This window comes from Struthio camelus, chromosome 4 (assembly GCF_040807025.1).
Source record: "Struthio camelus isolate bStrCam1 chromosome 4, bStrCam1.hap1, whole genome shotgun sequence".
Taxonomy (NCBI): domain Eukaryota; kingdom Metazoa; phylum Chordata; class Aves; order Struthioniformes; family Struthionidae; genus Struthio; species Struthio camelus.
In genome coordinates this window covers 16011806-16083894 of record NC_090945.1, presented here as the reverse complement: position 1 = coordinate 16083894, position 72089 = coordinate 16011806, and positions in this window count along the sequence as shown.

Sequence of the window (72089 nt, the reverse complement as noted above, 5' to 3'; positions counted from 1 at the left end):
TCATACAAAGTTACACTTACTCTTTCACTTTTTTTGTTTCTAATCCCACAGCAACAGATCAAAATACAGAACAACAACCTGTTTTCCTCTTTCCATTGCCGGTGAGAAAAAACAGAAGTCGTCTTACAGAGTAAGTACACGTAGGAGTGGCATCTGTATGTTGTTTTAAAAAATCAATAAAAAGAAACTGAGGAAATGTCTATGCAGAAAAATGAAAGTATTACTGTTGTGAGTATTCTTCTGCTAATAAATTTTAGCAAATGTGGATAATAATTTAGAGAAGAATTGGCACACAGCAGCAATAAAAACAGAAATTTTCAAGACCGCAAAAGAAAGAGCCCCACACTGTGATTCTGACTGTTCATCATTAAAACCTGCCTTTGAAGGCAAGAAAGTTATAGGGACAATATTTACAGTAAACAGTAGAGCACATCTTCAGTAAAAAAAAATTGCTGTGAGAGTACAATAAGAAAAACAAACATCAACCACACGCTGAAGTAGACAAAAGACAGCTGCATGTTAGAAAGACAAACAGAGATTACTAACCCTTATGCAGCAGCTATTCAAAAGGGATTTTTTGTAGCTTTGGTTTGTAATCATTCAGCCTTCCTTAAGAGAAACAACATTATGTTCTTTCAGGCTTTGATCTTTCTCATCCTAAATAACTTCCTAATATATAAACATCTATTTCATTTGCAACATCTTTCTGGTATTGAAGAGCTTGTAATTTTGCTGAAGCCAACCCCACAGCAAGTTCCTGACACACCTGATCATTAATCCAGTACTGTGATGTGATAGGATATTTGAAAGCCTTTACAAAATAAGAGAATTCTGGTTGTCCTCATTCCTGGCTTTATCCCTTCTATCCTCAGCTTTCCTCTACAGGACGTGCCAAGAACTCCTGCAAATTTTAATTTTCTGTGAAGACGACCATGATTCAACAAAACGGCTGGATCCAACACTGACAGAAGTATTTTCCTGGAAGGGGTGGGGGGTGGGGGGGGGGAGGTTTATAAACAGCGCTCACAAATTGTCAGAGCACGGTACCCGGTCCACGGGTCTTTGGTTGCCAGGCTCAAACGACTCCTCTCCCCATGTTTCCAAGTTTCTCTCAACAGGGAGAGAGAAAACAACCCCTACAGAGAGACCACACAGGTAAAATGAGAGTGTACAAGTAGGTTGTAACCTTAATAACTAGCATCCTGCAAAAAAAGATTACATTTGTTATTTAGTGGTTCAGGGAGCAGTTCTACCCTTTGCCTCCCAGCTTGGAGGGAGACCCACCTTGTGTCCATTTTCTCCTCTCCTGAGTTATACAGTGTTTCTCAACATTCAGTTCCCTGTAGACTTGTGAAATTTGGCTATCTGACCTTAAGGATTCAATCACAGCTCAGCAAAAAAGAGAACTCAGAAAACCTTTTCCCTAGTGAAGTCATAATTTTTGCAAATTGTGCAGAGTCTCTTCCTTTTCCTTCATGTATTTAGAGGGGAGGAGAAGAGTCGTCATATAGTTATATACAATGTATAAACTTATATATAATACACATACTCTAATTATTTTATATTTATAGCACGAATTTGCTTTTTGTTTTCATATACCACTCCTTCCCAGAAGGAAGGAAGCAGAGTCCCTCACTTCTAGTTTCCAGGCACATATTCTAGGTACTGGCACATATTTGGCTCCAAGGCACAAGACTGCTTCTCATACGGAAAGGTAAAGGAAGGGGCACATTAAATAGTGGTTTTGCATACTGCGATTTCACTTAAAAAATCCAATGCTTATAAGACTTCTTACACATTTTTTTATTTGACTAGAAAAAAGGTTGATAATATCCTCCAGATGCAATCCTGACCTGTTTAAATTTGCTAATTTGTATCTATAGAAATTCAGGGAACAAGTGAGTCAGTCAGTTCATATTGGTTGAGGTAAGGCCACTGTAGCTACTTCTACAATTCAGAGTATTATAAATTATAAATACTTACAGTAACTTTTTTTTTGGCCTTTTGCTTTTTGATTCCCTGTTTCTTTACAGCAAGTTACCACTGGGTCACATCATGGATGGTTAAGCTAAGACAGTTCAAGCTATTTAATGTGAAACAAAGATTTCAGCCCAGCTATCAAGAAGCTAAAGTGAATGTAAAGTTAATCTTTTTCCTACTTTCTACAGAAAATAGATCTGTAATTCATTGCTTTCTCCACTGATAATTCAAAAATAGCTATTTAAGAAATGTGACAGTTCACACTTAAACAGCAGTAGGTAAGATAGCTCTTGACACTGTAATTAGAATGCTTTTAGTGGAAAAAAGTACCAAATAAACTGAAATCAAAACCGCTTTTTTCATGTAAAAAATAAAAATAAAAAATAAAGCTGTATTTCTAATTTAAGGACTGTTGTTAGTTTATTAGGGGGCTTCTTCCCCAATTCCAAAAAAAGGAGGTTAATAGAGGTTATTAAATTTGGTATTATCCTACAAAGTGACATTTCATAATATCCATTTAATATGAATACACAAATAATTTTTTTTGCTCTTGCAGAGCATTTGCCAAGTCCCATTTCAAAGCACTATAGTGCACAAACATTGCACTACAACCACCCCACAGCAATACTGTTTTCAACACTGCCTATTACTAGTCAATTTAACTGCTAGGAAAAGTGTCTGAGGCAGAGAGACGCAAAGACTCGAGAGGACAGGGCTCACTAGTGCTTCTAAGGAGGAAGAGATATTTCATTCTATTTTGAAAAAGTTGACAAAAAATTGTTAACGAGTGGACAAAATCCAGTCATCCATTTCTACAGTCTTGTGTGTCATAAATAGTATGCATAATGATAACGGTCAAGAACTTCTTAGTTGTAAGAGTGCAGTAATGATGCACTAATACGCAGCGTTCCAGTCCATTCAGAACACTTTATTCTACAAATTCAGCTCCTGTTCTCCCACCTGCAGGTAAAGTCACTGAAACAAATGGGAACCTTCAAATCAGAAAGGCAGCAAAATTAGGCTCACAATAATTAAAAGGATTTTTCTCTTGTTCCAACGCAGCACCATATGCTTCTCTCGCAGTAAAGGGACAACTGAATGGTACCAGCTCTTGCCTACGCTCACCCGCAGAAATCCACTCATCTCAGGGGGCCCGCAGCTTGAAGGACTGACCTCTATTATCTGAAATGTCGAACTGTCATAAATTTGCCTGCTCTATTCCCTCCCTCCAGAGCTGCGGCAGTTCCTGAGCTAGCCTACTTCTGAGAAGCCTCCAGATCGTTTCTGTAAAGCACGCGTCTGAGAACAGAGCAACGGGAGACGGGGGGTGGAAACATGCATAATCTCCACGCTGCAGAATAAGATTTGTTTTCAGATTAAGAAGCAATTAAAATATGCTGTATTTTACCTGGTAAGAAAAACTCTGACTAGATCTTTTCTGTTCTATGTTGTTTGGTCACGAGACAATAAATTTCAGTCAAAACGCAAAGAAAGTCTCTCTCTCTTTCTCTTATCCACAGGCACATCCACAGGGCACATCCCTCTTATCCACAGGCACATGGGTGCACCCATTTGCAGGCATCTAAGATAGACAGCCTGAGAACAAGAGATAGAGACCGCAGAAGCACCCGACAGCTGGGTTTTATAGTGTCAGCCAAGCATACTAGCCTTTTTTTTTCCTTTTATCGCACACCCGACACCCAACAATTGCTTTAATAAGTGACTTAACCCACTAATGGAACCTTATGTTACTTCCCTTGGAAATGACACAATACTTTCTGAAAATCTGTTATCTCGCCTCAAACTTTTCAGCCACAAAATGAAAGCATTCCGATAAAAGTTTACAAGAACACACATGAGCATGAGGGAGCTGCTACTCTACAAATAAACGGTTACTAACTTAAGCCCAGAAACACCCATGCATCACTGTGATGCTCACTTACTGCATAGAACAACACAAGTATGCCACTACCTTAGCAGAATGAGCAGAATTGCTACCTTCATTTCAAATGCCCTTCTCTTCAAAGACTCAGTGGTTGTTTTTGTTTTTGCTTTTTTACCAACCACCTGTTCTTTCACCAGAAACAGAGAACACTGGCCCCTTCCTTGAGACTAAGAAGATCCACTATGTAAGAAGAGATGCAATATCATCACTGAAATTATACGTCGTATTGCAATAACAGCAGCCTGACCCAGAAAACGTGGGCAAGATACTGTGCACATGCACAAAAATATTTTGTCATTGCTTAAAAGATAGACATGCAACTATTTCCACCGCACTGGAATTCCTCCAGGGCAGAAGGCTGGCCCAAAGCTAACACCCCGCTTGAATCCTACACAAGCCCTGTGGCTGGAGCTTGCCTTTTACAAAAAAAACAAATCTCACCCCAAATGAGTGACTCCTGTAAAATATTACTTCGGCCACTCTACTTGTCTCAGGGTGGTCTCGTTAACTCTGAGAAAGGAGATACTTTTGGTATGGCAATATTTTGCTATCTGTATGGCTGTATTCATCACTGAGGAGCAAACGACAGAAAGGTCACAGAAAGGAGGTGGAAGAGTTTTAAATAAGTTAAACATGCTCCCATTGATCAGAACATTACCAAGAGTGAAAAGAGACAGATAAAGCAATAGAACTCGGAATCTAGTTTGAAATTGCATCTCTACGGACAAAATTATATTGAAACAGGCACTATGTTTATAAGCCTTTTGTTAAATTCTACAAACCATAAGTGCTAGATGGTGAGTCTAAATTAGAAGTATTTTCAAGGAAAACTTCAGCGAAGGTTATTTTTCACCCAGAATCTCTTGAGGTGCAATCTATGAGGTGTTAAGAAAGGCAGGCATTTTATGTGCCCCCCCATGTTCCCACAGGCATCGCTTTTTTCTAATTAAAGGAAAAGGCATCTACTTAGTCAAAGAAAGCTCAGATGAAAGCCTCAGTGGCACAGCATTATATGTTGAACCCATCCAAGGAAGAAGCCTGGGAAGAGAGGGAACGGTATTTGAGATTTTATGTATCAGTTCTTTCACAGTGTTAATTTCCAAATCCCATCCTGCATTCATAACCTACCACGTTCTCAATAATGACACCAGATATCCTAAGCAACTAGTTCATTTAGTTTGGGAGTCATACCACACTTTTACCTGTATTCATTATCCCTTCCTTTCCACACAGATGCCTTTCACTCCTTGTTTTAATTTCCTCCACAAGCTAGATACGGAGCAGGTCTTATTACATCCATACACTTCAACAAGCCATAGCTTTCTTTTCTATTTGTACATTCTTTTTGAGCTTCCTGCTCTCATGTAACACCTTTTTAGGTTGTCATGAAGACTGGACCCTCTTTGTTTGCAAAGCGATTTCCAGACTTCAGGAAATTTCATCCCTCCTCCAAGTCACACAAAGTTTAGTTGATTTGCCTTTATCACCTAAGTCCTTCATTTCTCTATATTTTTTACAATAGAACTTCTTTAATGCCCTCATCTCCTTCCTGTTGCATGTGATTTTCACCCAGATGGACAGTATTGTTCACAGTCTATTCCTGTATTAACATACAACACAAGCCCAGGATCTCTATCTTCATTCTGGTCTTTCCTTAGCAAACTGTATCGCCCAGTACCTGTACTATGAAACCATATTTCTGTTATCCCCATGATTTCACATCACCCACCAGCAATTGTTTCTTCCATTTTCTTGCCTGTTCTTGCACTGCTACGCAAACATTTCAGATGTTTCTGAAACATGAAACTTCTCTTATCTTCACTATATCTGCCTCATTATAGGTCACAAGTATTATTATTTTTCCCTTGATGCTCAGCATTTTACTCCCCAGTGTTTCTTTCACTCATTGTTATAGCCTTCTGATTTTGCTCTCTCTGTATATTTAAGAAATATTTTTATTAGCCACGCTAAATTCAACCCCAGAAGGCTAGTAGCCCAGGTACTCAAGTACCTGGATGCTGGAGTCCGGCAATCAAGAGGAATTATTGTTTGGTGAATGCTTCCCAATAGTTAGACATCCTCAGACTTTCCTCACAGCATCAGTCCTTGAGCCATCTGCTCATCTTCATTATCTTGTCATGCCTTTGCCCTCCTTCTCTGGGGACTGGAAGAATTCCACTGAATATTATGCACATTGAAATATCACTAACACCCACCAGTAAGACCATGTCTTCCTCCATGTTGTGGATGCTACACCATTTTAAAATGAAATGATGTTTACAGAGAAGGATGTAGGCCTCCTGCAGCCAACACTTACTTTCTCCAATGGCCGCAGTGCCAGCTAAACTAGGCCACTTTTCTCTCTTTCCCAGCCGCTCTTGTGCTACACAGAGACACAAAAATGAAGAAAGACGCAGGCAGTGACACTACTGGAGGAGGAAAGGGCAGATATAGAACCAGATGCATATTTATCATAATTACTTAACTACAAATAACACATATTTGATGTTGGAAAAAGATCCATCTTACAGCTACTGTTCCCTTCTTGGTCAGCATAACAATATTCTTCTACAGCAGATCTTAAAAATGGGAATATAGAATAACTTAGTAAGTACTCTCAGGAAAATCCCAGCCAAAGTAAAAACAGTGCAATTCTTTTCATTTAATTTGAACAGGGCTGGGATTACACATCTTTTATTTACATGTATTACCCTTCCATTAGGAAAGAAAGAAAACGGGAGGAGACAAGGTGGTGTTCGGAAAACTTTTCTACCAGACTTGACAATCCTAGTTGAGTGAACTGAAAGTTTTCCGAGCTTAGTGACTCTCTGTTTTGCAGCAGCTAAACTACTTTCAGATAGAAAACTGTCCCAGCATTCTGCCATTATAACTTATCTAATGGACACACAGGAAGAGGAGAACATCAGCCTGTAACTAGAAGACACTGCAGCAGATGCGAAGGCAAGAGCAGTTCAGCCCACACTCCAAGCGGTCATGGGATAACCTAGCACAAATCCAAAAGCTATGTGATCATGTTAGCAAGAAACTACAGCTCAGCAGGATAATAAGCTCGAGGTTAGCACCCTCGCCACGTGGCATTTGGTTACCTTGAAGATCAGGCAGAGTACAGACAGATATGCTATTCAGGTACCACAACATTACTTAATTTGCTTCTTTAATCAGAAAATGTACAAGAAGGACCACAAAAATGATTAGAGATCCATCTCCATCTGAAGAAAATCAGAACAGACTAGAACTTTTCAGTTGGGAACAGGCTGACTAATAAGGCAGAAGTCTGTAGGTTTCTGAATGATAGGTGGAGAAGGTCTTTCATTTGCTCATAACATGCAAAAGTAGGGGGCATTCAAATGCGTACAAGGAAGCACTTTTCATACAGTTCATAACTAAACTGTGTAATCCAGTGCCACAAAGCACTGAGGTGACCAAAAAAGGAATGAGAGAGATTCAGGGAAGACAGATAGATTAGTGGTTGTTAACCATAGGTTAGTGGTTATTGAACATGGTCATCCAAACGCAACCTCTGCCGCAGGAGCTTAGTAAATCTCTCTGTTGAAAAAAGGAAGACCCAACAAGGCAAGTATCATTCTGTCCTTGTGCTGTTAGATTATTTCTCTAAGCATCTAATTCTGACACTTTTAGAAACAGGAGGCTGGTCTAAACCAATTTGGCAGCTCTTATATTACACATTTTCACATCTTCTTTTTTACGCTTTGGTATGTAAATTACACCAGTTTAGACTTCTTTACACACTGCTATTCTCTACGTAAGTATGACAAAAAGCCTAACAGAATAAAGGCCTGTGCTTCCAAGACGGTCACACTTACACTGCTTTGCACACTACCTTTAAAGCTCGCTTATTATTCACAAAGGACTTCATTTCAAACCTTTTATCTGTTAAAAAGCATATACCTATATAAGAACAATTGGTAGCAAAATACAGTCACAAACAAATATAAAGAAATGCCAACATCCTGTCCTGAACTTCGTTCATAGTAACGTGTGGTTCCGCCAACACACAGCATCTTCTCTCCCACTTAATGAAAAGAGGGAGAAGGTTTCCTTTATCCCATCATTTCTGCAACAGCTTGAAAGGGTGAGGCAGGATCTATTCTTTTGTTAGTGTTCACAGAATCACAATTTCTCCTCCCAAGACAAGACAGAAAAGAGATTGTTGGTGAAATAGCATCCTCTTGAGTCACTTGCTCAGGTCTGGAGCTGCAGATAGTTTTGAAGCCTTGTGTTAAGCATGACTGAAAAGCCTACCCTTCAGCTTCTTTCTAATGACTTTGGTAAACGACTCTGCCATTGGATACACTTCATTCCTGTAGAAGTCAAATAGCGGGAAGTCATCAATGAAATCCATAAACCTAACTAGAAACTTTTTAGATACTTCAAAAATAACTAAACTATCTCCTCACAAACAGCTATTATTACTATTTTCACTTTCATTTTTACAGGTGCTAGAACCAATCAGTAGGCTTGCTTAGAGTGGGATCCTGAAGTGATTTGTTTCTGCGTTTTACAGTGAGAATATATGAAGCATTGTAGCTTTCAATATGAAAATAGACATTTCATAAAAATACATGCACACACACAAATAAACTAATCAACATTTCAGGCATGCAAAGTACGCCAAAAACATTGCAAATATCTGAAGTGGTATTATACAATTTTTCCATTGTTTTCATAGGATCATAAGATAGATATTTTGTTTCCTTAACAGATGGCTTTTCTGACCTACTGAAAGTGGCAGTGCTACACCGATCAGTTTCCATTTAGCGAGGCTACTTCTCTCTAAAAATGGGGTACATATGCACATAACTTGGTAGCTTATTATTTGAATGCTGTCTCTATTTTACTCATGTTATGCACGCTAACATTACACTAGTGGTTTTGAATGAGGTAGACACGCTGTTTACTAGCCATCTACTGAATGCTGCATATTTCAGGGACACGAGAGCCATTTGTGATTCAGCCTAACTGTATCGCTAAAGAAAGGTGAGCAACTTAACAACCCCAAGCTGTTATTAAGAAGCTGGACAAAGGTTTAATAGCAGAGAATTATTCTCTGACTTAATAAATGAACTGCAGTTTTATATGCTACGTTGCCACATTTGTTTCAATGCTACGAGATATGAACAGTGCTTAGATCTACGGGACTATGTCAGCTCCACCACATAAATAAGTGAGACCCTAAAGAGTTCTGCACTTTTATAAGTTCTTGAAGAGTGTGCAGCAAGAAAATATGAGCTACCCCAGCCTTAAAAAAATAAAATAAAATAAAAGAGTTGTGCTCTAGCTAGTATTTCAAAAGAGAAGCATTTTTCTTTGTATTTACTTCTATCCCTGCAGCTATAATGAATTATTTAAGCAATATCTAAACAGTATAGGATTTGTGCTTTTATTTTATTTATTTGCCTATTTTATCCTAGGCGACTTACAAGGGCAAGTGTGCTGAGTCAACACAGGTGTAAATCTCTGCAGTTTTATTTTAATCAGTGGAACTAGGCAGATTGACACCCATCGCAGAGCTGACCCAATATATTTAGTGCAGGAGAGTTTTTATTGGGTTATGACTAATAGACTTATTTATTGCTTTTTCTTAACCAGCAGGGTTGGCAAGGTGCACTTACTTTCCCCCTCCCCACCCCTTTCTTTTTAATAGCAATATAAAACCGAGATATTTTCTGTACATCACAACAATATCTAACCGATCTCTGGTTCAGCACACAGCACACCTCTGGGAAGGACTCTCCAGGTAGGCCTAACCCTATGAAATAACCTGCAACGTAGAAATCTTCAAGCTAGTCCTGAATGACCTAATATAGCTACTTGGCAGAGCACTTCAGTACACAGAAATGTCAGCTTGGCGTCTAAAAGCAGCAAAGTTGCATCTGCGCTGCCTTCTGCCAGGACTAACTGGGTCAGGCAAAGCACCCCGCCAAGACATCTGTGTGGCTTCTACTTCTAGAGGTCATTGCTCCAGAGCTAGGTAGTATCTCTGCAAAGGGCTTTTTCTCTCACTTCAAGGCTTAGACCCTCCACTGACGACTCCACGCATAGCCCAGAGAGCTATGTTTGTTAAGTTCCACACAGAATTTAACTCCACTTACGGACAAAGATCTCTGTTGTCTATGTTTGACTTGAACGTGTTCTTAAACATTCATTTTCACTGGATAATAGGGAGCTTCAATAAATTTGACACTGTCAAATTCCATGATAGAGATGTGATCACTTTTGAGAGAACCTCCTTTAGAGGAGAAGAAAAACATAAGGCTACGCTCTACATTGGCAATTTGCACTGCACTGGAAACAAAGCAGAGGGAAGGCTAACTAGATCGTCTAAGTGGCTGGTTTCCAAGATCAAAGGTAATCTGTGAACGATGGTGTTGGCTCCTATCAATACTTTCTTGGCACTGAAAGGTAAAACACATAGCCAGGAGACAGGGCACAAGTCCAAAGAGTTTCTGTGTCACAGGTAATGTTAGCTGGCATAAAGACCTCTCAAAATCATAACTAGCTATTATTGCTTATAGCAGCACTAAGAATAGGGCAGTCACAAACATAATACAAATCACCGCTCATAGCCTAGTCCCTTACATCGTCTTGTATAGTTTATAGTAAACAATGTCATAATTAAAGTGTAAAATGTAAAAATACTCTTTTTAAAAAATTCTTTACCCAAATTCGTGATTGAAGGATCTGAGCCTAAGATCAGTATACAAATATAGGTAGACCTCCAGGTACTGTTACTGAACAGGATCAAGCTGTGTGACATTAGCGTATTGTTTTGCCTTAGCTACCCTTTACTTCCTTGCTGAAACACACCACAGGGGGTCAATAGCCTGGCTTTGATCACTGCATATTAAATGGATCGTAACTATCTTGCTGATCTTTCCAGTTCTGCTAAGACATTTTTCCTCATGTTACAAATGTTGGGGGACAGGAATCATACTGTCATTATCATTTTCTAAGGTCAAGGAAGGCCATGATTATTGCCTAGGTCTTCTAGGAGTTATCCTAAAATAAATTATGAACATGAATTCCTGGTTTCCTTGAGATATGAAGTCCCTGTGCCTGTCTAGGAATGCTTTCTAAAGAATACTATAATACCCAAAATGATGGATACAGATCTTCCAACTGATCCAAGCTTGTTGGCCAGTAATATCAGCAACTTCTTGCAAGTTTGCAGGATATCTTAGCTTTGAGATGATGGAGCAGGATTTTGGAGGCATGGTCAGAAAGGGAACCCTGTCTCCTTTCAGGCTAATCATTCTGATCTCATCCCATCTTGTTCATGTTTTTCCATAACATGAAGGTGGAACCCCCAGGATTGCTGCTCATTTGAAATACACCGCAGATCGCATTTCAACTTTCTGTATATTTTAAAGAAAGGTCAGAAGAGCTGTCTAGCCATTCTACAAGCGAAGTGCCTTTAAGCGTTACAAGCAAGAGAAAGTAAAAGGGCAGAAAAACAGAGGTGCCTATTATTTCCATGCTCTCCATTTGATGGCATTTCATAAAACCCAGAGCAAAGCTTGAATTCTAGTTATTTAGGAGTCTGAATCCAGAAGAAGCTTTTGGCATCTGAAGAGCAGGGTCAGGTCATGTTCACTGCAAGATGAAAAGGCAGAAAAGCAGAAATGTTGAATCTTTGTTCTGTACAATGTTTTTCCTACTGTTAGGAAAGCAAATGTAGTAGTAGGCTACTGATATTAAGCCTGTATTTTGCAGGCTCTGAGTTTACATGTAGATACACATGTATCTGTATACAGTTTCACGACAGTATTTTGACCAAGTACTGTTGAGTGTTTCAAACCAGCATTTAGAGGAATTTAGGTTCAGTTACCCTGCAGCTCACACAGCATAAGATTAAAACCAAATTTAGAGGAAGATCCCAGGGGCTACAAGGAAAGGAGGCTTGCATGCTGCTGCTAGACTAATACGACTAATACGGTCATAGTTTTAGTCTAAGACTAAGTTTTAGTCATAGACTAGTTTTAGTCATAGACTAAGACTAATACGGTCATAGTTTATTAATGTAGACAGCAATACATAATGAAATGTCACTAATTCTCACATGTAATATTGGTTTCTAATTTGAGGAATTGTGCCCAATTATCTGTAGTTTAGTTATTCAGATTTATAACCTGGCAAATGAGAACAAGAATGCTGAACTCTTTTCCATTACCTGAGAAGTCTGAAAAATAAAATACTAATTCCTGATAAGGGCAGCCTGTATATTTCTCAAGCCTTTTTGCTGTTCTGGATTTACGATTCAGTTCTCCAAGGGAGCCACTAAAAAGTCATTTGGTAACTTTCACTGCAGAACTTGTGTGAGTTTTTTTCTATATATTAAGGATTTATCTGTGAAAAGGCAGTTTGTTTCAGCACAACGCTTAGGGGCCACTCTTTCAGGGCAAAGAGCTTCTGAAAAGAAGCACTCTGCAGCAGAAAAAAATTGTCACACTTTCTACAATTTATGAACGTCACCAAGTTAACGTTTAACATCTCAGACCATACCTTGCTATTAAGCAGTTAAGGACGCATCAACATAATACATCAGCGAAGCTGGTACTTCTTGTTACTTTTAAGGGTCATTTTTCAAAAGTGCCCGTTGTCATTTCAGGTATTCTGCTCCCTACCTGAGCTCAGAGACATGCCAAAGCTCCTCACTGAAGTGGCTTAAGACTTGGACCCTTTAAATAAAAATATAAGTTATCCCTCATCGCAAACACTGCTATCTCAGCTGCAAGGCTTCCTCAGCCTTCTCAGCAGGGAAGCATGAAGATGTCAGGTAAACATAATCATGCTATTTGCAGAAAGTGTGAGATGAAAAAGAGGGAGGGTAATGAAGCATAGACAGAGCAATTCAGTTTCCAGCCTATTTAGGTAGATTATCTTTCTCTAATTGTTTTTCTCCCTGGAGGTACAAACACAGAGAATTTTGATACCATAAAGTTAAGCTTTATTATTGCTGCTTTCAGTTCTTTCATGAAGAAATATGTACTGAAGAAATATGTACTGTATTATAGTGGTGCCCAGTAGCGACGCCATAGCTAAGTATGTGTTAGCAATTGCACTACAGACCTCTATTTTTCCATGAGCTTCTATACTCAGATGTAAAAACTATTTTTAAGCTAAAATTAGGCATAAGGTGCACGCCTAGAATCATATCAGTTTCTGGAAAAAAATGGCCTACCATGTTCCTTGGTAGCTGTGGATGACAGCAGTCCTTAAAAAAAAAGTGGATAGATACAAGTTAAAGGTTTCTCCTTGCAACGATTTAAGAAATTTTGTTGCTGGTGATTTCAGTCACTATCTTCAGTATGGAATGAATTTTTTCTAAATGTAACAAAAGACCTAAATTTTAATTGACTTTGTCCAACAGAATGGTGAAATCCAGTCCAACAAAGCAAATATTTATCTCATTTATCTCATTAACCCCAAAGTATGAGAACAGCTCGTTTAAAACCATCAAGATGAAGAACGTTCACCGTCTTGCAAAACTGACTTCAAAAGAAACCAAAATGCAAGGATATTTTGAAAATCAGGCAGATATTCAAGGATAAAAATATTTCTGTGTTCCATAGAAACATTGTATTGCACTATGCTGTATTTCATGGCAAAAAAACTGCGTTGTATTTCATAGTAAAAACTAGCAACTTTAAAGATTTTAAAAGAACTCCTTAGGCAGGCAACAAACAGCTGAAGAAAGGTTATTCTTAAAAAGTTAGGTCAGCAAGTATACATTTATATTCAGATAATGGGTATACACTGACATCCAAAATTATATGCACATACAAACAATGCAAGACGTGAGAAAAGTAACGAACTTCAAAGTACCAGAGAAGAAAGCAAGCACCAAGTTAGATACAACAACCGATAGGGAAGCAAACTAATAATGAAGTAGTAAACCCTACCTCTTATCTGGTCTGCTTATGAGTAGATCTCACAGTGCTTTCCCAGCAATCTGATAGCATTGCCTAGATTTCACAGACAGGGAAAGCAAAGCATATACAGATGAAGAGATTTAGTCAAGGGACTTAGTCAGGCCAACGACAGACCTAGCTCAGTGGACTTGGTACCAGACCAGTCACCATGTGTATTATACTTTTTGCTGAAAGGGATAAGCAGTGCAGCTCAGTGCACCGCCGTCAGCAAACTGGGCCACCTGAGCCATCATAGCATAAGGCACTGTGAACAGACTGTCATCTAGTAACAACACAGCACTCTCCGGTTGTGTCGTGCAAACCTCCTGCGTGTTCACTTCGTAAATAGGAGTTAGCTTAGCGTTCATTGGCTGCTTCATGGGCTACTTTGCACTTAACACAGGATAAAAGCATACACTTAGGCAGTTCCTATGAAGGAAGTGATGCGCAGCGATGCACAGTAGCTTGCTATCCTGTGATAAGGTGCCCTAAGTGGTACTCTCCCTTCACTAAAGCAGGTGTCTCCAGGGGGCACCTGGTGCCAGGGCTTGCACATCCGTATGCAAACGGATGCAGAGGTGGAGGCAGGAAAGGTTGGGGAGCAGAGGTGGGAGCATGCAGGAGGAGGGAAATAGATGCCCAGACACTCGATGGTCAGGTTCCTAGGGGGAGGTATGTGAAAGGCACATTAAAGACAAAAGGCATGAGTCTAGGTACAACAAAATGAAAGCAGAAGGACAAAAGAGATGGTAAGCTGCTGGATAGATGGGTATGGACTAAGACGGTGTGCGGTAGGCAGTACAGCCAGAGGGTGCATGGTGGCCTGGGATATCATCGACATCTGGAAATGGGTACAAGGAAATAGCAGCAGAAATACGTAGGGTTACATCAAAATGTTAGCAAATGCTATTATTTAGAGGACTACACTACTGACTATAGAGTAATACAAAATCTGTGCTCCTGTCTGTGCAGCTGGGGGCACCCCCAGGGAAAGCTGGTCCTAGCTCTCAGGAAAAGAAGAATATGAAAGTGAGTCTCATTAGCTGCAGCTTGGCATTGGCAAGTCAGCCTCTTTAATGGTCTAACCGTTTACTGAAATTATGTAATCTCACATAAGGGAATAATTCTGTTTATTCTCTTCAAAGCTATTGGCTTAGGAGAGATAAGTGTTACTTATTTTCTGAAAAAGGCTCAAGTGAAAAGGCTTGAGAAACACAGAAGGCTACGCTGAAGGTACAAAGGAAAGAACAGATCAAAATAAATTATTTCACTGGCCAAGGGACAGAGTCATGAAATTACACTGTTGCCCAATTCTGAGGTCCGCATTACTGAAAAAGAGCCAAACAGTAATGTTAATGGAGAGTACTCAACATTATAGTCCACTGGAATAGGATATGATGCACTGTGCTAGCTATACTGCCCACCAACAGTTTGCCAGGGTGGCATTGCTCTAATGAAAACATCATGTGACATTTAAGCATGCTGATCTCTCGGCTTATATAAGCGTTAAGCACCTGGAAGCATAAGCAAAATCCACAAATAAGTTAGAAAAGTGTTTCGAAGGTGGTGGAGGGGAACAATAAAAACAAACCCTTTTGGGGTTTGTTTGTTTTTGATTAGTTTTGCTCAGTGACTAACCTGAGACTTATGAACTGTACAGAAAAATAGCTTTCCGGTAGCATAATTACGTTCAACAATAGTGTTTGCAGACTGCTAATAACAGAGTCAAGACCTCTGCTGTTTCTGATTTTTTTTATTTTAACTTTTGCCTTTCACATTTCCTTTCTCGTAGAGCATTTCATTCACAGTCATAAACAAACATGGCATTCAGAACTGCATTCCTGCTGGCAAAAAAGCCGGGGAGAAAGGAGACCTTCTCACTCAAATACCTATATGGATGGGTGGGCTAGAAATACGCAGGACACTGTGCTACCAGTAGCATCATCCAAAAGGATAAAACTCATGATTTATGGTTTGCTTAGATGCACAGCTACGAATGTATGGTTCACTGCAAGAAGCCAGTCATTTTAATCCAACTATGATAAGTATTGACTTATTGACAATGTGATTATAAAAAAAAAAAATTCTGAAAAGGCCACAAAAGTGTTCTAAACTAGCAAGAGAGAAAATACAAATTTTGTTATCTTCTCTCTCCACCCCGCCATGAAACCCATAGGAACTGAAAGAAGATTTATGAAGATGATGTGATAATGGTTAGAGAGTTCAGCTCTTAGCCTCCTTTACTTTCCTCACCTTTTTTCTACTTCATATACTTCTTTGAAAAGGCTTGTTTTCTGCAGTGCAAGTACTTTAGTGTGGTACTTTCCATCTGCAGAGAGTAACCACAGAGCAATAGTGCAATAACCAGCTAACACTGTATCTCTTTTCTGCAAAGAACTTAAGTACAATAAAAAGTGAGATTATAATTTAATGTTCAAGACTTAAAAAGTTAAATGGCAGTGATTAAATACACTAGCATACACAACAAAAGAATGCGTTATACCAAATTAATAGCCTGGCTTTTGTAGCAATTTTTTGTTGCTGTGTTCGCTAGTTTGCTTCCATTTTCATTTCTTATTAACATAGACTTCTGCCCCTGCTAGCTAGAAGCTTTAACTGTGTATGACATCTCTTAGGTTACAGCAATCGCTTCACTTATAATAACGTATTAGCTGCACAGAAAATTCATTTCTATATGATACCAAAACAAGTGTCCTATAGAAAATTACAAGTGAGAGCAGGTGGAAGCTTTGCAGGGATTTCCCCCTTCTCTCCCCTCCAATTCTTTCAGCTCCAAATCGTATTCCTACCATTTAACTACCTAAGGTAAGAGCCTGCATTTGCACAAATTTGATCTGCTCATGGAGTCCAGCCTTGTTTCTCTTACAAAACAAAAGAAAGCTCCCTTCTTCTAACTTCTACATTTGCTATTATTAGAAACTGTACTTAAAGTCTGAGGCTCAAAAAAAGCCAAGGGCAAGATAGCTTAGTTTATAAATCTAGGGATGTCAGGAAGGGTCACAAAAGCCTGGATAGTATTTGCCTTTAATAATTCAGGACTGTGCATCCTAAATCTCACACATATTAAAAAAATGCCAATTCAACTTATTTTCAATATTTCCAAAAACCCAAACTCTTCTATGCATCTTTATACAGCAGATGGAAATAATATAACACTTCCTATCTTTTTTAAACTCATTGAACTTGCCAGAATAAAAGCATAGTTTCCTATAGTTAGAACGCAATACAGAATATTAAGATAGATTAATTCCAAAATCGAAACACTTAAAATATTTAGAAAACTCAGAAACAAGAAGGTATAATACCAGCTAGTCTGATGCCTTATTCAGTATTACTTATTGCCTAGTGTTACTATCATTGCTGAGGTGCATATACAATAATCCCCCCAGAAACTGCTGAAGACATTCTTGATGAAAAAGAAAGGTTTACTGTATTAATGAATTGGCTTTTAAAATATATCCAGGATTAAAACTTATAAGAAAGGTAATGTTATATCAGCCATATTCCAGGAAATGATTGCTATTATAGTAAGGCTGAGATATAATCTAAGGTTTATGTTTCACTTTGAAAACAAAAAACAAACACATTAAAAAAAAAAGATTGTAGTGAAAATGGTTTTATAGTCATATATCTTGCGAGGCAGTTCATATTATCACATACACGGTGGGCACTTTAAAAACAAAAAAAAAAAATTGTTCTTTTCTCCCCCAATGGCGGTTCAGAAATGGCACTTCCTGCCACTTCAATATATCATAGGAATCATCACATTTTATAGTATATTTTATTCCTATAACTTGAAATGGCTGTTTTACTTTGGCTGGAGTGCAACACTGGCTGGTTGATGTCCGTCTGTGAAACTCAACCTCGTGGATACTGACACTTTGTTATAAAACTATCAGCGCTGACAAGAACCAGTGGAAAAAAAAGACAGAGTAGAGGTTTCACTGGCAAAGCGGATGAATCCGTTCCTGTTTGGCCTTAAAAAACAGTTTGGATTCATATATGATCTAACGTGAAAGGGAAACGGGCTTTGTGACCTCGGTTTAGGCCACTGCAGGCACTTGCAGAAATCATAAAAACCACAGATCAGGCTGGCACAGCTTAGAAAGTCCGTCTAGGAAAGTATTTCCAAAAGAGAAGTAGTTGTTATAAATATAGACAGCACAGGACAGCAGTGTGTACTGTTTTATTGACTCAATAGGATTTAAGATGTCAAAATGACTAGTCATTTCACAGAGAAATGGAGCGGATACTGTGAAAGACACGAGACACTTCAGGATCCATCTCTGGATGCTTTAGTTGGGCATCTAACATCACAGATTACGATTTCGGACTCTAAGGGAAAGCTATACAATTTTGCAAGACCTGTCTTAGGAGCAGGGTACTTTTTCCAGTGCCAGCATAGATCAAACCCTGTTTTATAATTACCTCCTTGATTTCCATATCCTTTTTGCTTTATGTAGCTTTCAGAATATTTTACATTGTGACAAGCAGAGCAAATAATTCTGCTTAATAGTATTATGAGTATAAAACGGTGAATTTCTCAACTGTCAGGTGAGACATGTTTCCTCGCAGAGGCTCCAGCTTTTTCCTGTTCTCCGTTTTTAAAAGTACAAGCAGTTTGCTCGTTACATAAATAGACCCTTCAAACAGCGCTGACTTGGTAGACGCTCCTTAATAAAATGACTTTATTAATAGTCTTCCGTTAGTTTTACTCTTTAATCCCCAGGGTCTACTTATATTTATTCACTTCCAGTAAACCTTTGTAAAAATGGCCACAGTGACTTCTAGAAAGAGAGCATACGTGATCCAAACTTCAGATAGCTCCAGATACAGATCAGTGACAGCATTCGAAATTTTATACGAAGCTTAGATCATACTTCCATCACAGTTTTAAGACCGCTGCACAACTGCTCATCAGATGCCGAGCAGCAATGAAAGTGCTACGGTGCGGATAACGCTACAGAGCTAGTAGATGGGAAGTTACATTAAGGTCAATGCCAAAATAAAGCAATATAGCACTAGCGGTATTTCTTATTTCACAGGTGTGCAGTATTTCAAAAGAGTAGTAGTAGTAATTCACATTTGAAATAGATATAAAAATCAACAATGTACTCCCTTCAATTTTTTTTTTTCTTTTGGCTTTTTTTCCCCTTTCCGCTCTCCCCTCGCCCCCACGGGGTGCTGCACAAACACAGCTAGAGGAGTGAGTCTGAGGTTTTGTGACATGACAACATAAAAAGTGTCCTGGTTTGTGTTGTTTCAAGGGGAGTAGAGGGGAGTCACTCAATAATGATGGGTTTTTTTCTTTAAAAATATAAGTTTTGGCTCAGGTACCTGATTAACCAAAGTATTACAAATCCGTGTCATCAGTTATACAGGTATACCAGCTGATTACTTCAATAATAATCACATTTTATATTCTGGGTTCCCCCTGAGCCTGAAAATCACTGTAAACTACACTATCCACTAACGTGAATCCCTATAGATTCCAAAGTGTTGCAAAAAGCACTGGCAAAACCTGTTTTTTTGTGGCAAACGTGCCAAGTCTGGTTGTTTTTTAATTCACTGAACAGTATCTTACCCCTCTCCTGTGGATGGCAAACACATACTAAGAGTGCTAGAACGTTTCTCTCTTTCAGTCCAGGACTTTCATCCCAGCTCACTCCTAAAGCCTTGGGTTTGAGTACACTCGTGTACTTTTGCTGCTTTATAGCAGCGTTTGCCCCACAGCAGTAACACACCCTGGCCTGCTTTGTGCTGCCCGTTTGCGCTGAAGTGTTAAATGCAAGTGGATCTTCAGGTCTGCGCAACAAACTGCACAAGAGGAAACATCCTCCATACAGAGGCAACAACTAGTTCTTCTGAAATTGCGTTAATGTCCAGTAAACGTGCATGGATTACAAATTTCCCTCTAACTTATGGTACCGACTTCAGTGTGAATTCATCTCAAGTTGGCTTCGTCTCTTTTCCCAATGTATTCCACAGCGACCAGCCTCTCCTCCACGCATGAGGATTCACAGCCACACCATTACCCAGGCCAACAACATTTCACCTTTGACTGCTTCAGGTACCATAGAGCCCTTTTCCTTTATCTTTGTAGCTGCTTATATGGAAGGTGAATAGCCAATTACACTTTAAAGGGATTAACGCTTAAAGGGGAAAATTCCAGTCCTTGAAGAAGGAATTAACAGAATAAATCATAGTGAAAAACTTGCTTCACAAATTCAGTCCTTTTCCTATCTGTGAATTTGCTTTGTGATTTCATTAAATTTACTCCGTACTTTAAATCATTAACTTAATAGTTACTATAATTCTGGTACTGCTTTGTAGTCGATCCAGCTATCAAGCCACTAGTCCTTTAATTTCTGTTCATTCTGCCTTTAGGTTTCCAAAAATTCTGTGTGAAAAATTCAAACCATTCTGCGCTGTAGTGAAGAGGAAGAGCTCAAAGCCAGCACAATGTTAAGTGAATCCACAAAATTTTTATTTTCATGAAACACTAAGCCAGAAGAATTTCATCCAGTTTGAGAGTGAAACTTTCATTTAGTTTCGCTGAGCATGATACAAATTGCTATGTTTGTCCATGAATTCACTTTGGTATTTATTTAATTGTTTTCTAAAGCGTTTTGGTACTCCATGGGTAGAAAAATATATCATACAGGACTGAAATTAAATTGTCTGTTCTGGTGAAGATGAAACATTCTCTTAAGTGTTTATCCCGCTACAAGACTCAGAGCTGTGCAGAGAGAAGAGGGCATTTTATAATTACTGAGCTTGAATACCACTGTCAGTTTTATATTTTTAATAATATATCAAATATTTAGATCCATGGGGTGCCATACAAAGAAAGAGAAATGAAACACAGACCTCATTAACTAGTACTTTGTTCTTTACAGGGCCTTGTTACTACTGAATACTGAAGCTTGCCTGAAAAGTTCAAATGGTACTTTGAGAAATCAGCACTCACAGATGTGTCCACTCTGCTTTAAGGCTTCGTTTTTGAAAATCATTATCTCTGTCTATGAATGCTGTCTGAGATTCTGAAGTTGGGAATAAGTAATGGAATTGCAGCAGCCCACAGAATTCAAGGAAAGTTGTTAAAAATACGCCCAAATATCAACCTCTGTATTCTTTTCATTATTAATAGCACTACTTCCTGAGTCAGTGGCTCTCGGAAAAAGACCTTTATGTATCAGCAGCAGGAAAATAACTTTGTCTACTAACTTTGTCTGCTAATAACTTTGCTCTTTGTCTACCTCAGCTGAGGGTGGTAGAAACACCAAGGAGAACTTCAGCAATTGTCTTTGTTATTTTTGCTGTCTACTACTTAAGACACTGAGGGCACATGGAACTTTCTTGAAACTCGCCTAGTCAGTAATAATTTAATCCCTGACGTTCGTTGCGTCCTCTCAGTATCACCAGAAGGTGCCAAATGCACTGCAGAAAGAAGCCTCATGGACAGGCTTTCTTGTGTGCTTTAATGGCAGACAGGCAGGCAGGCAGGAGTTACCTGTATAAATTCAATTGTATGAATTGTGGATTCAAGAGTAGAAGGACGTTACCTCTCTCTGTTTAGGATTAAGCTCACCATTTGCTCTGCTTAATGCACTTGTACCACACCGACTGTTTACAGGAGTTGGGGGGAGGACAATAAATGGAGAAAGCATTACAAGAAAACAACAGTTTAATTCCTCGCTATACAAAAAGATCATTAAGCAGCTAGTTGCTTTGTGAAAAAGGGTGTATTCCAGCTAACGTTGGCCAATACGCTCAATACGTTTTTCTACCAGATTTGCTTTTTTCATTTCTTGCCAAGAGCCTACACAACCTTAGCGAAGAGATTTGCCTCCTTCAGAACAGTCAACGTTAACTTCCCTGCTGACTTCATCATCCCATCATCCTTCAGGATGCTCTCCTTAATGAGACTCTCCGCTCCAAAGCCTTGACCCTCTCTTAAGGATTCAACCAGTTTGAGGTCAGTTTCAACAGCCACTCTTCTGTCCCACTTCAATTTTGAATGGCGGTTCCCTTGAACCACTCTCACGAGGAGGAAAAGAAAATGCCATAGTGCGATAAGCCCCTGGAGTGACCAAAACAAAACAAACCAGGACTTCACTGGAGTCAGAACAGTGGAGACACAGATGGATAGCTGCATTCATTCAACCAGCGAGAGGAACGGAGGTGTAAATATTTGGATCCTACTTAAATTCTTCCAAAAACAGTATCTCTGAAGTGATTCTTTAAAAGCCCAATGATCATTCTGAAAAAACTGTGCACCCCGTGCCTCATCCTGCCCTTCCCCTCCATACCCCCCCCCCCCCCACAAAAGCATGGCTCTTGGATAAAAGTTCTTTATGAAAAAAATTGGGTTTTTTGATTTTGCTGTTGGTAAGGACAAACGCGAGACAAACTGAATAACATTTTCAGAAGTGGAAAAGTGACTTGCAACTCTGATCCTGACAAAGTTAATTCACAGGTTGTGGTTAATGACTGAGCAAGGAAAAGGGAGGCTGTAACTGACACAGCAAATGAATATAAGATTCCCGACAAAAAATAATAATATAAACAGCAAAGACTATATTCTCCAAAGGCAGGAGTGAAGCACCATACATAATACCTTTCATGAGCACTGAGTTTCCTGGCAGAAATATGCCAGTTACAAGAGAGATGCAGTATAAATACATTTTTTCCTCCACTTGTAGGTGTTAGAAACACCACCTTGAGATCACAAAGCAAAATGAACAGGGCTGATATCTCCAAGCAAAGATAAGAGACGTCTATTTCCTAAGCTCTTTCTCCAGATATACTTTCTTAAGTAGTCTTGAGCTATTAAGATGCACAATACTACTGTCAAATTCTAAGCAGATCTCAGGCAGATGAAATTAGGATTTCTGAAGAACTCTTGACAGAAGAACTAGCTTGAATCGAGGCAGAGCTGGGCTGGCGTTCCCTGCCCCAGGGGAATGTAAACGCTCCCTGGTTTGCTTCTAGAGCAGCTACGGTTACAGAACCATATTTTCCTTTGATGAGAGCAATCCTCTTAGGCCATATCATTGGTAACAGGGTAGTTCCCATGAAATAACTTACCGCAAATTAAAAAATTAAAATTAGTAGAGACTTATCTTTGGCTCCAAAGATCATTGGATCACAATGGATCAAACGGTCACTTAACCATTGGATCAAAAGGCAGACAAAAGAAAAGTTAGGCAGTGCTTTGTGAATACAATGTCTTTCAAACCACACTTCATCCCAGAACAGATGCTCAGATATTCTGAGAGAGCAGAGGAGAAGGAAAATACTTTGGAATTGCTTTGCATAGAAAAGGAATTAAAGTCTCCCAAAGTTATCAGTGCTCTAAGCTCAGCTCTGCTGTTGAAGATGGGGCTTTCCTCTTCCTATGCTTAGGAAGAAAGGGTTCAGGGAGGTAATCCCAAATATAGGAAGGCACCTGCATCTCTGCAAAGAGTGATATTTAAAGACATAACTCTTTTCTCTTAGAAGCAACTTTAGGCAGCTCTCTTCTCAGCATGCTGACTGTTTTCCTGTGCCCACTCCCCACCTTTAAGATCCGTAAGTGAATCTAGTGAGACTTGCAAATCACAGCTACGTCTTGTGGTGGATAAGCCTCAGCTATCACAGACGCCACCAACCACAGAACAATGCAGACTGTTTCCTGGTGGAGGCAGCATTGGGTATATAAGCGCATTAATGAAAAAGGAAAATACTGTCTATTTACAATTTTGCCTACCTTGCTCCTTGCCTTTTGTGTGTTTTGATCTTAGCCAAAGAAGTTTTTACAACTGTGACAGCAAAAATTCCTAGACTAATACAACAACTGGGCACCATTCTGGACTCTGTAGGGTGGAAGGAAGTGGATAATGCAAAGAAACATCAGTTCTTTGCATCAGCCTCCTAAACAAAGGCTGTGTAACACACAAGTTTCTGTAAGAAGTTATAACATCACAGAACTATTTACATACAATGGGACTGTGTTTGTACAGTCATCCCTATAAACATGCTTTGAGTACTCCTATGTCCTTCTAGATGCAATTGCAAAATGTAGTAAATGGATTGAACAGCAGCAAATATAGGATGTTTACTTAAGTGTAACAATCTCGTAACTCTTTTCCTCTTTGCTGAGGAATTGCAGAAGTTGTCCCAAGGTACTTACAGAGTATAAAGAATTCATCCAGGAAAACATAAAACCTCTATCCCCAAAATCACAAATTGAATAATTAGAGATGGCTGAACAAGAACATAAACACCAGCTAGTAACCTGCCTTAAAATTTCAGTATTTTTCATTAAATCCAAATGGTGCAGCTCAGAGACCTTCTTGTTCTGCTCCCATAGTAAATAAATACCTGAGGAAATAATAGGCTGTCAAAAAGATTAATGCAGAACTACACATCTAGGTATTTTACTTATTTGATTTCTTTTTTTTTCCCCCCATGTGCTATATTAGCACAATTGCACAGATGTGATTAGTAAATCCAGCTCACAAGGGTTTGTGTTTGATAGCCAGAAACTGTTACGCTTTATTCATCATTCTCAGAGGAAAATAGTGCAATGTGTTTTTTTTTTTTTTTCCTAAGTTAGGAAAAATCTCATTCTTTCTGGAAGTTTTGAGCTAAAGCTGCCACCTCATGCTGTAACGTTATGTATTTCTTTATACAAAAGTAGTTTATTGCATATGATCCTTTAACATATATTTTACAATCCTACCAAAATAATAGTCCAACTGACAAACATTTCTCTTTGAGTGAGCTCAGTTTGATCCAATACACAGTTGAATACATTGCTAAATGCTGTATTTAGATAGCTCAGATAATCCACTGAAGTCAGTGAAGCCGCTTCACCTTTCTTAGTAGCGGAGTATGCTGTACCATAAATGTAATAATGGTACCACTACCTGTGGGATTTTTAATTGGCCTGCCCAGCTTTATTCCAATATATCTTGGATGTAACAAAGCTACTACACTCAGATAACTGGGTATGTACAACAGCTCCATGTAAGCAATGGCTGTTTTTAAATTACTGTTTCTAGAGCTGTCAGTTCTCCAGTGAATACAGTGGAATTGGAAAGTAGTAGGAGAGGAATCTACATAGCGTCCATAGCATTACTAGTAAGTGTTCTTACTTGCCAGCACCTAAACTAGCTAGCTGGGTACTTTTGTTATCAAGCCTTCCAGTAAGGCTTTAAGTGCCAGCGTTGCTCTGAAGTATCATGCAAATACAACTCGAGTAGCTTTGAATGAATTTTTGCACAGGAAACTTCAGTCTAATATAGTCACCTAGCAAGTTAGTTGTGAAGTACGCAAATGCCAGGAGAGATTTCAAGAACTTGCTAGAATAGGAGCAATGGCCTAACCAGAGCAGGACAGATCAAGAAGCAAAGAAAAAAAAAAAAATCACTAGCATCAAAAGTGGAGAGTGCTATAATAACGGGTTACATCTTTAGTACAGAGCGCAGTCCCACAACAAAGCGGAATAAAGCTTTCCTCTAATTGAGAGAAGCCATCTCAAAGGGGTATCTCACAAAGCAAAGTCCTGACCTCTTTAAACAGAGTGGGGAGAAAAGCCTTCCACCTCCAGAAGACAAGATTTCCCCTTTTCCCGTGGAGAGAGCTATGTTTAGTAATACGATTTCAAGTGAACTATATTCAACTGATGGAGTAGCGTATGAAAGCATACTGAAAAGTAAGACAGTCGGAGCTTATTCCCCATTAAAGCTGACTTGCCATCAAACCTAAGCCTAAACCCTTCTGTGCCCCAGTTTAACCTACCTATATACCGGGCTTTAATAATACTGTTCTATTGCACACGATGAGACCTAGTGATTTACTACGTGTTATGTGGAGGAAGGTAAGTGGTAAATCAATACATAAAGAAAAAGTGTTATTATTCAGAATGTGTACAGTGATAGTAACTTGCTTTTATAGGCTAGTAAAATCATGAGATCATAGGAATATATTCAGATTATCATGTGTCACAGGGTTATGGAAAACTGAATAAGGTGACATTCTGTTTTAATCTTCTAAAAAGTACTTTTGCATAGCAAAATCTATTTAAGAAACATTATATAACAAATGAATGCATTTCTTTCCAGATTATGGAAATTCCTGGAAAAGACAGTTTTATCTGGAAAACAGTAATAATTTCAGATATCAATTATTCATATTTCTGGAGAGCTCAGAAAACTCCATAAACTTTCAAGCATAGAATTAAACACTTTCAACAAGGTTACAAAAGGGGGAATGTTTTCTTTCTTTAAATTATGTAAAGAATCAGTTAAGCTATCATTAATTTACAGCTAATTATTAAGAAGAATATAAACTTAAAGAGCTTTCCTCCTTAATGCACAGCGCAAAAGGCTTTCCTTCAAAAACTATATTTATACAATGCAACTCATCCACGTGATCACAAGCAGGACTTTCGTGTCCTCCAGGTTTGCATTTCTCCAGGTTTAAAATTAAAAAAAAAAAAAAAAAAAAAAAAAAGAGAGAGCGAGCGAGAGAGCGAGCGCACACTATATCAGGGCAGACACTCTTGTGCTCCAGAGAGGCCATGCTAGACACACTTATTGGATTAAAGAAATAACTGGGAATTCAGTAAAAGACCACTGTCCCAGCTGATTCTGAAAGGTCGCCTGTCATAGCAACGAAGCACTACTGCAGGAGTTCTCTGTTTTGCTTTTAAAGACACAAACAGGTAGTTATCACTGCCCGCTGTTCTTCCCAGTTCCCAGGCACTTGGGACACATTCGCGCATGCATACGCACAAACATTTTATTTGCATTCAAGCCCAGCGCTGGAGGATGTTGCATTGCGGGAGCAAATCAGGATCTTTGTCTTTGGTCGTGATCCAGTTGTGCTAAGAGCAGTTCCAGACATGAACAAAATGGTCTCCTTCCCTAAAGATCTTGGAGTTTTATCAGATTTATGTTTGGCATTAAGGTTCTGCCCGATACTTTGATTTCCTTCCAAGTTAAGGAACGAATCTCTGTTTGGTTATGTTTAACTACCAAGAGACCAGGTTGCCATCTTAAAACACTACCACCTCTATTAAGCAAGATTTAAATTCAGTAAAGACAACTGAGGTTAAGAACGTATTGAAGATGTCTGCTTTGTTTTTGCTACTTTTTTTCCTTCAAAAAATCATCAGCAGAGAACTGGTAACATTTTCCACAACAGAGGAAGGAAGATTATTTCCAGGCTATCAGCCACAGACAGACTCTTGCTTTCAACCCTATGGTTATTCAAGAATAATATTGTGACGTTCACTTCAAATTTGTAAGAAGCCTTGCTCTGCTTCTAACCTAACAGTCCTGCTGCCACTGCTCTTTTGTGAACATTAGAGAGGGATTTTTTAGGACAGGTACAAGCAGGTTTAGTTATAATCCTTGCCACGGAGTAGCTTTGAGCACTTAAAAAATATAAATATATACACACATATACATACATAAAAACATATACACACCACAGTATACTAGTGTAATACAGGCTGCCTTTTTTTCTTTTTTAATAGGTTAAAAGGCATCTAGGAGGAAGATAGAGTACGTGCGCTGAAAAAAACAAAACCAACACGTAGCACAGAACACATGGAGGCAACACTCCATAAAACAGATAAGAGATAGAGAGCAAAAGAGAGATGCATACAATTCCAAGGCAAATACAAATGCCCCATTGGAAAGGTTACAAAAGCAAAGAATACAAAAAAGCGACAAATACAAAAAAAGCGACAAAAGAAAAAAACAGTGCAAACCATCACGCTTTATTCAGAGACAGAAAAAAAGTAACAAAACAAAACAGGAATGGATTTACAGTACACTAAAATGGTTTTTACTGTTTTAAAATAAGTATTTTCGCATGTTCAGGGATACAAAGAGTCAAGAGAAATGTATAAAAATTAGGAATACATTAATTGCATAGTGTTTTGAAATAAAGTTATCAGCAAAAAACTTGTCTAAATACTAGTTTATAGATAAACATTTAAATTTTCTTACAGTACTGTTTATTTTCTTACAGCACTGCTTACATTCCCCAAATCCTCCTAGAAAGATTTGATGAACACTATTTGATATTAATCATTTTAATACTTTGCTAGAAAGATTGAAATGTATCAAACTACAACTGAAATGGACCAATTTGAAGAGAGGAGAAAAAAGGGTCAGAATCCTGCATATAGATCAACAGGGAGAAAATCCTGCCAGATTTCCTCATTTCCTTTCATCCTCATCCCCAACTCTAGTTTCCAGAAAGAATCGAATAATTAATATCTAAATCAAGGAAATGGGCATTCAGTCACTGATGCCAGAAACCACTTTGTTTTCCAAACGACTCAGGGGATTCCAGAAAAACGCGATAAAAATAAAACAAAACTGCAAGTTTGTCAAAAAATTATTCCTCCAGGAAAAGATCATACACAAGTAGCATTTATAGTTCATAAAGCTGTATCCCATCAGAATTGTTTCATTGTTTGTAACAAGCACAGAACAGTACCTGCAGAGGAGACCTGCAGAACAGAATTACACCACTTAAAATGGCTGAAAAACATTGTAGATGCATTACTGGTACAGGCCAGTAATGACTGCAACGGATCTCACCACACATCAGGCAAAGATTTGGCTACCTATGTTTAAGAAACAAACTTATCTACGTGTTGGAATGAATAATACATTCAACAAGCAAGGAAAAAAAAATATTCAGACAATATTCTTTCCCAGCTGCAGGAACTGGGAAAATAAAGTAAAAATATGTCTGATGTTAATCAGAGCTTGCCAGACAAGGAAATTATCAAATACATTATGACCACCATAAGAGCTTTGCTTGAACAATAAAGGTGATGCTTTAAATCAAACAAAAAAGCACAAATGAAAATTTCATGTTCAGCAAACATACAAGCAATTTAAGTCAAACTACAAAGATTTTCATAACAGTCATCAAATCTGGTTTTTTATGTGCTACGAGTGAAAATAGGAAATTTATGACAACTATGAATGGTGCTTGGACCAAAATTTTAGTTTACTGGCTTGCAAATAAGAAAATATAATTCTGCAACATATATGTTCTGCCATTCTCATCCATTTACCATACGGAAGATGACACATAGCTAACATATTTCAGTGCTCTATTTACGTGGAGAACTGGATTAGGTCATGTAAGTATACAATTAAGACAGAATCCACTCCTAATCTTCCACCCAGGTCAAAAATGGCACTATCGGAGACAGCAAAACGTCCCGTATTTCAAAGTACATAGGCCCTTTCAGAGGTATTCGCTGATCCAGTGATTCTGGGAAGGGGAAATCATTGCCACTTGCCAGAATAAAGAACAGCCCCTAATGCCAGCTGAAGAGTTCAATAATTAAGTACCTATGATCTGCCAAGAAATATCCTAACAGAATCAGATATTAACAACAGTAATCAAGGTGCCTTGTTAACCTAGGGAGCAAAATCATTGACACCAGTACAGTAAGCATTTAAATTTCAGATGGATCTTACTCCAGATGGATTTTTTCTGGATGTTAGTCCATACTTCACTAAACATGAAGAATCATCTTTCTAACCTAATTATGTTTGTTCTGATCCAAATCTGTCTAAAGAACTTTGGACTCCAAAAGTAAAAAGTATTTTCTCACCGGGGCAAGGGGAACAGAATTACTTAAGTTTTGAAGTGGAATTACCTAAGTTTTTGAAATGGAAAAAATGGAAAAAGATTTGTTCATGCATATGGTCATGAGGTACAGACATAATATTTAAGTCTCATCAAGGCATAAATAAATCTTTAATGAAATTTTTTTCTAGAAATTAAGAACTACTCCAGTCGGTATATTAGATAAATACTTTTTATATACATTTATATAAGATTTAATAAGATGATAAGATTTAACAGCAGCACGCTTGTCAGAAACACCAGTAGCCACATTGATTGAAAAAAGATGCTATAGTTTCAAACATGCATATTTCATCACTAAAACCTATGAATAGATAAATTAGTAAGAACTACTCTGAATATTCCCAGCCACAAGAGAGATGAAGTAGTATGCATTTCTCTTCTGTTAATCCTTGGTTTACACAGAGAGATCTTAAATATTATCTCTATTATCATTCACATTTTTCTGATTAATTTCTCTCTCACAGCTGAGATAGTTCATAGCTGTTTTCACCTTTCTAAAATTGGCCATTTTAAAGCATGTATTTACATTTAGTGTATTTAATTTCTGGCCTTCTCATGAAATCACTTAACTGGTAAAGTGTTCAATGCATCCATAAAGTCACTATGTATAACAAGCTGCTAAAAACTGCTCTACAAACCGTTCTGACCACTCTGGTGACACCGAATCACTGATTTCCAGAATAACTGAAGTTTTAAGGGACTTCTGGAGGACAGCAGTATGCAAGAATAACAGAGAGCACGTGCATACGCACGCACACAAGAGCAATTTTTTCATCGTTTAGAAATAAATACAAAAAGGGAATTTTTTCCAGAATGAGCCAACAGTGATCAAAGTTTAAGGGGAAAGAGAGTCAACTCATGAACTGCCACTTCCAAACCAGCAAAACCATAATTTTGGTCCTCAGAAAAAATAACAAAAGAAAGTTACGAGGACAGTCGTGGAACGTCCGTGTGCGCGCTCACGGAAAAACCAGGAAACAGAGGGAGAACTGCCCGCTCCAGACACAAACACCGACTCAGGATATTGGCAATGAGAAAGGGAGAACGCCATGAAATCCATCAATGGAGAAGCACCGTAAGGAAGCAGTTTGCATGCGTGTAACTAGCGTGCTAACTAAAAGGAAAAACGCCTATATGTGTTAGAGTGTAGGGGGGAAGGGGGCATACTGCGAAATCCATACTGTCACCAAAGTGAAAGCAGAAGAATTTAACTGTTCAGATTGTAAATGACAACATTCAATCCCAAAACGTCAGTGCATTAGATGGATTCCAATTGCCTAATTCTCTTGATAAGAAGGTCGAAAACTCCCATCCCTCCACAAAATATTTCTAGAACTTGATCAAGAGGTGGATGGTGGTGGGGAGGAAGAGAAGAGGAAGAAAGCATGAGCACGCCTTTAATCCCCACATCATGCTACACAGGACTAGACACATAAATTTAGGCCAGCACAGTGATGCAGTGGGAAACATTAGAGTTTCAAAAAGATAATAAAGGTCAATCCATTCAAGAAATTTATGGAAAATTTGATAATACTGAACTACCTCAACTAATTCCTCATGTTCAGGTCAAATTTCAATTACTGAGAGACCTTTATGTCAGGGGAAAATAATTCTCAGCATTGGTAGCCTATGTCATGTCAACATAAATCAGAAAAAGGGGAAATAGATGCATCCATCTGCTTCTCAGGTCTGCATTCGGAAATCTTTCAATGCATCTTGCAGCTCTTATACAGATTAAGGAATGATGTCCTCAGCCCTCCTGCCCCATCACTGGGGTTTTACTTGCTCTCTGGACATGCAGAGGAGCGCTCGCTTCTCTTTTCCAGGACCTCTTACTTTTCTAACAGAATCACGTAAGTCTTTCTTCAGGCCTGTAGGTCAGCTATTTCTCAGACAGGCAAATTCAGCCACCCTCACAGAATAATTTGCCCAGAGCTCAATGCCAAGAACTTTCTTTGGTTTCTCTTATTTGCCCTCACAATCTTCACAGTTTCACTTCATGAAGGCATGGGGAAAGGAAGAGTGCAGTCGATGGATGCAGAAATTCACACAGAGGTGTGGTATGCATAACCGTTAAAGAACTTTGGTATTATAACAAAATCAAGTGTATAGAATAATTACTACAGATACAGACATGTGGTTTTCAATAATTTATGCTCTATAATTGAAATTTTCCTAAACGTGCTTTAACAGCACATATTAGAAACACATCCCAGGAAACACACAACATCAGTACGTGACAACACCTTATCAAACCTGGCCAAAGAGCGCACAGTGCAAATCGGAGGGATTGTAAAGAGAGGCAGCACTCCCCTAATCCTGGATTTTGTCTTCTAGATTAACTAATTAATACTGCATAAATTAAAGCGGCCTGGAGGTTGCATCATATGCCAAGAAGCCTACCTGACCAGCTGAGCAACTAGGCTGCTATGTCACTTTTCTGTTGTCACACCGTACTGCAAGAAAGCCTGGCAATTTAAGAACAATCATCCCCTCTTTCTTTGGGGGTGAGGAGGGTCTTTTCGCATTGAGGAAGGGGTATCGCGGCTGCCGCACTTGCTTTCGCTCTAACGTCAGCCGGTGGTGGAACATGCAGCAGCAGCAGCGCCAGGGGAGGAAGATGGGAGCAGCAGCCTCTGCAGCTGACCTTTCCTACAGGCACTTCGCAAGAACTATCACCTCACTTCGGGGAAATATCGGTGATGTGCTGGTATGAAAATGTACCAAGGGCTTCTGTCATAAATGTCAATTAGAAAGTCACATCTGCCACATTTGTGCTCGTTCTTACTCACCTTTATAGATGAATTTAATGGCTGCCACCAAAGAAAGGAAATATACTCATCATTGATTTGCAGCAGAGAAAAGCTATATCAGAGAACAAACCACACTCCCACAGAATTATAATTGCAATAAAAATAATACTCAGGACATTATCTATTTAAAATCTCAACATGCTTGATACAGAACAAACGGCAATTGACCATCACAACATAGTGCTTCCCGGCAATGCTCCGAATTCCTGCCTGACACTCATAAAAAAAGAAAAAAAAAAACCTCTAGCTATGGTATCCTGCAAGATCTGATACTGTAAGATTTCCCTCTGGAACCATCTATTAGCTGAAAGAACAGATGTAAAAGATCCAGAGAAAATTCACGGCGTCCTCTATGGTACAAACTGCAATGCCAACATACAGATAACAGAAACCTAGAGGAAACATGCAATTGCAGCAGACCTATTACATATCGTTTTTTTGCAGACCAAGGTGCAAAATTACCTCTTATGTGGTTTGGACAGTTCAAATACAAGGCAACTGCATGCCACAACCTAACTTCGGTTGCATAAAACAAGGATCACAACAGATGTTCCTTCAGAATAATTTGAATAAATCAGGCTTGCACCCCGCAGTGTGAGAATAGATTTTCTTAAAACAGTTAAAATGAAGATGTAACTACCTATAATTGCTAAAAAATTGTAAGTGTCAGTGTTTTGACAGTGATAATCTTACCTTTGATGTGCTTTTCCTACTTTATTTAATAACCTTCCCAGATGTTATTTATGAATGATTTAAACAAAACAAATTATTCCTACAAACAAATCTGGCCTTGAGAAACAGCGCTAGAGGTGTCACTTCTACTCAGCAGTGAGTGTCACAATCTGCAGGAGAGCAGAGCTCCCGGGCAGTTCAAGTCTCTCTGCATTTCTCAGAACGATGCCTGAAGGCTTTGGAAAAAGTTTCTTGGCTACATCCAAGTTGATAGCCAAGGGAGAAACGGTGGGCATGTCTCAAGTATTACCTTTCTTTTTACAACCACAAGAAATAACATTCTTGATTTTTATTTATCCAGTATGTCTTCTAGGGGGGAAATACAAATATTGCATTATCAAAGTGACACTCATCAACGGTTCTAGCCTGGCCTTGCAAAGTGTAAACTCTGGAGTTTGTATGCGGACACTGGACAGTATTACGTGCCAGCGCATGGAATATTCATAAGGTTTTCTTTATCTAGGTAAGGAAGACTAAAATGCTATTTCAGCTTGACATGGATACAGAATTACACAGAAACTGTTCTTTCCACTGGAGTGATCTGCTGTAGGAGTTAGCCATATGCTTTAAATATGACTGACATGTCTCTGAATTTAATGTGTCACCTGCTGAGTTCAGGATCTGCTGTCTACCTCTCAATGTATAAAAAATGAATTGCTTCAAAGTGATTTATTGCCAGTGAAATAAAATGTGAAAACAACAATAGAAACAGTGCTGTAAAAGCATCCTAAATTTAACAGCACTGTTTGCTAAGTAAATTATTTCACAAGTATAATCAAACATTCTTACTGTGAAACTTTCAGCCTTGATAAAGCTATTGCATAGCCTTGAATCTGGAAGCCAGATTCATTAACTGCTACTTCCATTAATAAAAATGGAGAATCATAGCATTCACTCTCTGTTCCATTATGGCTTGCAATTCAGTACAAAAAATACAGGGTTATAATTTCACTACCTACCTGTGGAATTATCTCCTCACTTTTATCTTTTCCTTTCCCCCTGCCTCCTTTAAGGTATCTACAGAAGCATCTTTAATAATGGATTTTCATTTTCCATTTCTTTCTACAAATAGGTGACTTGCTTTATAAAGTTGATCTGTAGAAATGCTAGCAAAGGCTTGATATGTAGAGCCATTTTAAAAATATCACAAGTTACTCTTCAGAAACATTAACTGTAATGGATTGATATTAATATTTATTCTTTTAAACATTTTAACCCTACAAAAATTAATATAAATGTTAAAAATAATTGATAAATACTGAAGATCAAAGCTCCAGCTCACCAAGGCACTTAAGTATAAAGGTACTTGAGCACACAATACCAACAGAATTACTCTTGTGCTTAAAAGTAGGTTTAATCAAAGAGTCTCATGGCATGCTGAATCAAACTCCACATTTAGAACAAGCAAGCTAGTAAACTTCCATAAAATATTTTTCATGTCCTTTAAAAACAAAGCATAAGCACTTACCTCCCTTGGAAGAAAGTGTCCATACCATCCACACCAGGGTCGCCTGCCAGAGCCATTCCTAGAGCACAAACAGAAGACAACTAAATAAATCTGCTGACTTGGTTTCCTGGATATTAATGCCAGCACTTCTGTGCCAACTAAAGTAACGCATTCCCATCAAGTACCTGACTAAAAAACACCATTAATAACAAAACCAATGCTACATATCAGGTATTCCTTGGCTGCTAATGCAGACCACTTAAAGTGGCTCTCTGATCACTAGGTTGCTAACAGCTCCAGCTTGCAGTCATTACCACTTAATCCCCCAAACTTTTCTTTAGGGGCCTCATATTTGGGACTCTAACCTTTGAGTGGAATATCTCTAGTCATATAAGTATACTTAGATTAGCAAAACAGCCTTGGACCTATGCTGTAAGGGATGCAACAGCAAACGGGAATCAGAATAAAGCTACTTTTTGTTTCCACCTAGCAATTACTGATGGTTACTTTTTGTTTTTGTGTACTAATTACTGATAGGGAGGGCACATAATCACTTCCTCTGTAAGGTTGATTTTGCACAAAATGATTTGTTTCTATTTGGTTTTAAAGGAAACAGAAGTACTGCATATGAACACAAGTGGTAGCTTGCCAAGTCATGATAGGTTATCTCAACTGCTGATGAGATGCAGCTTCTTGCCAGTGCTTAAATTTATCTATAACCTTTCAATATACCATTTTACCTGTTTTGTGAACGCTGTAAGTCAGTTACCACAGTATGCTATGGGCAGAGGAACACTGATATTTTAACGACTCACAGAAGCAGAGAGCTGGGAAGTGGAAAGGGAGAGGTAAGAACCTACTTTCTGCAGTCTTTCTGCCTTTTTTTAAATACATATAGAAGTCTGATGGCAGCCAGCTGCTGTTTTATTTGATATTCATGAAACTAATAACTCCTATGGAGAAACAAATATTTCCTATACCAGAGTGTTAGTTAGGGCTCCTAAGTATGCTGGGAATCTCGTCGTGATTGATGGCACATAGTGATAGTCAAAGTTTACTCCAAAAGACCTCCAGTCCAGGCAAATCTTGAAAAGGAATAAATAAATAAAATAAATAAATAAAATAACCCCAAACAAATCCAAAAAATAAAAGATGAAATAGGTGAACTTCTTTGCCCACAGTTATGCAGCGGGTTAATTGCAGATTTGACCATTTGGTGTTGAACTGAAAGCTAATCTGTTTGCCAGACCATAGGCTACCATGACTACTCTGGCCAGTTACAGGACATTCATGACTCTGAGAGGTATGTTTCTTAGCAGTAGTATGTGTTTAACAATAATACCTCTGATTATACAAGTACTTGTCTATACTACACAGAATGCAAGTATTCAGCATAAACAAAAACGGGTATTGGACTTCGTGAGTCTGATTCACACGCAACTCCAAAATTAATTTCAGGGACAAGGGTTTTATATTTATACTGCTGGAGATTTTTCTTTAATTTTTATACCTTGAATAAGAAAGAGGCTGTTTCCCCTCTCCCTCTGTGAGCACACGAAGGAATTCCTCCCCAGAATGACAACACGACATCAATGATTCTGAACGTGTTCTCTTAAAAGTACAAGAAAGCCTATTGTCACATTTGCTGAGACACGAAACACAAAGACACTCATAGGATTCATGAATATTATTCTTTTCTCTGTTATATTAGATACATAGACCAGCCCATTGCTCTGAGAATAAAGAACATAGGTCATTGCAACTGGTTTTGGATGTGTGACCTCTTACTGCTCGATCATTTTTCCCCCTCCTTCTTCAGTACTACAAAGCAGAAAGCTCTGTCCTCAAACTGCACCCTTTCTGCTTCACGCACCCAAGCTGCAACCACTAGAGGCCTAGATGCAACATTCAGCCAAAGATGCTAAGTTTAATATTCAAAGGTAAATATAACATGCAAACCCCGCAGCATTTGGAATGTGGGTTCAAATTGCACCTTCTCTCATCAAGGGAGAGGGACTGGAAAGAGCACAGAGGATTTCTTTCCAAATACGCTTGCATAGGATACAGGCTGCCTCTACCAAGAAAAGTTACCTGGATCTCCCAGGAGTACTCCAGCATGGTATGTAGGCTGCAGCCATGGCTATCGCAGGCATATCGCTAGCTCTGTCACTGGAGAGACCTGACAGAAGTGACTGTGACAAGAGGGGGAGCTCTGCCATGTTTGCTAGTGCATTCCACTTCTAAGTGACATGAACTGTGCTTAGCAGATATCAACAGCACTATTGTACTGCAGCACTACTGAATTTCATCTGCTTCCTCAAGTACAGGAATTACAGATTAAATACAGGATTTTAAATCGGGTTTTTAGCTTGTATCTGACTTTGTTCCCTTTTTTCCTTCCAGCTTCTGCTCTATAGATGAGACTCCAGAGAGCCTGTGACAACAAGTACACTCTTGATAGTTGTAGTTTTGCAATTTCCTTTCTTTGTTCCATTACACTCGACTCTGAAGTCAAACCTTTTATTTTGATTTACTGTATTTTAACCACTTCAAGATAAAAATTGAACTTAAAAAAATAGACTGATTAATTTTCTATTATTTATTTATATTGTCCTCACACAAAACTTTGAGGGTCATTATGAATGTCATAATGAACCAAAGCTTTTATCTTACAACTTATTCCTGGGGCCTTTCCAGCTAAAACAGCATGCCCAGCTGAGGTCAATTCCCCCAAGCCAACAGGTTTAGCTCATTATAACTCAGCTCAGCTTTGCTGAGTTTCATTGACCAAGAATCTCCCCTTGCCCCCTCTAGCTATTAGGGAGAAACACCATTTACAGGACAGTTTGTGAAGTTCTTTAAAGGAATGTAAAAGGGTCAGTGGTGATTCCTGCTCTCTTCCTTTTATCCCTCACATTAGGCCTCATTTAACAAACCCAGTGCTGTGATCTTTCTGTCTGCTGACACGAATAAAAGGTTAACAAAAAGTGCACCAAAAGTAACAGCATCAGAACTGAAGAAGTTGTCCGGTATAGAGATTAAACATTTATTAGAAGGAGTGACATCTGACAACTACAGATGCAGACAGGCTCCTGTTCCTGTGACCAGCTTGCTTTATAGCACCGGACAAGATGACAGCAGGGACAGCGTGGGGGTTGCTCCCACCATCTAAAGCTTTGCTTGCATTCAGGGGCACAGAAGGAGCTGTGTTGCAGGCTAGAGCAGCCCTTTCCCTGCCACACAAGCCCACAGCCCAGCCCTCTCCTCTAACCTGGCCATACTTCGGCTTCCTTCTTCCCCAGAGCTAGGCACAGCTAAGAGGCTTACCCACCAGCACCCAAGATACCAAAACTGGAAAGGAAACCAGCTCACCTTCTCCCTCCATGTCTGCTCACCACAAAGCAAGCCAAAACTCAAAGAGCAGACAGTGCCCCTCTGAGCCACCTGCACCATCTCAGCTTGAGCTTCTGCATTCCTCCCCTCAGGCTTCCTAACGTATCTAAAATACCCCCAGGTGTGGCACATTGTGGGGGGTAATTGTGATCCTAGGCCCCAGGGAAGAGGGAACCTGTCCCTTCTAAGAGCAGTGCTTCGAGGGAACTCCCCTTTCTCCTGGTCTGGAAAACATGTAGCAACCAGAGAGAGAAAGGCTGACTACATCCATTGGGGCTTTTATTGTTTCAGGCCTTGGATTAGAGTAGCCACCATCTGCAATCACACATAAAGGTATCCATTAAATCTTTGCAATGCTGTACATTTTACTGAATTGTTGAAGAGCAGCCCAGCACTAAATATCTCCCCAGACTGAAACTGGGAATTGTAAGTGTACAAGTTTGACCTTTTATGGCTTGATTGAAATGACCAAGTCCACTATCCCAGAAGTGATACTGGATAGCTAAATCTTTGGCCTACCAGTAAAAGGGGACAACATGCCATAGTGTAGGTATCAAGATACTAAAGTAAATTTTAAATAACCGAAATAACTTTTCTGTTTGTGTTTAACCTCCCGTCACTAACCAGGCTGTGTTAACATAGTGCTTTCAGCCCGTGGGAGTCTTGCAAATAGTATTAGAATACAGTATATACATGCTATACAGCAAATAGTAGTAATACATTTTGGGGGGGGGGGTTAATAATTATCAACAGAAAAAAAGGTCCCAAATAAATGTGTATGTATGTTCAGTGGTACTACTAATCTTAGAAAGAATTGCAATGTCTGAGTCAGATGTAACTTCTTCACAAGATCTGTAACTTAAAATTATATTTAGCAATAATAAAGAAACTGATTTTTAAAGCAACGTAACAACAAGCTTTTACAAATAAAAAAAGACACAAAGATAGATGGATATGGATGGTTGTGTAGATAGATACACAGACAGAGAGGTAGCTGAACTCACACAGGCAAAGAACATCCTCCCAGAAATGAACTGCCAGGTTCTGGGCTTGCATTCAGCTGTGTAATGAGGGAAGGAAAATTTTGTCTCCTAATATCCTTGAATGTTTAGCGTTCTATATTTTGAAGGGATACAAGTAAAGAAAGGGATTTCCCTGCTTTGCTTTGTGGAGAGGCTGCAAGCTTAACTATTAGAGCAGCCTTGAGAAAACATAAAGAAAGGAAGCTTATAAAATTACCTCCTGCATCTTCCCAGCAGCACGCTCCACCCCAGCATCAATCCCACCTGCTTTGCTGAGGGAAGTCCTCCCAGATCAGCACTTGACAGGGCAGAAGAGACGAACACCTTTAAAATACTGGCCTTGCCAGTGTCATATTAATATGATGTATGACCTAACATAATATGCTGTGTTATATTATTGTGGAGGAGAAGCCACATAAACCATCTCAATAGCTTAACTCCTCTTCTGAAAATGACTTCTTGTTCTGCAGAAGGGGAATGGGAAGAACTTTACAGACCTGGTTTTCACCATGGTGGTTCCAGATAATCTGTGGGTGGCAACTTGGCAAAGGAAAATGTGTTTCCTAAGAGACATAAAATATGGCACAGTATTACATCTACCTACCCAATAACAGAGATTAGAGATGGAAAATTGTATTAAGTCTTTTATTCCATGTTTGGATGTAAAACTGTGGAGATAGCAACACACAAGGAACTATGTTAATATATTTCACAGACTTCCAGAGGGTTATTTTCTATGTCTTCTAGAATAAAGATACAGCAGGATACTGTTCTTTGACTAGTTGATAAAGAAATATCAAAGTAAAATTGTTAGAAAAGTCCCAAAAGTAAAATAAACCATCAATGATTTCTCTGTTATGTTTAGCAATATTAACAATTCACACTAAACCAGTTGTTTCCAATTATTTTTCAAGGAGGAATAAGAAATTTCCTGTGTTTCTTTAGAGAAGTAAACCAGGTTAATGCAGTAGCACTTAAATATTTTCACAAATAAACATGAGAATGAAACACCCCAAACCTACAAGTTAAGTGAGATATTAATAAATAAAAATTACAGTAATACTTGAAAACTACATGCTTTTGTATGTAGCTTAATATGCATAAGATTTCTAATAAATGTTATGAAGTCTAATCATTATAATCATGCCAGATGCTGGATTGTACAGGCAAAGGTTGGTTTGAATGTGCTGTCATGTTAGACGTACTTGCCAATATTAAACAGACTGTGACTACTATCTGTACATTTGTCTCTCTCTAGGGCATTTTTTAGAATTTTTTTAATTAGCTTTTGTTTCCAAGCAGTGCTTTCATTCTTCTTGATAAAGCTTTTGTTTTTCCAGATTTTATTGAATTTAGATTAGGTTCCACATTTCCTATATTCATTATAATAAGAATATGAAGCTTTTAATAATATATGAAAATCAGCAATGACAAGTATCTTACAGTGGTTTCAAATTCAGTTAAGAATGAAACAGTTTAATGGTTGCTTTCTTTTATTGTTTTAATTTTGGCATAATCTTGTAGAATGTGTTTCTTATTAGAAAATTCAAATAATGGGAGGCTATGAAAAATGAATGAGAGGCTGAGACATGATGACAGAAAGCATACTCCATAACACAAATACCAACTGTAAGATGCTCCAGTTGGTAGCTCACCATCTCATAAAACTTGGATCTAAAATAGATTACTCTACTTTTCCTGGTTAGCGTAAAAAGCACCCGTCCCAGACTCATGTTTATTTGTTTTTACTCTATTTCTCTCTATTTTGGGGGTAAATACTAAGTTAAAATAAGAGTGAGCATATTCCATATGCTGTCAAGGGGATACAAAACTAAGAATGGCTAGAACATAGTTTAGCCTCATCTATACTTTCTCTGAGCCCAGAGAGCCTATCGTGACTCTCTGAGCCCAATGTGTAAGCTCTATCAGTTTAGACTCCCTTGAGATTGAATCATACTGATTGAATCAGTCATACCTATTTTCTTTACCTCTTGTAATTTTTCCAGTTGGGGCAACAAATTCCATGATGTTGGTTAATACCTATTGTTTTGTATTGGCAGTCAGATTTAAATCAGGGTTTACAAATCAACACAATTTTCCACAAATTAAAGTAACCAAGAGATTGTCATTTACCTTTATGGATATTAATAGCGGGTTTACCAAGTAACAATATTCACTCTTACGTTATGAAAAATGATGCTTATTAATGGTGTCTCATTGCTTTTCACAGCAGGGTTTCTCATCCTATTTTGGCATAATGACTGAGCCAGCATCAGATTTTAAGAATGAATATTATCATTATTCACTACAGCACTGCACTGAAACTTCACTAGAAAGCAATAGAGAACAAAATGTATATTTTAAAGACCCTCATTTTCCCCTCAATGCTTGAATTAAGTTGCAGACTGCGGTGTTGAGAATTGAGTTATGTCCTAAAGCAATGCTCTGTAGAAGTGCATTATGCTAGGAAATTGGGCTCTGATTAGCCTGCGAGTTTCCTAATACAGGCTACTGATTTTCTGCTCCTGTAGCTACTATAGGATTTTGTATTTTGGCATGGGGATTCTATCTTTCGCATGAGCGAAATGATGGATAGTTGTATGAGTAGCTTCAAGCACATACTTATTTCCTCTTCAGTAAGAACAACAGTCAATATCATTTAGGCACAGAAAAGTGTCACTACTACACAACAAATCTAAAGGAATGCTTTCTTTTTATTGCTGATTCTACCTACTAAGTTGCAGCTCTTTCACATGCTTAAGATTATTTGCGCTGCTGCTGCGCTCCAGTGAACAGGCACGGCTAAGAAAGGGATGGGCCTTCAAACCGACTGAGATACCACAGCACAGGTTCCAAAAGGGACACAGTCTGTACAGAAACCATGAAACAGCAGCAGACCTAAAACTGACGAATCTCACTGAAATTTGATTCTCATTTTAATTTCAACAGCCTGAAAGCAATCAACCATGTAATACCAGGAAAATACAGTGCACGCAAGAACCAGTACGAGGCTTGGTTAAATCTTTTAAAGTTTGGGGTTTTTTAACTGAAGAAGAATGGCAATTTATTGAAACTGAGAACTTTGCATCTCAGTTCATTTGATAAATTTCATGACTTGAAATTTTTATTCATCTAGAGAAAGAGTTTGAAACTGGTAAAACATCCTGCTTTTACATTATCAAGACAAAATATTGGGGGAATAATTAATAGACATGATTTTCCTTTTTCAAAGTTTTAATAAACCAAGCTTTCCCCATGGTTAAAAATGAAGATGGAAAAGTTCAAAATTAAAATGAAATCTTTTGAAATGGCCTAAATAAAACTTTCTTATTTTCAGCATACAGGAATCTGAAAGAAGTTTGATGACTTTTTTTTTTTTTTTTGATATTCCACAATGTACCGCAGGGGAAAAAAAAGTTAACAGTTACCATTTCTGAACACTCCATATCTATAAGGAAGCATAACAGAAATGAGTTTATGATTACAGACTTTCATAAGATTTGTAAGATTTACTGTGTTCTTTAATCATAACACATTAATAGTGCTTTCTTGCCAGTCGCCCAAGTCCTGATCTCATGGTTACTGAAGCCTAGGAAAGATCCCTTGACTGAAGTGACTGATGAAGCCCAGAATGCCACATAGTGTATTTTGAACCTGAAGTCACTGTGTAGCTTTGTAAAATAGAGCAGTAAGTGCATGTCTGCTTTGCCTGTCTGAAGTAGAGATGAGAATCTGTTACTTCGATCCAGTAAAATAGCTATATTTGCAATCACGATGTTTTAAAAATTTAACATCCAGATCATGGCTATTGAATAGAATAGTATATAGAACAGAAAACAGATGTAGAATGGAAATCAGACATAAAAGCGCTATGTATAGAAATCCTCTCAATCTGCCCAAGAGTAAGACCCGCCTGTAGTCTTTGCAGCCTCTATTCCAGCCATATATGATGCCCTAGATATGGATAGCTCAGGGCTTTCTTCACCTACAAGCCTTTTCCCTACAAACTGCCTGATTTTCAGGGCACGGCAGCTCCACCCGGGCTGAACTGGGCCAACGTGGCACGCTTGCGTACTAATAACACTGTTTCAGTTATTATGGTCATAGGCAGATAAAAAATGCAAAAAGGCCATGACATCTACATATCTGCCAATCCTACCTGCAGGGCTCTGTCTCCTGAGCAGAACTGGATAATAACTAGAGCCAAGTGAATAATGTAAACATTTTCTTTTAATATTGATCTGAATTTTTAAATTAATCCACTCTGGCTGTTGTGGCACCTATTTAACAGTCACTGGAGCCAGTGTCTTCTCAGCTACAGAGAGGGATGAGACAGAAGGATTAACTCTTTGTAGTCCTCCACCCTTTCAGGTGAGATGGTCTGTAAACGAAGGTCTGGTTTTCGGAGCAACTCCATATCCCTTACAAAGTAAAATTCCCCTATATTTTTACTGGCCACTGATATTCCCATAGCAGAATGTTGTTATACCTCTGCCATTTAAGAGTATTAAGTAGTTTGGAACAATAGTAGCTACTGAATTTCTAATTAGCAATTCAACATGTATTCTCAGATGGATGGTCTGAATTAAGGAAAAAAAGGGGAAAAAATGGAAAAAGAATCATGTACCTGAGTTACACACTAGTTTTAAAAAAGGTTTACTTGGTAAGCTATTTGGCATGAGTGCCAATTTGAGAGTCAGCATCTCTGCAATCTGGGATCTAAGGGAAGATGGCACTGCATAGCCCAAAGTCAGTACAGAGCAGCTGACAATCAGAGCGCTTTAGCAGGGGTGCAGAAAGTGGTTTTTGAGCATCTGGGACCCTACAGGCTGCGCGCTGCCAAAACAACGCTTCTTTGTCAGGACACATTAATCTTCTCTGTTCCCGTTCCCCTGCACAGCCAGGCAGCGCGCTGGATGTGGTACCAAGAGACGCCTGTAGCAGAGCCAAAGCCCGACCACTTGCATCCTCTGCTTTCCCTCCCAGGAGCCTGGCAGAGCCCTGGTGACAGCGGGATGGGGACAAGCCTGCAGGGACCACAGCTCTTCCTTGTGCAAGTGATGGATGGGAAGTCAGAAAGATCCGCTTTCTTCAGAAGTGCACTGCAGACCTGGCTACAGGCCAGGCAGGACTCAGCAGGGCAGGTGTTTCTTTTTTAGGTCAAATCTTTTCAGGTTTTGTTTTCTGTTGGAAAGCTCTGCTACACACATATCTAGTGCAATATTTCAAAAACAGTCTGCTAGAAAAAAATGCGCACTTGACATAAAGGAAACTGTACAGTACCCTTTGATATGTCAAATTATATCCGTGAATATCAACAACATTCTTCAAAATATAGCATGCTTTTAATACTCAAAATTCCTGGCAGGAGTGTGCCAAAACTGCTATGAACAACTTGCTAAAAAATGAAATAATTTAAAGGACTTTTATAGATGTTTTTTCAGCTCTGCCAAGTATTGTGGTAAATTTTCTATGTATATGTGTTGTTAGGCTACTGAGAGTCAGAACCTCAGCTAACCTAAATCAGTAAGTCATAGTAAAGACAAAACAATTATTTTCTTTTATGACAGCAGGAAATACAGCTCAGGAGAAGTTTTATTTTGTCTGCTCTCCTCCTCCTCCCAGTGGATCCTGGACTGATTGGAAAGATGAGCTAGTACAGATACATTGAATTATCTGAATATTAAGCCCAGGCAGATTGCCATGATTTGATGGGTTTCTCAGAGAGCCTATCTGTAGAAAATGATGTCATAGTATCCACTATTCAGTGTAAGGATTTAGATTAACATTGATTCACCCTTGATGTTGGACAAAGCACTTAGAAATAGCGAGTTCTTCATTAGGACTTTCTCAAGGGCTTGTTAGTTGTTGCTTGATTGGTTTCTACCAATTGACCCCTCATTTGCTCTTTCTATTTGCTACACAATGATTGACAAGACAGAAAGCAGAAGAACGGCACTCTTGGTCACCTTATTCCTCCTCAACAACAATGTCAAAGAGGCAGTGGTGGCAGTGACAGGTCAATCTAACTATTTTAAAATTACTAGACAACACCTACTTAGTTTCAGATGAAAGGAAATCTTTGTTGCTTAGATTTCCTATGCATTTTTTTCTTCCTAATGAATGCATTTGCACTGGAAAGATTAATGGATTATGTTTTGACACATAATGAAAAGAATTCTCACAGTATGAACGTTTGGAGCTCATCAAGCAACAGTAAAATTTAATTAGTACCTAAGATATCTAAACTGTAAAACTTGAATTGATATTTTAATAAAGAACAACCCAACACCTAGCAAATCCTTACAAAAGGGCATACGGCTTAGCTGACTTTCAATGGAGTGAATGAGAAGACTGCTTCAAACTCATACATTGAGATACTTCACAGAAAAGGTCCATTAACGATAGACCAGTGTATGTGGAAAAAAACCTAAAAAAGCATCTCCTTCAGAGCAGTCACTGCAAGAGAGGCTAGACCCTAGCCTTCTTTATGATACAGACCTAATGATAAACTGTCTTTCAGTCTTTCTGCTCAAACAAAAAGGGCACAAATTGATAAAAAAATCAGAAGCGTAGATTTAACCTGCTCTACAACAGCGTGCATGAATAGCTAGCATGCAAAACAGCAGTCTCAGAATAAACTGGGTCAAAATACAGCAACACATTGCTACAGCTCCACTGAGAACACAAGAACTATGCTCATTTACTCCACTTGTGAGTTCGGTCTACATATTACATTAACATGAGGTTTATAAATACGGAATTCTACTGACAAAAATAAGAAATTAGATAAGGCATACAATTATATATGGATGGTATTTATCTGGTTTTTTCGTTGTATTATTTTAGTATTCAGCAGAGTTATACCACTGTAAAAGCAGTGTAACAGAGTGCAAAGTTGGCCTCACTCCTTTGTTTTTATCCTGTTTACACTGCAACTCCAGTTTGCTGACTAGCTGATTTGGTGGAGGAGTGACAGTTTCATAACAAATACTTGGAAAATGAAAGATATATTGACATTTATCTAACTTTCATTTAAAGGAGTGAATCCGAGTTAACTCACTGAATATCATGAGCTTTTCTGATTAGATTTTTGGAAAAAAAAAGATGGGAAAACTGTTCAGGTAAAGTCAGGGCTGTTGCAAACCTCTTTATTCAAAAGTTCGAACTCAACTTGCAATTTTTCTAATTTTCTATACTACAGGGAAGTCTAGCTACCCTTTTGTGAACTTAGGGCTGTTGGTTTCTTTCTTATTTTTGTTATCATACTTCCTGATTTATTTCATAAAGAAATGGGAGTTCAAAATACCACAAGATAGGCTATTATATTAATAGTTCTGGCCCAAACGGAAGTAAGAAGTGATAGGATCTTGCCACAAATTCAATTTCAGCTCTTTCCAGTTGCCAGCTCAGTACGGAGGACCTCCCAGTTTTGCTGCATTCCTCTGCATGCCACAGAGGAAAGTGAACAGGCCCAAGAGAGAGAAATTCATCAAGGGACATAGAAAATCAGACCTGCACACTGTGCTGTTTTTCACCAACAGCCAGCCAAGATCTGTGCAGACGAATCCAAGATTGCATTATTGAATCTAAGGAGCCCTAGGCTTCCTGGACTCTTAACCTGATTCTCCATTTGAGATACTGCCTGGATTTTGCCCTTAGCTCGACATGTATGTCAGGCAGTTAAATATACAGTGCTCTGTGAAATGTGTTTGGAAGTATATTCTTAAAAAGTCTACCACATAACAGAGAAGAAAAATACTAGCTAGATACAATCATACTATTTCCACTATCATAAGCCCTGCTATTAGCCCCCACTTACTATGAAACCTGTGTCCAAGCTAAGCAGAGCTTTACGTTCTTTAAATGCTGAATCAATGCTGAAATCCTGTATTACCCTTTCTCCATCCTTTCATCCACGTGCCTATGGCTGGATGTTTCTAATAATCGAACTTCCACAAGCTTTTAAGAATGGCACCGTATTGCAGCTCACATACTCAGAACAGTGCTTTGGAAAAAGGTTAGCACCCAAAATATATCCGTGTATCTGCTGTAGTGACTCATTGGTGCTGGAATGTCTCTCTCATAGTGTTTGTTAGAAAGAACATGTTTTGAAATAATGTTAAAAAGTGGTGTGCTAGTGATTAGACAGGTAGTCGAATGCTTTTGTTCCTTCTCTAGATAGATTCATGAAATGACTAAATTAATATCAATGCTTTCTCTTCTTGGCAGTGCTACCTGTACTCAAATCTAACATTTACTACAAAAGTTAAGACTGATGCTTCCTATTACTTCCCTGCAATGAATTTCTAGGATTAATGGTACAGAATAAATAGGATACCCTTATTCCAGATCTTCCTTCCTATTTATCCAGAAACACATGCAGAAATACTGTTCTTTGATGTCCAAACATTTGCTAGACACCTGCATGACACACAACCTCAGTTAGAGAAACACCTTGCTTAGAGCAACGCTCTTAAGATCTAGCTCTGTTGTGTTTGTTGCAGAGAACATTGAGCCGCTCAGAGAGTTTAGGGCTGTTTTTTTCTAGGAGGAGAATTTTTGATGTAGTGTTGACACAAGGGAAGAAACGGCCTATAAAAGTGTTAGCAGAGAGGTACAGTGTTTGAACTGACATGAATTAACAGTTTAAGTTAACCGTGATAAAGCATTCTGTGGTTACTATTTAATGCACTGAAAGGTCAAAAAATGTTTTTCATTTTAAACCTGTTGTAGTTTACATCAAAGTTTACCAAGAAAGGTCAAAGGTCTGAGAAAAGCCTGAAAAGCTGCTAGCTGAGAGTAAAGACCTGCCTCCTGATCTTACTGTCTTGTAAATAGTGTGGCCTTTTATTTGGCAGGCTAAGGAATGATCTCCAACATCACCTGCAAAGGCTTTTTATTTATATACATCTCTGACTCTTAATGTCCAAAACCATTATGCACCGTGTCATAGTCTTACACATAGTGCAAGTATAAAACAAACAGGCCTATTGTTCCTGGAAAAGCCAGTGTGTGGTATCTGCACAAGAGTTTATAAGAACAAGCAGAATTACTAAAATGAATTAAAAATGCAATTAATGTCTCTATAGGCATATTTGGCAATAGCTGTAAATTGGGGAAAAACTGCAACAAGCCGTGAAAGCCATAAGTTAAGTACAGAAAAGAGACTAAATGGGAGACTGGATGCTGTATAATGCGCAAGAGAACAATTCAAGGGTTGATTTATTTTAGCAGCTGTGTTTTGTAAGTGCTATGGATCAAGCTGTACTTACTGCAGCTAGCCCTGAGAATTTTAGTCCTTTCTTTGAACGCCTGTCATTTCTTGTGTTCCTTCTCCCCCCTTCTTTTTGGTAGGGCTTGTTTCACTTTTAAAACCTAGACTCAGATAGTTAATTTTCCGGCCCAGATATTCTGAAAGTACAACTTCAATGACATTCAAGCACATGTGTAAAATTCTGGGTGTCCCAAAAACTCTGGTACAAATTGCACCACAGGATAAAAACAACAACAACAACAAAACCAATAAAATATAGGCAAACAGTAAGCTGACAACGGCATTTATGCTAAGGAATAAGATTTTTCAGGAGTACATCCAAGTGGCAGAAAGAAAATCTGTAGCTGTGCTGTTTGAATTATGGCTGTTTGATGTTAATGAAATGTGCAAAGTTTTAATTTAAGGCTGTTTTGTCCACACAGGTTCCCATATGACTCTCAGGGTAAGAAATACATGGGCATCATACAGACAGTGCCAAATATAGTAAACCCAACAGGTAATCAGTCAACTGGTTCAGACGTTTCTCAGCTTACAGTGTGTGCACCCTCAGACTGCACGGGAATGTGACCATCCCTGTTAACAATATTTTCTGGCACAAATTTAGCCTGCTCCAACTAGTCCTGCCCCTGGAGTGGTCCTGAGCCCAGCCTGGCAGTTAGGCTTGTCCAGTACCACCCATTGCAAGCAGGAGTTTGCACGCAGCCACCCTGTATTGGAGGCGAAAACAGTTTACTAGGCCTAGACTACTCCGTGCTAGTTGGTCTCAGTGCCTGGAAATGCTCTGATGTACGTCAAATTTACATCAAAGCATAGCCCAAGAGGTTGTTTTGTGAATCATCATGAGGCACTGTGAAATTTCCATACAGGCAAGCAAGCAAGCAAATGAAACACGAAAAGATTAGCCTAATATTTACTTGGTTGCAAACGAAAATCATCCTGGCAATACTCCCCTATGCTGGTTGAATCTGACTTTTTATCCTCTCCTAAAGTCCAATCACTTTGTAGAAATGGTGCTTGCATCTCCACTACCCACTGCAGGCACAAGGGGGAGTGGCACATTTCGTGACTCATCTCATCTTGGCACAGCACTTCAGTACCTCTCCCAAAAATTAAAAAATAAAAATCTATCAGGCTTCTCCGTCCTTGCTTCACCATGAATGTCTAACGCTCCACAGACGAGAGACGGGGCTGCACCTTACCTCCTCTATTGCAGCTCACCATCAAACATCACCTGACTGTCAAGTATGAAAGAAGTGCCAGAAGTTTTGGTACAATTAGACTGCTTCTGCATCCCAAAGTGACTTGAGTGGAGTTTCCAGCCTGTAGTGCAGAATACTGGATGTGAACCTTTTCTTGTAGACCTAGCATAAGCAAAGCAGGAATGTCCAAACATAACAGTCAAAAGCGCTCTTTGGTAATCCTGTGTTTTATCATCCTGTAGGACTTAACTGAAGTCTAGCTGCTTCAGAAATCTAATGCTTTGTACATTAGCCAGCTTCTATATTCTGTAAGATTGCCAGGGCATTACAAAATACACTTAGGCAATGCTTGACTTCAGCCCAGCACAGACAAACACACGCTGCACATGAAGGATGTTCTCATTACTAAGGAGCTATAGGTCATGTCATCGTCATCAGCCCATTTTAGCAGTGCTCAGTTAGGCAAAGACGCATGTTCTCTCTCACAGCTTCCTTTTATCTCCTCTTTCGGATGTGTGGGAGGCTGCCTGATGCAAGTTTTTCTTTTTCCTTTTTCTTAGGGTAACTTCAAAGAGCTTTCCAAGCAGGTTCCTACACCTCAGTTAATCCAGGTGCAATAGGTAACCAAGTATCTTTGTACTGGGAGGGAGCCCAGCTAGTTTGAAAATACTGCTCTAATTGTGCACGTACATTGTTTCTGATCGCTGCCCAGGACTGAAATCCTGTTGTTCACAGGACTTCCATAGGTATAGCAGTAGGGCTCTCACTTAAGAACGAAAAAAATCTGCACACAGGTAAATATATTACTATAGATGTAGCATGTAAAATCTAACAAAGTCAAACAAGGTCGACTTCTCAGAACAAATGCTTTTCATGTGGTATTAATAATTTGCAGACAAAGAAAGAGAACATTCTGCTACACCTAATATAAGCAAAATTCCCTTTAAAAGAGTAGTTAAAACTGCATTTATGGTAACATAAAGTGGTCACTGATTTGTAATCTAAAGTCATCTCCTCATGCACAAAATACCACCTATTCATTCCACTCCTGGGATCCCACTGCTTAGCTTATAGTTGCCTTACCCGTACAGCACTCCTCTGAGGGAGAGCACAGGGTGGGTTACCAATGTGTCCGGGGTAGGTCACTAAAAAGTAGAAAGCAGAATGCAGCAATGAAGGCTGTAATAGTGCAAAAACGGCAAGGGAAAAAAGAAAAAAAAAAAAAAGAAAGAAATGAAAGTGTCCTCCGAATAGGCTACAAGTTTCTGTAAATGTCTGTGTGTTCATCTGTCTTTTTATCCTGTCGGGGAAAATTCTGTGCAAAAGATTAAGCTTAATCTCTTCGTCCACTGTTTCCTAGGGATGGAAGCATTTTCCCTCTCTTCTTTCCTTGCTGTTCTCCCAGTAATGTGTGTTATTTTGAGTATTACTTAAGTGGTATGAAATGGGTAAAAAGAGATGAAAATTAAAAGACAAGTGGTAAATTATAATGTCACCTGCGTGTTTTAATTACTGCATCTTACACTGCAGTCATCATCACCAAACTGCGTAATTCTGAGTAGTGATTTACAAGCGGATTTCAATAAGCTTGTAGCAACAATTCTGAGACACAGAACTGTTAACAGTGTAACACAACATTTCTTAATCTCTCATCTATGAAGTCCATTCCTTGTCCAATAGATAAAGGGTTTGGATAATTTTATTTTGAAGGAAAGAGACTTATCAGTGAATAAATCTTTCATCCTCTTTTTATTGGTTTCAGTCACAGTTACTATCACATCTGACCCTTTCAGTGCCTACAGCAGAATGTTATCTTATATTGGATACGATTACAGAATTATGACTTCCGTGAATCAATTTTAAATTGCTTGGTTTTTGTTTTTTGTTTCTTTTCCTGAGCTGAACAGATCTAAGGCAAAAAAATACACCAACTCACAGCATTCACAAACAAGAAGCCTGAAAACAGCATGAGCTCCTGTGCTTAAGCCATGTTATAGTCCTTCCTTCCTGTAACTGTAGCCCCAATATGATGGCAAGAAATTGAACATGTAGCCTGTAGTGATACTGTGCTAATAAACTCCAAAGAATTTGGCAAGTATGAAGATGACCATTTGTGGCAATGTTAACAACGGCTGCCAAAGCTCACAAGCAGTTCAGGAAGTGTCCCTAGGGCTAAAAAAGGTGAAAAAGAGCTTTGATGATTTCCCAGGTCTTTGATGTTAAACAGCGCAGAACTGGATGTGTGTGTTCTCTTCTTTAATGTTACACAGGAGAAGTGTCTTCCCTACTAACTCTCAGGGCAGTTCCTGAGACTATCTTGTGTTGCATCTGCACAAATTAAAACTGAAATGAAAGCAACAACAATGTCAGCAAAAGATGCCACTGAAGACCAAAGCCAGAGACCTTTACTCCTGCTGGGGGACATGCTGTTCAGAGAGTAATCTCATTGAAAAAAAATCCACGTAAGCCTTTGCCAAGTGAGGTACAACCACATTATGAATCAGACTGGGAAATATCATCACGTTGAGTGTTCAACCCTGCCCAGGACAGGCTCAGAGAGTTGTTCATTGGAAGTATGGTAAAATAGCGATGAGCTGCACTGATGACACATGACTGGGATTTCTACTGCCCAACAGTGAAAATAAGGCAAATCTCTCACTTCTCTTCTGAGGACTGCAGTTAAGCTCGGGACGTCTCAGCTATAAGTTTTTCTCTGCCCTTTCCTTGTCCTTTTTTGTTAGCCCGGCTTCCAGTTCCATCAGGCTTATGTGATCATGCTCGTGTGTGTCTGTGCATGTGCACTCCTGTCTGCGTTTGTATGTGTGCATTTTGTACTCGCAGACCAATTTCAGCCCAGCTGCACAGAACTTGAGAGGTCTCAAGGATAAATGAAGTTGCACAAGTTTAAATACAGCAGGCAGCTGTGTAGAGATGTGCTGTCACTGCCTTGGCAGGGGAAGCACAACAGCATGACCTCAAGCTCACTGACCATTAAGGATTTCTAAATAGGAAGAAGATCTAGTATGTGCCCAAACCATGGAAAAGGCTTCAGTTAGAGCTTATTCGTTACTGGACTAAGTCTGCTTAACTATGGATCATAAAGTAAAACCAGGCTTTACTGCTTCCAGTCTCTTCAAAGCAACTTGTTTATTCTGCATTTTTTTTTACTTCATAGTGAATTCACAGGCCCGAATACGGCCTGATATTCATTGCTGCTTAGCATGAGGGACTACACCTTAGACTCAAAAGTGCAAACCATAAACACTTACAAGAACAAGGTCTTTGGCTCTAGGGAACTATTATAGTTTGATAAACGTCTGTCAAAGTTAAGAGGGAGCTGAATAATCTGGACATCATTTTATTTCTCTTGTGCATGATTGTTGCCTCCATATACTTGCCTCAGAGCAAAAACAATTTGCATTTCATTAAGGATTAACAAGATCTGGTTGAAATCCTGGCTCCACTGAAAATACTAGGAAAATTTCTTGTGATTTGAATCTCATCCAATTAATCCAAAGGATACTCTGCATGTACAAAAAATATTTTCTGTTTCTTACAAGCATAAGTACACTTGCTCCAAACACGTAAATAATGTGACTTGGTAGGCAAAACACTGCGTAAGGATTTTAATTCTGAACTTAGATTATTTGCTGTCAAAAACAAATTATAGTTCTGCATTTTACATGACAACTATAATGCTACTGGATAATAATTAATTTCCCTCTGTTTGAAACAGATTGAACATGAAATAAAAGATAGCTTCAAAACATTTAGTGAGATAACGAGACAATCTAGTAAAAAAAAAAACACAGCTTTAAGACCAATTTTTTCTACTGATGAAAGCTTACCGTAGGCTTATGCACTACATTTAGAAAGTAGAGCCTTGTTTTTGGATATATGGAGTGTGTTCTAGGCCTATTTACATCATCAAGGGTTACGGGTCACACTTGTCACCTCTGAAAATCCACTGAATTGTGATAAAAGGATAAATACAGAGGCAAGTAAATGAATCATATCCTATGTAACTCCTTCAGAGAGGGGAGGTAAGATTAAATTTACACAATTCTTAGTCACAGAATCTGTTAGGCTAAATCACTTACTTTACTCTAACTTCATTCACTGCTCACTTCTTGCCAAAGTGTTTAGGCGTCTCACTGCAGTGCAGCTGGGACAGCACCTAGCAAGAGCATGCACGATGTTACAACAACTGCCAAGCTTTAATTTACGGTTAATTTAGGATTTAAGCTCTTTAGATTCCACGTAAGTCTGCTGTCCAAATCCAAACGTGACGTGCAGGTACGTAGGTTACAGAATAATCAGTTACAGCACTGCACATTAAAATGAGTCAGACTGCACCTCCCCATGATGAACTGAAAATATATGAGACCATGAGAACTGTCTCTCTGAAACTGTATTTTTCTGAAAGGCAGTGATGTCCCTACAGAAAATATCCAAATTCATCATCAAGTACGCCAACGGTGAAATTTTCCAGAGCTAGTAACAGGTTTGGATCATCAAGTAGATTCTCGCTGCTACCCTCTTTCAGGCCGTTGTAACTATTGCATTGAACAAAACAGATAGGTTAAGATGCTTTTCTCTGCAGCGGTTGCGTTACTAAAGATATTTGACTTCCAGAAACACATAAGAGTTCTTCTTCTGACTATCAAATGGTTTGAATGATTAGGCAGATGCTGGCATATCTGGAGATTTATGTCTTTTCCTTGCCCACAGACAGCAAGAGTTTATGCAGCCATCCCCTCACACTGACCTATTCATTCATCTCACCAAATGTGGCCAAGAGGCTTCTTCCGGGAGACAGAACATAGCTCATACTCCATTCACTTTTGTCAGTGGCCCTTGCTGATGTTCAGATGAGCAAGAGTACTTGTCACGATCGTGACTGTTGATTAAAAGCAATTCAACAATAACAACAAATCTGACAACACTAATTTGTTTCATACAAGCCAGCCCGAGGCTTATGTTCCATTTCTGCCAAACTGGGGCCGATTTGAACCAGTAACAAACCACTAAATAACTGCACTTTAAAATACCCAAGCCTCTCTACTCTATACTAAAGAAGACATTTTTGTTTGTTTGTAATTAGTTATTTTTAATAAAGATAAAAAAAAAAATTCTGAAACACTGCTCTTCTTCCCCTTGATCTATTCTGATTTTCTGGCAGCACAGTACCTCTAAAGCAGTTCAAATAGGAAAAGAATAAAATAAATGGCTTAGCCATTACTCCTTTTTTTTTTTAAATCTAATCAGCAATGCAGGAGTTCTAATAATTGCATGCCAGATGCAAAATAATAAGGCTTATGCCTGTTTGTAAGCTGGAGGATAATGGAAGTAATGACAACCTGAAGCTCTTCAATTATAAAGAAAAGGTGGACGTATCAATTCAGAGAGGGCTGGATCTTGTGCTAGACTGAATATCATTCTGGCATATTCATATGGCCTAAGGAATTCACCTTCAGCTATCAGTATAGTATGTATATGGTTAGAAGAGGTCTAGTCAGAAAAACGAATGATTCCTGTAGGCATATTGGGTAAAAGATGCCATAAAGGAACTCCAGAACCCAAGCAAAGCAATTATCAGGTGAAAGAAAATAAAAATCTCTTTTTCTCTACAATAAAAAATAAATGACACTAGCAGAATCAATTGGCATAAGTAGAATCAATCAAGGTTTCCTATGTTTGTCTTCGTTCTCAAGCTTGGACCTGAAACCATTGCAAAAGTGCCTGAAGTTTCAAGAAATTAACTCATTTCAACACTTCACTGAGGTAAGCAGCTTTATCTAAGGCTGTACTTGCTGCTTTTGCTCTCCTTTCCCCCGCTCCCTCACCTAAGCAGGCACAAGTTCCCCGGCTTACTCTTTGCTGTGTATACAAGATCCTTCACCTGTACTCCAAAACTGATCATAAATAGTAAGTTACTCCTCACAATCTCCTAGTCCATTAAGGACACTGGTGATGTCATTAAGACAGGGCTTCTTTATTACTGCCCTCCAAGCATCAGTGCTCATAAACACAGAGCCAAAGGAGGCAGAAAGTGATTCTTCCAGTCCTTGCTAGCTGTGATAGGCAAAGGAAGAGTGCTGGGCTCGCGGCACAGCTGCATGGCCTGGACTGTAAAAAATAGGAAGAGAGGCTTTTGTCCTTCTAGACCCAGGACTCCGTGAACCTCAACGGTGTAATTATTAAGGAAGAAAAAGAAATACAAATGTCCCTCTTCAAAGCAAAGAAAATGAACATGAAACATAAGTAACTCTACCTGTGCAAAGAAATTAAGTCTGATCACTCAATTAACAATAAATCAGATAATGCACTCCAAACTGATTCCAATGAATTAGTACTCAGGAGCTTCCGACTAATTGCTGCCAGCCAGCCAGAAAACGTAACTCTTGTGTAGTGTTAATTTTCTTTCAGAAAGAAAATTACACTTCCAAGGAAAACATTTCCTATATCTTTAGCACAGTTATTGGAGGTATTTTATTATACAAGGTTAAAACAACTGGCATTCTGCACTGTAGAGACAGATCAGATGAGTGAGAGGAGCCAGGGGAGAAAAGGGAAGTGAAAAGCTGTCTCCTTATCTTGGTCTTAAACCATAAACAGGAATTGAAACTTTAGTGCTGCCATCTTTCAGATAAATACTTGAGGGAGAGGGGAGAACTTTAAGAGGTGCAAATAGTTTTTCTCATCAATAGAGATTAGATGATCTGCTTGGATGGACTTAATAACCAGGCACATAAAATAACACAGAATTTCACCAAACTTTACAAATATAACTATAACCTGCAAACAGTGTTACATTCACCTACAGCATCATTTGTTCAGGACAGTAACATTCACGTTACCCTTTTGCAGAACAAACAGGAATGCTGGATCGCACAGCCACAGAGGGGATACACAGTCTGTTGTGCCTGAAGGTAGTTTTAGGGCTGGATCCAAAATGCAGCCCGAATTAGCACACAGCAGAGTTGAGCTCTCAATGAGCACAAAAGGCAACTGCTGAAGTTCATTCAGTAAATAGCCAGTCAGGACCCTTCCTAGTTGGAAGAAATGTCCTGATGAAAATCTGAGGCACAAACAGGGACAGGACAAACCTTAATCATCCTGGGATAGCTATTGAAAAGAAGTCTGACTTTTTCACAACACTGTTTTAAGTACTTAGGCTCACATTTGCATTGACCTGTCAAGAAAAGAACTCTTCTGTCAAAGGTAAACAAAAATCATTTATATTCTTTCATTAATGATAACATTACATCACACTTCTAGGGTGCTTTACTCGGCCTGCAAAATGACTTGCAACGCTGCCTAACTCAAAAGCTTGTCCACTGTCACTGCTGCAGCAAAGTGACTGGACTGCATTAGAGAGATGATCTCTTAGCATTGCTACTGCTTGCATTCCCAAGTAGACTCACTATATAATCAAGATATGCTATATAATCATTATACAAAATATTTATACACTCTATGCACACTATAGGTAATATATATGATATAATCATCTATTATATAACCACTATACTTCACCACAGCCCACTGAAAAATGCTTGCTTTTTCCATGCACCCATTCTTCTCAGTCAGAATAGCCAAGTAAGTTCTTTTTCTAGAAATACTCCTTGCCTTGCAAACATACATATTTCATACAAAGATGCACTGTCATATTTATGATAAACACTGTGTGTAACTGCAAACCATCCTCCACTAAATGCATGTGCAAAAAAAAGCCTTCCTCAAACATCCGTTGGTGCAAATTAAGTCCCGTAAAGAGAATTCATGCATGCTACATTTGTGATTTGAGCTTAACTTGTATTCAAAGTATCGTTGCCCAACCCTCTAAGTATAGGCCAATGTCTCCAGAAGAACCCAGTATGAGAACATAGAGCATCTGAACAAGGCAACTGCAAACTAATTTTGCAACTTGATGGAATGGTTTTGGATTCAGCTCCCATCTATTCCTGGTGCCACCATCTTCATGGGGAAATTTCTATCACAAGTGCTAGCCATATATTTGACAGGTAGCCAAACATACTTTATATTAGAAAGATAATTTAGAAATCCCATGACCGTGACAGGATAGTCACAGGCCTCCTATTCTGAAGTTAGGGGACAAAATCAAAAAAAATGGGGGGGGGGGGAAACCCTTCTATATGAAAGCTTCAAATTGATATTTTTGACACATCACAGTCTCATCACTCAGAACTAGAAGGAAGAGAATTAGTCAAAAAGAAGACAGAAGTAGGGCCTTCTCTCTCTTTTTTTTCCCCTACTTGCTTCTCCTCTGTCCCTTCTACTTACAATTTTTAGGAAAGAGAAAAGCACTTTTGGATGAAAACCGCCATATGTCCTTCTGGTCAAAATGAAAAAGATGTAGATAACCCCAATTAATATCAGAAACTGAATTCCTGAACTCAGTTCTGTTATCTTATGCTTGCAGACAATCATTGTTTCAACGTTTGCTACAGATTTACATTACAGTGAAAAACAACAAATGTTTCCAAATGATGGATACAGAGTAAAAGAGTGAGTTTGTATTCCTGTTTCAACTTTGTTCCTTAACTGCTACTCTAAAGTGAATGTCCCGATCTGTACACTCACTCCTTCAAAGCCACCTGTTTCGAACCAAGAAATGTTCCATAATTTCATCTTCCTCCTCAGACATTCAGCTATCAAACACAAGCCAGTATTCTATTTAAAGCCAGAGTTTTTCATGCTGAATACAAACTTTTCAATACATTTATCTCTAGGGTCTATGTAAGTCTACACTTCATCAGTAAATATCAGAAGCAACTGAAAAAATCTATGCATTATCAATGAAAAAAAGGAGTTACTTATTAAGTCCTATAAGGAATAACTCTTTAAAATAATTGACATAATTTTAAAGTTGGAAAATGCATACATTTACAAAAGTTTGCAAATATTTTAAAATACGTGTTGTTAGCAGAAGCTAACAACAGTTGTTTGTTTTATTTAGGGAAGGATTCAAGCCAATTAAAGAAACACCTAAGAAATCTCACCCATCTCATAAAAAAAAAAAAAAAGATAGATAACAAAAGGCTTCAAGGCAAATCTCTCTTATTTCTTATGTATAATCCTCACTTTCAAGTTCAGTTGCAGATACTGGAATGCAATTCTGCAGACTTTTTGCTATGTTCAGTAGCATCTATACAGTAGCATCTATGTAAATGATGCTAAATGATGCACAGTAATGATACAAAAAGATACTTGGACTTTACTTACAATATTTTAAATTTACAATAAAGTATTTTATAGGTGCTTTTAATCATGAAGACATTATAATCTTATGAGTTGTTAACTAAGAATTAAACACACAGGAAAAGTGTTTTCTCATGCAGCCACATAGGTCTCCTTTCTTAAGGAATTCAAATGTATTTTCTCAGTTCTTATGTCAAAAACTGGCAGACCTGCTTCACCCGTGTTATCTCTAGGCCTATAAAGCTCAAGGCATCAGGACACATACAGCGAAAAATCTTAGCTTTGGTCAGACTGTTATGTCTATGCATATACTTCACAAGACACTAAAGTGAATTTTATCAGTTAGTAAAGTAACAACCTCGGAGGCTCGATGTTACTAAGAATATATTTGCAAATTTTTAAGGATGCAGGACTAAAAGTGGAATCCTTAAGAATCAGGCAGAATTTCTCCTACCTAAGAGCCAACAGAGACACCAGATTATTAACAGATGATATCCTTGGAAGAGATAGTAAATGAGCAGCAACTGTTCGCTATGAGTGCAGCAACTAAAAGAAGTATGTTAATGAGCTCACACATCAGTCAGTCTTAAAAGTGCTATCTAGTAATTCTTATGATTAAGTTCAGATGCTTCTCAGTGGATGTAACACTAATGAACATATAATTTCTGCATTATGAAATGTTTTTGGAAATCTAAATATTTTAGCTGAAAAGGCCACTGTTTAATGGAAAGCAGTGAGGCACCTGTGCCTGCGTTTTGTGACAAGAAGCTGGAGGAGTGCTTCTTCATATGCTCCAGTGCTTTCTGTAAGATTTCTCAAGAAGAAACATCAAATGAAAATTTAAGTTTTGCATAGACATTACATTTTTGGTATTTTGGTTTGTATTAGTATCTTCTGGAGAGGGAAGAAAAGTTCTCGCTTTACTGATCATTAGTTATAAGAAAATACAGAAAGGTCAGAATTTCAGCCAGCTTTATTTAGGAGGCAAGCGAAATGCATGTCTGCATAGGCATGTTGATGCTGCAGGCTGCAGCCTGTACTGTAATACCAGATAAAGCCATTTACTGAGCTGGGTCGGACATCAAAAGCAATCTAGCCAGAGCAACAAAGACCTCAGCATGAGCTCATTTACTCTGCTCTCCTTTGTTGCTAATGTGCGTGTTTGATGTTTTTCACGTTATTCAAAGTAGCACTATAATAATGAGAAAATAATATCTCAATAGCCCTCTTTCCCCTCATGCTGATGTTTTAAAGAACACAATGATAATATGACATTATAATTACAGTACTATTAGGCCTGTTTCTGAAGTTCTTGGTTTCTGGTCAGGAAAATATAGCAATTTCTGAGGTCTGAGGCGTAAAAGGACTCATTCAGCACATTTTGTACCTTTTTTTAGTAAAAAGATATCAAAACAAACACAACATCAAAAAAGTTTGTGTTGCAAAAAACTGGCACAAAACTTGATTACTCTCTCCAGGAATAAATATTAAAACATATGCAAAAGCACTTGCAAGTAACTCAGTTAGTTATTTAAGGGTCTTTGCTGTTTATTTGACTCAGCTGGAAATTTTATCCTCTACAAATCAATGGAAACATTAACATGGGGGAAATTTGCTTGAGAACAACACATTTCTTAATTCTTGTTCTTTGCACTTATTCTTTCTATCAAAAGAAGAGGTGCAATTGCTCTCCAGGGTGCAGATGAGAAGCTAGGCTCTGCAGAAATACTGCTCCCCCAGCAGCACTGGCAGAGCCCTGAGTAAGAAAATGACTGGCTGGTAGGAAGCCCTCCAAAACCAGAGATATGAACTTGGATAATTTTAAAGGATGAAAAGGTAGAAACATATGCTGGTGTAGCCTGTGGTGAAACCTACTGAGTTTAAATTTTCACTCTACTTATAACTGTAATAGAGCTGGGTAGAGGGGCTGTGCCCCTGCACATAATCAGGACACTCGGCCATCAACAGGGCAGTCCTGATTGTTTCCCGGCTCATTTCTACCTCAAGGAGATTCTTGATGGATAGATAAGACAGTCCTGGCTTTGCATAGTCATCTAGTGACAGGCGTGCCCTGGTGGAGAAGTCCATCTGCCGCTTCATATTATGCTCAGCTATGCTAATTACTGTATAGGACAGTTTTTGCATATAGCCACGTTTTGTACATAGTTTGAGACAGTCAGCAGAAACCTACCATGCCATTGAGTGGTCATGTAGGACCATGGGCCAGCTGAGACACAATAATTCACTGTCCAGCAGTTCAGGGAGCCTCACTCAATCCAGCTGAAGAAGCAGTCACAAAGATGCCCGCAACGGAGACTCCCATGACCATCCAGGCAGTGACTGACCATCTTGTTAAAGGGATTCTCCAAATGACTGTCAACCCTTGCAGAAGATGCCAACAAATCAGTTTCTTTAACTAGCACTCTGTGCCTGAGTATCTGCAATAAGCCAGTAGAGAAAAGAAATAAGTTCAGTCAGGACACAACTCTGATAGTGTATGATACAGAACAGCAGAAATTTTTCTAATGATAGCAATGGGGGGAGGCATATTGTTTGGCAGTTAGAGCTACAGCTCAAGATTTAGGAGCCTTAGGTTTAATTCCCTCCTCCAGCTATTGTTTTTCTATAGGATTTCTGGAAAGTCTTCAGGATAGTAAACCTTTAAGTATCTTTAGTACTGGACCCTCAGTTTCCCTCTTCTTCCTTTATAAACTGAAAATTACAGTATTTACTTACCTCACAGGAGTGTTATGAAGAGCAAATATAATGAAGAAGATTAAGTGCTCAGGTGCTGCAATGGTGAGGGCCAGGTAAACATCTGGCTCATAATCCTGGTGATACAGTGCCTGGCTGTGTGACTGGGACAAACTCACTTCAGCTTTGAGTGCCTCACTTCTTTAAAATTGTCATGATATTTTTCCATTCCATCCACAAAATACATTAAAGCAGCATTCATTAACGTGAACAAGTGATGAGAAGAATAATGATGAGCAGGTTCTGAAAGTTTATAAATAAATACAGCATATTCTTGTAATCAGCTATCTGTGGCAGCTTGACTACGAAAGGTAACTGTAGACAGCCAGGGGAAATGAAGGCTGAACTAAAACCCAGTGGAAATAAGATTCGTGGATTCAAGTATTTTTTTCTTGATATCATGCAGATAAAGAAATAAGGCAGTTTAAGAACAAGGTAAGACTGAGATCATCTGTGCATGCAGAAGAATAGAACTTCAGGTACCTGGGGAAATCTTGACCCTAAAATGTCTGGATTTCAGGTGTCTAAAATGGTTTAGCCATCCACCCTTGGGACTTAGTCCACTCATTTCCTTTCCAGTCAAACTCTATACTCTCTGGAACTTCTGAAGAACTTTAGGTCTATTTATACATCTGCTTCTGCAACCCAAGATGTTCATAAATTGCAGAAAAATGATCACAGGATTTCCAAATGCTTCTAAGAAGATAAAGTGTTAAATCCTATTTGAATCTACATTTACATTCCGGTAGGTGCTTACCCATATATTTGCATAGCTCAAAGCCATTAAAAATCTGCTCTTTAGGCACATTGGAAAATTTTACCCAAGTCCTTTTTGTGATGATTTATTTTGTCTCTCCCTTATCAGTAACATATGAGCAATTACTGAAGGAATTTCATACAATATGAATCATCTGAAAGTACTTTGGTATTGGTTTTACTAGAGCTTAAATAATTGAAACTTATTACTTGTGACTTACCATTTATTTATGTAACAGTGGTAATGCAAGGCTATATATTATCCAAGATGAAATCCTTAAATAAAAAGGAAAATGAAAACCCTCAGCTTTTTATATTTTTGTTTAAGTTACTGTGGTTGATCCAATTTCTTGGTGAAAACTATACATTATTTCTGCTGCATCAAGCAGAACTTCCACCAGCCCACCACACCTTCATTTGAACATCTCCTGAGTGCTGTGGCAACATGTAAAAATCCTTTCAAAAAAAAAGTTGTAATGGCTATTAGTCCTAATATATCTGATGCATAACTGTGCCAGCAGTTTTCCGTTAATAGATGATCTTAAAGAGACAATATAAAATGTTACATAGATGAGAAAAGCTTGGTACACTGTCCAAAAGAAATTGCTGATTCGGGGACTTCATTCCCTCCACACTGGGAGGGTAGTAGAAAGATTATTAATGCCAGTAAATCAAACTTTATGTTAATCATCTATGTGAGACCAAGGAGAGGGTCAAGCCTATCATTTCTGCAAATTTAAGTTTCCTTTCAACTAGATCCATCTCTACAGAAAGTGGGACATCCATTCCATTACCCAGCTGCTCTAAGAGGCTTAAGGTTGATGTGTTTGGCTGCCAATATGATTTGTAACAGGAAAACAAAAAGAACATGAAACTCAAGAGAAAATGTGGATCTCAGAGCCTCATTCACAGATTGCTTTTATATGTTCATTTCCTCCTAGTGAAATCATATATTACTGAGCAGCAGCTACGTTCAGCATTGCTGGGGAGAATCACCTATGAAGTCCTGCACAGAATGGTGTTAGGGGTCAAATTAAGGAAATTAGGAGGTGTCATCATCAAAACTGAAATGTCTGAGTTCAGACATACTTATTGTCAAATTAAAGGCCAAGAGTACGGAGCAAAAATAGAAATGCTTACTATTCAAATGTGCAAATCTATCAGTTAAATGCACAGGTGACTACAGTTAGATACTGCTAGTTTGCTAGTTTGCAGATTAACGGGTAAATGAGTTCACTTTCTTGTGGACAAATCTCAATGATTATATATCTCAGACAGAAAACCACTACCTATTTTCTCAGTAGTGACTCATAAAAGCTGATAGCTGAAAAGTATCACGTTTTCTGTTATCATGGTACAGTCCTCCTTTTTTATCTACTCCATGAATGGGCCAATACAGAGGTTATTACCATCTCAGAACTGAGAATAAGCTTAAACCAATACATTTTTATGAATGTCCTCAAATGCACTGTTACTAATTTTTTATCTATGTATTTGACTTTGTGGAGGGAATTTCCATTTTCCCAGAATCTACCGAGGATGTTTGCCAAGGACTGTGCATATATCAAGAACGGTATACTTCCACAAGAAGCGTGCTTAGTAGCTGAGAACTCTCAGAAACAATATTTAGATTCCAAGGAAATTAGAAAATTTCTTTTAAGACACAAATCTGCCCACAGACTTAGTCCACCAGCCACTGCAGTACAAGTCAATAAGACAAGAGGAAAATTTATGTTTGTGTTTGAATTTATGTTTGGATTTGACTTGCATGCAACATATGGGATTTTTTGCTATACAAAACCATAATGACAAAATTCAGCAACAGATATGTCATAAATCAAGAGAGAGAAATAGTGATCCTCCAAATGGCCTTGAAATTGCCAGAATGAATAGAAGCCTACTTTCCAGTCCCAGACCTTGCCGTGTATTAGGAAATTTAGTTCAGCCAAAAATTGCCCAATAGTATTCATGTTATATTTGGGGCATTCCCAAAATAAATTGATATATTCTTTCTTCTTTTCTCTACATGCACAAGCAGCAAATCAAAGAAAGCAGAGACAGAAAATAACAAACAGCTTACATATTCATGCCTCTCTTAATCATGTTAGATGGATCATTCCTTCTTATACTGGTCCAGCATGGCTTTAAAACTCAAACAACAGAATCTTTTAACAGATGAAATCCTAGTGCTCAGCGACTTACAGCTTGCTCGGAGACATCCTCTTGTCATGTAATACTCAGGAGACATTTTATCTCAAGGGGAAATATTCAGTAAGCACAGTACTTTCAAACTCCAAGATTACAGATGTTGTTTCTACAGGTATCTTGCTATCTCTAGCATATGAAAAATATTTTTGACATTATGTTGCACTAATACTGAAGCCCCATGAATCTTCAATAGCTCATGATACATACTGGTTGGCCTTGGACAAAGATCTGACATTAAATACCTTCAAAGCTTAAGAAAATGTCACTAGGGTTCTCATTCAAAAGCATTTTCTCAGAGAATTGGTCTATAGCTTTCTACTTCTTTAGAACTTGGATCATTTCAGGTATTCATCAAATAATTTCGCTGGGGAATTTTAATGTCATTCCTCAGTCTCCTGGGTCCTTCCTTTGTGACTCACTCACTCCCAAAGACTGGTTTGATAACTGAGGAGAAAATTTTTCAATGGTTTTCAGCCAGCTCTCTACTTATGTATTTCCATCTTCACTGTAAAGATCGGTAATGTGGACAGTCCTTACAAACTAACTGAGCACATTCCATTAGATACATGTAAGTAAATCCCATATGTGCATAATAACATACAATGATTATTATGAGATACACTAATAATGAGCAAGCTGAAAACATAAGTCACGGCACACTGAAGTTGTAATTCAGAGCTAGAAAGTGCCATTTGAACCTTCAGTCTTTACGGTCACTCGTCTGATGCCATAATCTTTCCTAGAAAGGTGAAGGATTTGGATTCATTCGTGTGTGGCATTTCTTTTGATAATAACATGATATTGCTGAAATGATTAACCTGTTTTATTCTGAAAAAGTGCTATCTTCCTATTAGATCAGGAACTTTATTTTCTCTCTTTCTGTTTTCTCCAGTTACTTCCCAACTACAAAACCTAGGGCCTATTTTTAGAAAAGCTGCACACTTACAACTCCCACTCCCTTAAGCTAAAATTCTGCATTTTGAACGCTTCTAAAAATCAGGTCTGCAGCCCAGTCGTTCTTGCTCCTTATAAAATACACACGGGGATTTCTAATGTTCACACAGAATTTCTGATTTTACAGTGTCAACCTAAAGACTCACGTAAGAAATCTGTTTATTATAATATTTCCTGTCTCTGAAAGATGAGACCATGCTACCCACATTTGAATCTCTCTCTCCAAGGAGTTTATCAGTTTCATGTCAGAGGTGTAGCTAATTACACTCAGTCTAGAGATAAAAACATTAAACAGAAAAAAATGAATCATAAGCAGTTAATAGCACTGATGCAATTTAAAAAAATTTCCTATTCAGCTACGATAATATAAGCAATTACACTCAGCTTCTGGGGTTTGAAAATGCTCATCAGAACGTTTTCCCTTTTGTTCTTTGAAGCATACTCACTCACTTAACCTATTAATTTTCTGTCTATTTCCAGAAAGCAGTCAAACATCAGCTGTAACTTTCAATTGCCTCATTTCAATGCGTGGCTGTATTTATAGGACAGCTGAAGAGGTATCTGACTTAGAGTGCAAAGACACAGATGGAGGCGGGGGGAAAGCAAGAAAAGATGGAGCTGTTCTATATAAACTGAATCCGCCTGTTGGTGTCGTACAGTAAGAATTAAACTAAACAACATCAAGAAAAATATCTCTAGGGAAAAACTTCTCTCCTGAAAAGCTATTTGAACATAAAAGGATTGCTCTTTCTTCCACCGCTCTTTCCTTCCACAGACTCAGGCTGCCTGTTGAACTAATAGCTCTATAAAATAAAGTGATCGTGTTTGAACAGGTTGTGTGCGCTTAAAGCCAGGCGCTGCAAGGTGCACGCTGCCATCAGACCTCACTGGATCTTTTGCAGTACGGAATAGTTTTGCATGCTCCCCTCTTTCCTATTTCTCCAATAGGAGATGCCTTTCAGGAAATAAGCTATCGAACCCTGACATTAGAACAGGCATAATTACACAGAGCAGTAATTAAATTAGGATGATTAGCACAAAATGAAAGTTTTGAAACGAAAGACAACGAAAATTGTAGGGAAAAATTACTTGCAGCCATATAATAGTTTATAAAATGTAATAAACTGATACCTCTTTGAGCAGTTGAACCATTACACGCACTCCTTTTGCCGCACATCCATATTACCCAGAATCCCCTGCTGCCTTTATTTTTGGCAGCAATTCTAACCCAATCAGGTGTTTGTTACTTTAAGAGGCTTACATTTTGTCTCAGCTATGATTACATGCTATCATACTGTATCACGTTTGTGGTGTTGCTTCACCCTTGGCAAGCTGAGGATGTTGTCATTTAGCTAGTCCCTAATAAGGAGCAAACCTTCTAAACCTTTTTATTCCCTGTTTGACAATTTACATGAAATTATCATGCAGCAGTTCTGTAATGCTGTTCTTCAACCTATTTTAATGCAAATCTGGGCTATTGCCTAATACCTGGACATGTTCAGCTTAATATTATTCAGGTTAGAGATTTGATTTTCATGTTTATTACCTACTCTTCATTGTGAGCTTCCATATATTTTTATTTGTCCTCTTTTTTGTTTCTGGACCTAAATCGAAAATATAATTTAACTATGTTCATGGATATTATTGTTAATAGTGTCTTTGTAGTGAGCTATTAAAAAGTAATCTACTCACATGGCTCTCTCCATGGAAAGTGGCACCTTTTTTCTTTGGCACTCTAGACAATTCCACTTTTACTTACTCAAATAAAGAGTATATAAAAATATTAGGACTGAAGAGCACTGTTTGTTTTGTATGTTTCACTCTATTTGGTCAATTACTTGTGTTCATGTGCAGCTGCATTTTCTTTCTCTCATTCAGAAGCACAGTGATGGCCTCACCAAAATGTCCAATGACATTTAGAAAAGTGATAAACATGGTTTTCAGCGGAATAACAAATGCCCTGGAAACATTTCTGTCTTACAAAACTGACATGTAGGTCCTCAGCCACTTGACATTGTCTCTTTAACAACTAATCTTTTTGATAGAGTCTTGAAACTGTATAATTACTCCAGTTAATGGATAAATTGTCCTCATTAAGAATCAGGGTTTCTAGCATGAAAGCCAAATAGAAACATGAAGCCTAGGCTTATTGCCTTTGACACAGAACAATCATTCCAATCCCACTATATAGTCATCAGAACAGCACTCCCTGCAAGGCTCTCTCACAATGGCGCTTTCTAGAGGGTTCAATTGCGCACCACCAAAGCAGTAGAAGAATCTAAACGATCATGCCCCTATTGGTTCCACGTAAAAAAATACTTTTTTTTAGAGCTGTAAACATTTCTTTTACCAGCAATTAATCTGAGACAGTGTCATCTGAGAAAAGTTGTGCTCAAAGATGATTAATATGTAAAGCCATGTATCTCCAGAGACTTATGTGAGTTTTATAGTGCAACGTGAGTCTGAAATTCAGGCTACGGTTTTAGCCTACACACTTCTGGTGTTACTGTAAGAATCCTGGTTAACTCCTTATAAGACCAAATGGCAAACAATCCCTTTACAATCCCTTCTGGAACATATCTGTAAAGGACATCTCATTTAATTAAGCCAACTTGGCAGAGGCATGGATATTGTTGAGCATTTATTAAAGTGCCTCCTACATTGCTATAGCTGTGCAAAACTAATTAGAATAGAAGCCAATGTATATAGCCTTATAAATAAATGAAGTCCTGCAGTAGCGACCTGCTGTCTTTGCACATAATCAGTGTGATCATCTATACAGCAGATGGCTACTTAGCCAGTTGGCTAAGGGTTACAGTACGTTGACATTTATAAAAAAGGCTGAGAGTTTGTTAAAATCCTTTCAAATAACTGGATTTTCCATGATGTACTTGCCCAATAACATAACATTAATGGCAGTTTGTTGGCTAATTGCGAAGATCAAAATGAAAATCAAACTGGCTAATTAAGGGGCTGTTGTAATAATACCTTTTTATCTGTTTCCACTAATATTCCTTGATTTTTACTATCCTGAAAAAATAATGACACTTCAGCGAACATAAAGCTTAACTGCACTGCTGCTCTGGATAATCTTCCAGACATTTAACAGCTTTTTAGCCATATGGACAATGCATATACAGTTAGAAAACAGCTTTTATCCAGATACATATGAATTTACAGGGAAACAAAAAGGAAATATATATCCTGTGAAGTTAAGGGCAAGCATCTGGCAATCCCAGAAAATAGGTAATTGCTTATTTGTAAACCAGGTATACTGCAAGTTCTCTTCAAATAATAACAGTAAAAAATAACTCTGAGCACAGATTCATGCATTTATGTTCTTTCTCTCTCTATGTATAAACAGATAGAGTACCGGAAGGTTGGGGGTAGCTCTATAATTAACTCATTTTCGTACTTCAGTTAAAAGGGACTCAATCTTTTGATATGCATGAAAATTACAATGTATCCTTCTCAGACTAACCACACTGACTCATTATAAAATGGATTTGTACAGAAAGAATCAGAACTCTGTTAATTCTTTTAGAAATTAAAATAAATTTAAAAATAATTCATTTAAGATACTTAACACCCAATGTCATACTATTCTTAGTAACAGAGTAACAGACTTCAGGCTTTCAGGTAGTTAAAACAGAGAAATGTTATCTATAGGCTACATTATAATTGTTCAGAGTTAAGGTCATTTTTACCTCCGTTCTTTTTTCTTCATTATAACAGAAAGTTCTTCAGTCATTGTGCTCTAAACAGTTGACTCAAAATCATCCTGTGAAGAACAGTCTCATCTGAAATGGTGGCCATCATTTATCCTTTCCCAGTGGGACTGAAAGCAAAGCTAAGCTCTACTGGAGCCCATTATGAGAAAGACTGGACGGCAGTTTCTACATCCTAATAGCACAGGATACCACTGCCTTCCCAACAGGTATGTAACTTAAGATTCAATTTATATTGTGCTTTAAGCTCAGCATCCCAGCTGCGTTCAAACACAAGCATGCACAGAAAAACTTATAAGTTAGTTTTCGAGTTTTTAACTCTCCTAGTTGTGCTGTGAAGAGCATATAAGAGCACACATATAAGAGCAATTATTTGGACTGAAACCACAATGTATATCTCAAATTGCTTTGTAGGGACATATCGTGGCCAATGTGCAGCATGTAAGATTTTGATTTCTTTCTGAGAAGGTCCTGGAGTTATGTATGGCAATGTACCATCGTTATGCAGACTGTTCTGCTTGTCAGATGCTAGAGTAAGGCGTGTGGATACACAGCGTGTATATTATATACCACACTATGCCTTAGTTTACTCTTGGCCTGTGCTCCACTGAACAGTACAGATATAGCTTTTGAGAAAACAAGACTGTTGGTTGATCACTCTGAAAGGAGTTCTACCTTGTGCAAAGAACCATTTCTGAGATGGTAACTGCAAAAAATGACCACTCATTTCAAATCTGTGATTTCTTAATAGCTATCCACTGAACCTTGAAGATAGCGTACGTACGCTCACAGAAATGAGTGAAGCAAGTGAGAAGTACGTTTGCAAAGGAAATTCAGGGATGCAAGAAAGTGAATGTGTATTTCTGGAGATATGTTCATACATGTATAGGTGCAGGTATACAAACTTTACAGAAAGCTAGAAGGGGGCAGAAATAGGCGCATTTTAAAGCACAGGCGAAAACAAAAAGCCAGGCTGGCAAAACACAAAATCTCTCAGCGCAGTTAAAATGGCTAGTTTTCCCTGGCAGCTCTGTGTGGGGTTAACAAAATTAGGGTATATTATTGAATCTATAATGTTAAAAGCTGTTAAAAGATTGATACTTCTTACTTGCATCTCTAAATCCCTAGTCACACTATGTACACTTTTCCACGGTATTTTGTGCCCAGGGACAACATTTACAATCTGGAAAGAACGAAAGAAATTCCCTCCTAAAACCTGGCTAACATGCAAGGTGGGGTGAAAGTATATGTCCGCGTTTTGGAGTAAAATACATTACTGGGATGTTGTAAATATTCTTAAATGTTCATTATGACCCTAAGAAATTTGTGATTAAGAGTAAGCTTAGTAGCACTCCAAATAGCTCAAGTTAGAAATCTGCTGTAAAGGTTCAGAAACGACTTTTAGTATAACAAACTCTTCCAACTTTCCATCCCTGAAATCTGTACAGAAGAAATATTTACATTTTACTTTTTAACTAAATTGTATGTTTCCTTATGTATTTTTCACTGTTTCTCTACTTTTTACTTCACTAAATATATTTATGTTTTAATGATGCTATGCCTTTTGGTGTTTGAGATAAATGAGAATGGAGGAGATCATCCCACTTACCTGCAGGGGATCAAGAAGTTTCATATTTTCTAAGGCAAATAAAGTTTAAATAAAGTTAATATTCTTTTCCCCTCAAATCTCAGATGATTCTTTTAATTGATTTTGAGCTATTCCTTTTTAGGTTCCAAAATACTGGAATAACTTCTTCTGCCTAGCTACCTAAAACAGGCATTCGCTTTAGGCTTGAAACTAGGTCAGGAACCGACAAAGCACAGTGATAGGACTACTTTTTTTAGCACTGTCAGCTCTAACATGTTTTAGCTGGTGGGGATCCTTCTCTGCTGAGGGCACAGGCACAGGGTACATCCAGTTCCTGGGGGCAGTGGAGCTGGATATGGGGCTAGCATATGAGCCACTGCTGCTCTTGCTTAGTTCAAGAGGAAAACAACTCAGAAAGCTGTCACTCAGAAAGTGATGTTTGGTGAAATTGTGGTGGGGATGGATCCCAGCATCCCCAGTGGAAGAGCTGCCCCTCTTCTGTCATATTTCCAGTTGGGAGCAAATGAGGAAATACTGGGAATTCCAAAAGAAAACCTAACCAAGCAAAAAATAATTAAGTTTTCCATGTATGTCTACCTGAAATCAAACCTACCTCCAAATCACCTTTTCAAATTCCTTCCATCACTATTTCTAAAGGGATTCCTCGCCTCTACGAATCTCAGTTGAGATCAGACTGAGTACTATCTGAGCTACTCCAAAGACTGCTCTTCATTTGCTGAGGCACAGGCTTCTCCAATTCTGGGTACTTTTTAAAATACAGAAGGTTCACATGTAGCTGGAAAACAAACTATTTGTAAAGTTTCATTATTTGCAGTCCTTTGTACCAGGTTTACCAAAGTCAGAAGGGTATTTGTGGTAATTTTTTTCTAGATAATAGTTCATTTTAAAAGAAAATAATATAGTAAGTTGAGGTTCACTCAAAATATTTTTATATTAGAAAGCCTGTCACAATTCTTCACTGTAGTCAGTAAATTACAATAATTAATAGGTTAGTCACTTTAAATGATCCACAGATTAGTGATAAACAGCTTGTAATAGTTCAGTGTTTTTTTAATAGTTAAGCCCACATAAGCAAGCACCTGAGACATTACTTATGTATGAGAATAATACCCCAAGGACAATTACTTGCATTTTATCAATGGAACTTCCATTAAATCAGCCTTCCATCTTGTTAATGTCACAGGTTGTTTTTATTTTTAAGATATTGAAAGCATTACTGTAAAATTACTGTAAAAACCATTGTGTTACCGTAAAAGAAAATCTATGAAAAATTTAAATATCAGGGGAATAAATGCATATTACTAGTTTTGATAAGTTAGCATTCAAAACTTTTTTTCTATTTATGAGACTGTAAGGTCTTCATAAGACACATTCCAATATAGACTGGATGTCACT